This window comes from Salvia hispanica, chromosome 6 (genome assembly GCF_029641045.1).
Source record: "Salvia hispanica isolate PSC_SH4W2 chromosome 6, Shi_PSC_v1, whole genome shotgun sequence".
Lineage (NCBI taxonomy): Eukaryota > Viridiplantae > Streptophyta > Magnoliopsida > Lamiales > Lamiaceae > Salvia > Salvia hispanica.
Window position 1 is genome coordinate 17,551,424 of NC_142697.1, and position 50,467 is coordinate 17,601,890.

Genomic DNA, 50,467 nt, shown 5'->3' on the forward strand with positions numbered 1-50,467 from the left:
TACGGATCAGCCACGGTAGAAGACACACACGAAACCCTAAATCCCTTACTATCGCCATTTTTATTCCTCAAACTTCTTCGTGATGAGATATCCTTGAATTGAGCCCAGGAAGACCCACAACCCACAGCAGCAGCCATTCTTTCAAATTAAATTAAAGAAATTCCAAGCAATTTTATGCCGACGAGTTCTATAAATTTCTATTGGGGTGGTCGAAAGTAGAGAAAATGCAGATGGAAAGCGAAAACTCAGAAATGAATTATTGGATTGGAATTTTAGGTGACATTCAGAGGTGATATGCAGCGAAATTTTAATTTTTGTTTTGTGCAGCGATATTATTTTCCTCCAGAAGCTAAATTGCACTCCCTCCGTCCCACCTAATTTGGGACACTTTGACCCGACACGAGTTTTAAGAAATGAATGGAAAATAAGTTGAAAAAGTTGGTGGGACGTGGGTCCTACTTTTAAAGTACTTAGTTTTATAATAAAATATGAGTAGGAATGAGTTAGTGGAATATGAGGTTCACTACCAAAAATGGTAAAAGTGAAGTATGTCAAATTATATGGGACGACCCAAAATGGAATACTGGGTCAAATTATGTGGGACAGAGGGAGTATGTGATATGCAGCGAAATTTTAAATATTTATTTTCGCCACAGACTAAATGACGTAATTTTGTGTTCCGACTGCCTAGTCACGCTTCCGACTGCCACATAGGATAAGTTTATACCGGAAAACTACCGGGTCGGGTCGTTTGAGAAATTTGCACAACCCGGTAAAGTTCATGATTTTTTATGCAACTTTTAAAGTTCACGAGAAAAACCAAACTATTGTGAAAGTTCATGATTTTAGAAGCAATTTACCCAAATATATATACTTCGTACATAAGTTTTTATATTGATTGTTTTGAATATAAAATGGCCAAATTAAATTATTTATATTTTTATTTCTTTTTTATTTTATTAAAATAATTTCATTTTTAATTTCACTTAATCTACTAGACTCATACTAATAATCGGAGTAAATTTAAGTACTCCACTTCGTAAATTTTAAATTTGCATACCTTTTAACTCACTATTAAGTTGGTCAATACATAGATTGTCAAATTTTAACAAGTTGTTATATTGACTAAATGATCTACTATAATTTAGGAAAGATATCACAAATTCATAATTAATGTGCAGAATCATTTTTTTGATGCACACTTATACGACCAATTTTGGAACATATATTTTTTTCAATATCATAGTACTACGGTGTATAATAACAATGAATCCAGAATTATCACTGATACTAAGATATCTCAAAATTCGAATCCTTTAAAGTATAACAAAACAAGAGGATTGCACATGCATGGGTTAAAAATCTATTTAGAATTTTAGACTAATGCCAAAAGTAAACATCTCTTTAAAATTGTTGAAATAATTAAATTTCAAATAGTTCAACTTGATGAAACAATTCAATTTCAATCATTTCAAATTGATGAAATAATTAAATTTCAAATATTAAATCAGAGCATTTGATTTTTCAAAAAATATGTAGGCAATAAGAGCACTCCCAATGGAGTTCCCTTATTTCTCCCTTATTTCTCCCTAACTCCTGCCACATCAGCGCCACATCAGCATCACATTTTATCCCCAGTTTTTAGCCAACCCCTACAATGGTTTCTCCCTTATTTCTCCCTTATTTCTCCCTAACTCAACATTTCATTTTTACATCATCACTAATTTAATTGTTTTATTTTTATATATAATAAAGCTAGCTTATTTAATTTATAAAGATAAATCAAATAAATAGTAATAAAGTTCGTTGTATTAAACACGGGTACACATTACAACGAAGAAAATTAAAAAAAAAAAAAGTACACGAATGGAAATAAAAAATCAAAAAAAAAATTCAAAGAAAAAAAAATTCAAGGGCGGTGGGCGCGGTTTCTATTTGCCCACAATTCTTCGATGATATCGTGTTGTAGTGCTTGATGGGCCTCCTTCTGGTGTATGTCCATGAACGCCTGGAACCGTTCATGTTCGTTGTGCGGTACACCCTGGCGGGCGGACTCGGTTGAGACACCGTGACTCGATGATGCAACACTTGGGTCGTTGGTGACGTCGAGGACGCCTTCGTGTTCATCTTCGATGATCATGTTATGCATGATGATGCACGCATACATGATATCGGCAATATCCCCCTGGTAGAAAAAGCGCGTCGGACCCTTTACCAGTGCAAATCGCGATTGGAGCACCCCAAATGCCCTCTCCACATCCTTGCGCGCAGACTCTTGCGCTCGGGCAAAATACCTTCTTCTATCTCCGAGTGGGCATCTGATCGTCTTCAGAAACACGGGCCATTGCGGATAGATGCCGTCAGCCAGGTAGTACCCCATGTTATGCACATTGCCATTGGCCGTGAATTCGATGGAGGGGCCTAATCCGTTGATCCGCTCGTTGAAAAGGGGCGAGGAATTGAGAACATTTAGGTCGTTGTTCGACCCGGCTATACCAAAATAAGCATGCCAAATCCAAAGCCGTTGGTCGGCAACGGCTTCAAGAATGATGGTGGGATGCGTACCTTTGTAGCCGGTAGTAAACTGGCCTCGCCACGCGGTTGGGCAGTTCTTCCACTGCCAGTGCATACAGTCGATGCTGCCGAGCATCCCCGGAAAGCCGTGGGTCCTCCAGTGCCAATCCAGTAGGAACTGGCAGTCAGCTGCGTCCGGCGAGCGAAGGTAGTGCTCCCCAAATATCTCTCGCACGCCCTGACAGAAATTCTTCAGGCACTCGTTGCCAGTCGTCTCGCCGCATTGCAGATACTCATCGAACATGTCGGCGGACCCTCCATATGCCAACTGCCGGATGGCAACAGTGCATTTCTGTAGGGGCGATAGTCCGGGCTTCCCTGCTGCGTCTCGCTGGAGCCGGAACTCGGGGTAACGCGCGGACAACGCATTAACAATGCGCAGGAAGAGGGAGCGGCGCATTCTGAACCGGCGACGAAATACATCTGCCGGATAACGTGGTTCCTCCGCGAAATAATCGGCGAACAGCCGATCGTGCGCACCAGTGTGGTTGCGAGGGATGTATCGGCGCCGCCGGCGGATTGGCCGTTGGGGGGGTGGCTGCTGCATTCGAGCGATCTCGCTTTGTATGCAGCGGGAGATATAGTTGTTGATTGGGTTGTTGGCGAAACCCGCTACATCCCATCCGGTGGGAGCGGGAGGTACCTCTTCTTCGGAAGAAGAATGTGATATTTCCTCGTCGGACTGAGCACGAGACGATGAATCAGAACTCATTTAATAAAGATGGAGAGAAAAAAGATTGAAAATTTGTGTGAATGAAGTTTGTGGGTGATGAATGGAGGAAGAGGATGAAATATTTATAGGGGTGGGATAAAATAGCCGTTCGGCCAAAAAAAAAAAAAAAAATTTTAAAAATCGCCGATTATCGCCGAGCGTCGCCCACAGTGGCCGGCGATCGCTCGGCGATAATCCGGCGATAAATCGCCACTCGGCGAAGCAACGGTAACATTATCGCCGAATTATCGCCGACTTCGCCACAATGGCCGGCGATAATTCGGCGATAATCGGCGATTTATCGCCGAGAATTCGCCACCTCCATTGGGAGTGCTCTAAAAATGTGGATTTGTCGCCGAATAGTGAGTCACAGCATATCTCCATTTTTCTTTTCGCGCTTCTTCCACTTCGCGCATGGGGGGAATCAATCACTCTCTCACTAAGGCAGTTTCATCTCTCTAAATCCCACCTCCGTCGTCATCGGAAATACTCACCTTCCGCAATTCTCCCCTATAAAAGCCCTAATTCTTACTCCCAACTAAACCCCCAAACTTTCCAATTCTAGGGCTTCCATTTCACCGGAATTTTCAACGATGCCTTCTGTGAAAGTCACCGGCAAAATAATCCGCCTGGAGCTTGAGAACTTCAAATCCTATAAAGGCCACCAAGTCATCGGTCCGTTCTACGACTTCACGGCTATAATCGGGCCTAATGGCTCCGGGAAGTCGAATCTAATGGACGCCATAAGCTTCGTCCTGGGCGTCCGTACAGGGCAGCTCCGTGGGGCTCAGCTGCGGGACCTTATTTATGCGTTCGATGACCGCGAGAAACAGCAGAAGGGGCGTAGGGCGTTCGTCATGCTCGTTTACCAGCGTGCGGATGGGTCGGAGATCAAGTTCACTCGGTCAATCACGCCTGCTGGTAGTAGCGAGTACAGGATTAATGACAGTATGGTGAACTGGGACGACTACAATGCGGAGTTGAAAAATCTTGGTATCCTTGTTAAAGCTCGGAATTTCCTTGTTTTTCAGGTGATCACTTGTTCTGTATAAACAATCTATGGTTAAGTTTTGCTAGTGTTGTTCAGTTGCAGAGTTTATTAGTAGCTAACTGTAGTTGTGAGAGGGAATTCCGGAGATCGAAACTTAGGAATGCTTAGTAGTTACTATGGGGTAAGAAAAGGCTTGAAGAAACGAGTTGGAGTGAATTGCACAATAATGAGTTGGAGTATGAAGAGAGTTGATATCTAAGGATGGTGGAATAGTTAAGATGAGTGTGCTACTTTAAGCGTTTGTTGTAAAAACTTTAGAAATTTATAACTGAAAAATGATGAATGGAGAAATAGTGGGTGAAAATAACTAAGAGAAGATTCTCGTTCTTCTTCAAATCCTCGAACCACTTTTCTTTCACCCATGCCTTCTTGTAAATTGAAGTTACATGCATGACTATGTCAACTTTTTTTTTTTTTTGGATAGAGCTGTTTACTTTGTTCTTTGTTTTTTTTTTGTACAAATTTCCTTCAATAGTACAGCAAGGCTGTATACATATATCTCTAGAATCTTTTCATGCGAGATTATAGAAATTTATTTGCACAGTCCTAACTAATGGAAGTTGGTGAAGAAATTCTAAAATATTCCTAAAGTGAGACAAAGACTGAAAATTCTGCAAAATGATTTTAGTCACGGATCAGGTTATGTTCGTCTACAATATTGTCAAATGTTTTTATGACTCAGGGAGATGTGGAATCTATTGCTTCGAAGAACCCCAAGGAGCTAACAGCCTTACTAGAACAAATATCTGGCTCTGAAGAATACAAAAGATCGTATGAAGAACTAGAAGTGCAAAAGGCTGAAGCTGATGAAAAGGCTGTCCTTGCTCATCAGAAGAAGAAAACCATTTCAGCCGAGAAAAAGCAGAAGAAGCTGCAGAAGGAGGAGGCTGAAAGGCATCTCAAATTGCAAGAGCAACTGGTTAATATTCTTTTAACATTTTGAATTTTGTATTTTTACCGTGTGTCTCATAATTTGTAATATATGGCATACTAATGCTTAATTGTATTTTCAAGCTTTGTCATGATCTATGCAATAGTGAAGCTTGAAATATATTAGTATTAACTATTGATATAACTTTCATTATAGACTTTCTTTATGCGATACCGGGTTCTTGTTCTTATCGGACTTCAACTTTGTTGACCTAAAAAATTCTTATTACAGTAATAAACAGTTCTTTTTTTCTTTACTCTGTGAATTTTCTCTGATTTCCGAAACTTGCATGCAGAAATCTTTGAAGCAGGATAATTACCTTTGGAAACTATTCAACATAGAGAATGACATTGAAAAAGCTAATGAGGACCTTTCTGTTGAAGAGGATAGCCTGAAAGAAATTGTGCGTGAATTGGAAACTTATGAAGATGAATTAAAGAAAAAGAGCAAAGAACAAGCTGGATATATGAAAGAGATTCAACTACGCCGGAGGAAGATTGCTGAGAAACAGAGTAGACTTGATAAAGTAAGTGTTTTTTACAGGCAAATGCACACTGCTAGCTCTGTTCATCCACATATTGTAGGTTTTAGTTTCAGCAATGTTACGTCTACTTACTAAGTAGGTTTAAAAAGAAGTCCTTGAGGAAGTGGTGGGAGGATTTTATACATTAAAGCAATGTCTCAGTCTATGAAAGAATTTATTAGAGGAAAAATATCTCAGTACCATCTGATTGCCAACGATGTTTTTGATTGGTCCTTACACTATTATGGTGGCTATATAACAGAATTTCATTGATACATTTTGAGGTGTAAAATACTGTTGATGATCTGATTGCTTTACTTGTAAGCTCCAGTCATAAATCAAATATGTCTTTAGTGCTATGTTATGGTCAAATTCAAAATATGAGAATATCTGTAGCTTTTCAAGAGCAGTTCATTATATGTGTTTCTTGAATCCCAAAGCTTCATTAGACAAAAGGATAATGTTTTGTGGGTTGATTTGTCCATCCTCATTTAAGTTTCTGTGGCTTGAAAGATGTATAAGCATCTATGATGATTGAGATGAACATTTGGACGAAGTGTGGGATAGGGTCACTTTCATGGTTGCTTGATTGGGCTCAAATCATAGCATGTTCAAATTCATTTTTGTATGTAATGCAATCAGAGATTGGAGATGTATAGTTTTTTTGGAGTGTTTTCAATTCTTAGAATCAAAGTTTGATTTTGTTTGAGTATCCACTTCTTTCTTCATTGTGGCTCTGATGTCTTCGGCTCTGTATGTGTCTTATCTAGAAACTAAAACTTTTCTATAAATGCTCAAGAATTAGATTTGAACATAGGAGCTTTTTTTTTGTCTTATCTTGACACCTTTTGTTTTCTCTTACTAAATAATCACCAAAGATATATTTCCTTTAGATTCTTCTCTTTGTTAACTTCATATATTTTCTCTTTGTTGCAGATACTTTGTTTGGTTTATGTAACTGATTAAGGTCTTTATCAACTTACGACATTTATCTTATTTTGATGCTGCAGCAATCTGAGCTTGTTAAGTTAAAGGAGGAGACAACTCGTATAAACTCAAAGATAAAATCTACTAATAAGGAACTGAGTAAGAGGAGAGAAGAGAAAAAGAGACATGTGCAGGAGATTGCGAAACTTGAAAATGACTTGAGAGATGTGACAAGGCAACTTGAAGATTTGCGTGAGAAAAGCCAGGATGCTGGTGGAAAGCTTCAGCTAGTTGACAGTGAATTGGAGACATATCACCAGATGTGAGTTTATGTACTCTGTTTTTCTCAAACTTTTGATGACTTAGCTCCATTTATTCCATGGTTTATCAAAGAAAAAATAAGTTTTAATCCAGTAATTCTTTTACAGCAAAGAGGAGGCCGGGATGAAAACTGCTAAGTTAAAAGGTGAAAAAGAGGTTTTAGACAGGCAACAAAATGCTGATATGGAAGCACAAAAGAACTTGGAAGAGAATGTTCAACAATTGGAAAATCGAAAAGAGGAACTGGAGTTGCAAGAGAAACAAATGCAGACCAGGCTTAAGAAAATTCTTGATGCTGTTGGGAAACACAAAGAAGAACTTATCAGAGTGCGTAAAGAACAACGTGAGATGAAGGATAAGCTTGGAGACTCTAAGTCGGGCCTTACCCTAATCCTCTTCCTTTTAGTCACACTGAGAATGATTTTTCGAGTAATCTTACCTGCTTGCTCATTCAACTTTTTCAGGCACAAACATGATATGCTGAAGTCAAAGATAAATGATGTAGATCTTCAGCTACGGGAGTTGAAAGCTGACAGGCATGAAAATGATAGAGATGCCCGGATGTCTGAGGCAGTTGAAACCCTTAAACGCCTTTTTCCTGGTGTGCATGGTCGCATGACAGATCTTTGTAGGCCAACACAAAAGAAGTATAACCTTGCAGTTACCGTTGCTATGGGAAGATTCATGGACGCTGTAGTGGTTGAGGATGAACATACAGGGAAAGAATGCATTAAGGTAGTGCCATCAAGAATATTTAAGTTGTATTAGTCCAGTAAGAATGAATTTGTGAGGAATCTCCACGTGCCACTTTCTTGTTTTCTTGACTTCCTACTTCTGTTATTCATTCTTATCATTCTACGACATGCCAACCAATCTACGAAGTGCTGTTTCTGCTTTGTGCTGACCCAATTAATTTTTTACAGAGGGCTTCTTTATTTGAACACTTCCTTCTTAGACCTTATTAGAGATCTTACTATACAATTTCTAGCCGAAGTTTTTTTTGCTTGCATTGCTTGGACCTCAGGTTTAGGTTTGGAAAAAGTAACTTCTTTTTGACCTGTTATTTTACTTGCCTGCAGTATCTGAAAGAACAGAGGCTTCCACCACAGACATTTATTCCTCTTCTTTCAGTGCGTGTGAAACCAGTCATAGAGAGGTTGCGCACTTTGGGTGGAACTGCTAAGCTGGCCTTTGATGTGATTCAGTATCCTTAACTATAGGCCTCTTTGATTATTTGAAGTATTTCACAAATCAATAAGAAACTGTAATTATGAATTCATTAAATTGTTCTTTTTTCATGTATCTTATAGGGAATCTTGCATGAGAACTTTCTTTAGCTGCAAATGCATAACACTCAGCATAATACACATTCTTTATCTAGTGATAGTAGTTCGGTATATTATGGTAATGGATATACATTTGACGCATAAGCCCAAGAGGTTTGTTTATTCTTAAGTAATCTCAATCCCATCAGTTTTAGTTAAACATTTGTGATATTTAAAATAGCAATTCTTATTTACTTAAGCTTTTGGTTTCCACCCCAAACTAGTATTCCGGAATCTTATTCTAATACCTAATTATTGAAGCAGGCTACATTGAGATATACCATCAACCAAAAAAAACTATCCCTTCACTGTTGGTCATTTTCTTTGGTATTACTTGTAAGTTTGATTCCTTTACAGTCACAGATTCGATCCTGTGCTGGAAAAAGCTATTATATTTGCTGTTGGAAATACCTTAGTTTGTGATGATCTTGATGAAGCTAAACATCTGAGCTGGAGTGGACAAAGATATAAAGGTATTATAATTGACTGGTCTCTCCATATGCTGGTGGACTTATGTAATATATATTTTTCCCTGTATTAAATTACAGTTGTCGGTGAGATTTATTTTGACCTGTTATTTTGTTACAGTTGTAACTACTAATGGGATCTTATTGACCAAATCGGGTACAATGACTGGTGGCACAAGTGGTGGAATGGAAGCACGCTCACATAAATGGGATGACAAAAGAATTGAGGGTCAGTGGGAATTTGACTCTGAGCACTGCTTGTTCTGTTCTGTATCTGTTATAGTTCAATTGCTCTATGGCTAAAAACTGTCCCTTTTCAGGGCTTAAGAAGAAAAAAGAAGACCTGGAGTCTGAATTGGATAAGCTTGGGTCAATAAGAGAGATGCAGCTAAAGGAGTCTGAAGCATCAGGCAAGATTAGTGGCCTTGAAAAGAAGATTCAGTATACAGAAATTGAGAAGGTTTATCCAATTTTCTACTCTTTTCTTTCCTTAATCTATATATATTTTAATTAATTCACTATCATAAAGCGTTTCTTATTTTTAAAGTACTAACAGTCATTAGTACATTGGTTCTTCACGCTCTTTTGTTTGGAAGTCAATAAAAATTCCCTATTTAAGTAAAATAATAGGGAACAACTTAAAAGATTGTTTGCCAAGTGACTATCACAGTACAGTCCGCCCACATTTAGTGATCCCTTCTTGAACTTGGAATTTAGTGTGCAACTTCAAACTGAAAATTCGGTGTACATAGTCATACATCAGATATCAGGTTAACCACTTATACCCTGAATCCCGGATAAAACTAGATGAGAAACTGTTAAAACTGGAAATCTGGCTTGCTCTGGTTTTTGTCTTTGTAGAAAAACAGTTGGGGCTTGAAGTTCAACTAGATGCTTGATCTCTATGGAAATTCTTTTAAATTTGATAATGGAGATATATACGATAAGAAGTACTCCATATTTTATAAGCAGAATTTCTTCTATTAATCTGCACATGTGTAATAAAATTGTATGCGTAGTTAGTTGTCTAAACAAAATGGGCATTGATTACATTGCTTAATGTGACATCCAATCATGTTCCAAGTGATTGGCATATGATAATATTATTTAAAAGACAATCTTCTGCAGAAAAGTATCGAGGACAAACTGAACAAACTGAAGGTGGAAAAACGGAATATTGAAGATGAGATAGGGCGCTTCAGGCCTGAACTTGAAAAGGTTCTTATTATATATTTCTGTTCATGAAGCTCTGCAATCTTCTATATGTATGCATATAAAATGATGAAATTCAATCTTCTGATTTCAATTCTGCAGTTGGAAAAAGTTATTGCCACCAGAACATCAAAGATCCAAACACTGGAGAAAAGGATCAATGATATTGTTGACCTTATCTACAAGAAATTCAGTGAGTCTGTTGGTGTTAAGAACATACGCGAATATGAAGAAAACCATCTTAAGGCTATTGAGCAGATGGCTGCAGATAGATTCAACTTGCATAGCCAGCAATCGAAGCTAAAATATCAGTATGAACTCTGTATATCAATTTCATGCTGTTTCATTTTCTTTGCGTCTGATGATGTCTTATTTACAGATGACTCTACCTCTGCAAGTTTGTTGCATCCTTAGCTGCAGTGTTTAATACATTGATCTACCTACTTTTGTTTTCCTTCTTGAAAGTTTCTTGAACCTATATGTCTAATATGTTCTATACTTTCAAACCCCTCAATAAAGTTTGTTTGAAGAGCTTTTAATAAACAATTATTGATAACTTGATATCTAAATTTCCTATCTGAAGACAAGAGAATTACACAAATTTCAAACCAGTGCTTTCCTAAACAGGTTTTATGAAGTTATATTGATGCACAAATTCCATATTTATGCCCCAAAAGTTCAGAACCAAAAGCTGCATCACATTGCATTGCATGCATGGAGTGTTCTCTAAGATTCTGAAGCATGGTGCAATCTTATAAGTTATAACATTGTAATTTATTGTTATTTCCTCTCCATGTGGCTAGACTGGAGTATGAGAAGAAACGAGATGTTGGTTCGCGTATTGCCAAGCTGGAATCAACGATTGCCAACTTAGAAAATTCGTTGAGAGATGTGAAGGAAAAGCAAAAGGAACTGGAGTCGGCAACTGAAACCGCAAATGCTGAGATCGAAGTTTTAAATGAACAAGTGGAAGGTAATTTAAGATTTTTGTTCTAATCATGTCATCAATCTCATTATTATTAGTATTGTGTACTCACTGTTTTGCTTAACTGTGTTATTTCTTTTATGTTTGTTGATGCGGTTTTTGTTTTCAATTCTGCAGAAATCAGATTTGAATCCTGTGTTTTATTCAGTTCTATTGTTTTGCTTGTTTTCCTGGGTATCAGTTGTCTTGTGCCTATTCATGTTTTTTATGCATCTAGTCTCTTTCGTCAGCTACCATTTTTTTCTCTTCGGATCCAAAAAAATTATTGTGCTTATCATGAAAATCCCCCATAACCATTTCTCTCTATTTTAGGTTTGAATTCAAAAGCAGAGGAGTGCGAAAAGGATATTCAGGGATGGAAGAAAAAGATCTCTGCTGCTACATCAAACATTTCAAAGCATAATCGTCAGATTAAGTCTAAGGTTAGTAACGTTAGTTTGATCTCAAGAAAAAGTGGTCTAAGATTTAGTTTAATGACTTATATTCTTCAGAAACAATCTATTCTCGCCATGTATGATTCAGCACACATTGTTAATCTAACAGCTGCAATGTTCAAATATTCCAAGTTACAAGTAAAATTTAATAAATTAAGTTAACCTTGCCTTGTGACCCAGGAGAGTCTGATAGATCAATTGAGTTTGCGTAAACAAGAGATACTGGAGAAGTGTGAACTAGAGCACATTGACATTCCAATAATCTCTGACCCTATGGATACTGGGTCATCAGGGCCAGGGCCTGTTATTGATTTCAGTACACTGAGTAGATCGCTTCAGCAAAAGGCAAAACCATCTGAAAGGGAGAAGATCGAAGCAGATTTTGCACAGAAAATTGCTGCATTGATTTCTGAAATTGAAAAAACTGCTCCAAATTTGAAGGCACTAGATCAGTATGAAGCTGTCTTAGAGAAGGAAAGAGCTGCATCAAAAGAGTGGGAAGCAGCCAGAGATGAGCAGAATAAGATAACTTCAGATTACAACAAAGTTAAGCAAATGAGGTACTGCAATTTCTGCTAAATATAGCTTGTACTATAACCTTTTGGCCTACATCTTTTTATTGAATCAGATACTGGCTTTTTATCTAATTTGTTTCTATTAAATGGTGAAGAAAGGTCTTTACAGATCTTTTTGTTTCTAGTTTGAAACAATATTCAATTCGTTTCTGGAGTGGCTGTCCTCCCTACATTGAGCTTAATTTGGATATACTTGTTGATACAGTACCATATACTCCAAATAAAACCTCTGCTGATTTACACTTTATTAGTAAAATCCCAACGTGATAGGGTTTCGGTTCTACCTTTTAGCTTACTCCCTCTGTCCCCAAAGAGTATGAACTTTGGGTTCGGCAAGGGTTTTAATAAGTAAAGGGAAAAGTAAGAGAGGGAGAGAAAGGGTAGTGGAAATAATGTTAGTGGAGAGTGGGGTCCACATTATTATAATGGTATAAGTGTTAATGGTAATGGTATAAGTTGTAAATAAAATGATGTGTAGGGGTAGTAGTTGTTTGAATTTTTCAAAATTAGAAAGTTCATACTGTTTAGGGATGGACGAAAAAGGAAATAGTTCATACTCTTTGGGGATGGAGGGAGTATAAATTATTTGTAGAAATATGCCAACATGTGCTTTTCTTGTTCATCCTTCTCCTTTCCCTGCTTCTGTATATATTCATTTATGAAGTTATGTGCCTTTAACTGGTAGTCTTTTTCTAAATAATCAAAGATAATGAAGAACAACATTTTGCTTATGATAGTGCTTTTTTTTCATGTCTTTGGTCCCTGTCCTCAGCTCTTGATTTTGTTTTTATCTCCAGATTATTTAAATCCTAGCCTTAGACTGATGATCTATCATCAGCATTCTCTTGATTTTGCTCCATCTGTATTGTTATTTACCTAGTTTGTCAAGTCTTGACCACTGATTTTCAAGTTGAATCCAGGCATGAATGCTTCATGGCTGCTTTTAATCACATCTCAAATAACATTGACAAGATATACAATGAACTCACGAAGAGCAACACCCACGCGGTGGGTGGGGCAAGCAGCACCCATGCGGTGGGTGGAACAGCATATCTGAACTTGGAGAACCCCGATGAGCCATACCTTTATGGTATAAAATACAGTGCTATGCCACCAACAAAGCGATACAGGGATATGTCACAACTATCTGGTGGTGAGAAGACAGTTGCGGCACTTGCTTTGCTCTTTGCCATCCACAGGTATTAAAAATGAAAGCAAAAAATTTCTGCATTTGGTAGTCCTTTTAGGTGTGACAACTGACAAATGAAATTTGCTGCAATCCTGCTGTTAATTTTTTTCTTATCTTCATCTTTTCTGTAGATGCTTCTTGCAATTCAATTATTCAAAGAATAATTCTACTCCCTCCGTCCCACAATAAGAGTCACATTTTTCCATTTTAGTCCGTCCCACAATAAGAGTCGCATTTCACTTTTACCATAAAAAGTATGTGGGTCCCACATTCTACTAACCCACTTCACTCACATTTTATTATAAAACCAATATAAAAAAGTGCACCCCATATTCCACTAACTTTTCTAACCAATATTCTTTACATTTCTTAAAAATCATGCCCACACCAAATGTGACTCCTATTGTGGGACGGTGGGAGTATTTAGCTATGCCCATAAGAATTCTTTACTTCAACTCTGGGATGCAACTTCCTGTTCCATTTAATCTCTTCTTTAATTCCTTTGCAGTTCTCAACCTGCTTGTAGCTGTAAACTTAATAACTTAATGTGCATAAATTATCATACTTTTTAATTTCTTTTTATGTTGATACGATGGTTGACGTACTATATATATAATATTGTTTGCTCATCACCTTTAGTTTATTTATTACTCTTACTTTGATGCAAATATATCATCAGTGGTACAGATAGTCCTATTTATTCATCAATGTTGCTCAATGGAGTAGCTGTATACAGAGTATCCATCATCTATTTCTGTTTCGAGTTCTGATATTATTTCACAAGGAATTTCCTCACTAATCATATTCTGGGATTTGCAGTTTCAAACCTTCACCGTTTTTCATATTGGATGAAGTGGATGCTGCATTAGACAATTTGAATGTTGCCAAGGTTGCTAGCTTTATTCGAGCGAAATCTTGTGGAGGAGCAAAATTAGAGTCTGATGTTGACTTTGGATCTAGTTTCCAGAGCATCGTGATATCTCTCAAGGATAATTTTTACGATAAAGCTGAAGCCTTGGTTGGTGTATATCGTGATTCTGAGCGAGGGTAAGAAATTCATCATTGTTTGCGTTCTTGAGCTACTGCTTCCCCCTACCCAATATGCAGACTCTGAACTTTATGCTTATTTTGTAGGTGCTCACAAACCTTGACATTCGATTTAACCAAATACCGTGAATCTTGAGAGGAATTTGACCCAGCTGCGGGCTGCAGCTCTTTATAAAGTCTACACGATGTTGAAGACGTATGTAATAGAGAATATGTACATGATCAGGATGCTCGTAGACTTGTAATTGTTAACTGGTGTGTACTGCCATTTACCACTGCTATCCTTTATCAAGTTAGCTTAATAGGTTTGTAACGCATAATTTGTTCTATTGACATGTACTAGTATATTACTATTGATGTTTTTCGTTGCCTGTCGCCCAGTCCAGGTTTTCAATTAAAGTGAGGAGCAGAATAATCTATGTGTGGTGCCTTTTATTATTGATTTTTAATTACAGCAATTTGGCGCATAACACTCACAAAATTACGATGCATCGTCAATTAAGCTTTGTAGCCAAATATACTAATCGATGAATCTAACGTTTCTATACAAATAAATTCACTCTTACTTATCTTGACGGGTATCGACTGAATATTTGGTGATATACGAAGCCAATTGAACAGTGTTACACTGGACGTACGCATCTTAGGTATTGATGAAAAATGAGTACATTTGAATAGTTAAGGGCATTGAATGTGTCTCATGTTGTTCCCAACTTAGGTATTGATGAATTATTCTATGTGATCTATCTTAATGTATCCATGCACAAACAAACAGAAACTCTGGTTCAAAATTCAAGCATTCTCAGATAAAGAAAGCCACCTGCCTTGAGAAAAAATCATAGGTGGAAGCCATTAAAGCTCTCTACACATGCACACTGCAAGATGGCAAACTCCATCTGATTATGTGTCAATCGCAAACACCATGTTTTCCCCTATAAATTCCCATCACCTTTCTACTGAAAATTCATCTCCTCACAACAATCAGCCATGGCTAGAACCTTCTTCTCAGCTCTCAGCCTTGTTCTGCTCATCAGCTCGGCCTCTGCCTACAAGGGCAGCGGCGGCAGCGCAAGCTGGCAGAAGGGCGAGTGCGATATCACCAGGATCAACGCCCAAGAACCATCCTTCCGCGTAGAATCAGAAGGCGGAGTCTCAGAGTTCTGGGACCACAACTCCGAGGACTTCCAGTGCGCCGGTGTGTCGTTCCACCGCCACATCATCCGCACCAGAGGGCTCATGCTTCCTGCATATCACAATGCTCCAGTCCTTGCCTACGTTCTTCAAGGTCTGATTCTCCTCTACTTATAATTATATACTGATAAGTGAGGAGTAACATTTATTTATATTGTTTCATTGCAGGTAGGGGTATTTTCGGAGTGGTGATTTCGGGCTGCCCAGAGACATTTGAGTCGCCGCAGCAGCAACCAGAGAAGGAGGTGAGGGGAGGAAAGTTCAGCACCGATCGCCACCAGCAAATCGAGTACTTGAAGCAGGGTGATGTCATCGCAATCAGAGCCGGAGATGCTCACTGGACTTACAACAACGGCGACGAAGAGCTCGTCATCGTAGTTGTGCAAGACAACTCCAACAACGCCAACCAGCTAGACCAAAACCCCAGGGTGGGATTAACAATCTCTAATTAAGTTAGGAAAAGAGTAGTAGTAATTAACAAAGAGAGTGTTTTGCATGCAGTCGTTCTTGCTGGCCGGAAACCCGGAGATTGCGCAGCAGCAGGAGCAGATGAAGCGATTCAGAGGCAGCCGCGGGCAACAGCACGAGATGGGCAACATTTTCAGGGGACTAAGCAATGAGATCTTGGCAGAGGCGTTCGATGTGGACGAGGAGACCGCGAGGAAGCTCAAGAGCGAGAAGGACGAGAGAGGCCCCATTGTGATCGTGGAGAAGGAGCTCCAGGTCATCAAGCCTCCATTCCGCCACAACGGCCTTGAGGAGACCGTTTGCAGCGCCAAGATCAGAGAGAACATCAACAACCCCTCACGCGCCGACATCTACAACCCCCAGGCTGGCCGCCTCTCCACCGTCAACAGCTTCACCTTCCCCCTCCTCAACTACCTGCGTCTCAGCTTCGCCAAGGCCGTCCTTTACAGGGTAAACTCACACTCACTCACCACATCAGCTTGCGGCATGTCGCTCACTAATTGATTTGAGTGAAGTGCAGAATGCGATAATGGCGCCACACTGGTTGACAAACGCACACAGCATAATGTACATCACACGTGGCGAGAGCCGAGTTCAGGTGGTGAACCACAAGGGGCAGGCGGTGTTCGACGGGCAGGTGAGGGCAGGGCAAGTGCTGGTGGTGCCTCAGAACTTCGCGGTGGTGAAGCAGGCGAACGAGGAGGGGTGCGAGTGGGTGGAGTTCCAGACCAACGCCAACGCCATGATCAACACACTCAGTGGCCGCACCTCCGCAATGAGGGGGCTGCCACTCGACGTCGTGGCCAACGCGTACCAGATATCCAGAGAGGAGGCAGAGAGGATCAAGTATTCGCGCCAGGAGACTCTCTTCTTTAGCGGATCTAGGTCGTCATATGCTACACAGTAAAATGTTTCTCTTCTCTGTATGAGACCAATAATAATGGCCGGTTGATATACCGTTATAAATATATCCCTCGCTGTTTGAGTTTTGCATCAATTTACTATCTTTTCTTTTCTAACTACTACTATTAAATTTATTTTTCAGCTTACAACGTCACAGATAAATTCTGAAACTCAAACTCTCAATATCACTCAGATATCTATGTTTGCAATATCAATAAAATTGTTTGGATCCTAAATTTATGGAGTATTAGATAGTTAAATGATTAACTAATAATAATTGAATTACAATTTTTAATTTAATTATTAATTGAGATAACCATAATATTAATATTCGGCCATCACTAGCCCTGTTTAGAGAAACAGGTAAGTTACACATAGTTTTAATATTTATGTGGTAAAGCAGAATTTCATCACAGTAACAAATAACTACTGTTTGATCATTTTTAAATTAACATGTAAAATCAGACTCCAAGATTTTTTTTTAATAATTCTATATTTTTAGGTTTGCCGATTAAAGATAATGTAAATTAAGTAGTACGTATATCATATACGCACAAAATTAAACATTGTCATTTTGCGTGTACTCTTAAAAGCTTACACCTTGTCGATACAATGTATTCTTATATGTTAAAATCAAGTAAACAAAATTTATCGCAGGCTTTCATATTTCCAAAAATATAACAATCGGGAGTATTATTTTTTGCTCACACATCATCTGTCAAGTAGATAATTGACCATATAATTTTTTGCAGGCTATTATATTTTCAAAAATAAAACAATATAATATTAAATGATAGTAATTACATGATTATATTTATGAGTGAATGTCCGAAATGATAGGGATAAAATTGACCATTTATTGGAAAGAATATGAAATATCATGACAAAATTGTTGTAGTGTGCATTCATTTTTTTTATCAATCAGATGCATAAGGGGCATCCATAACGCCGCGGGCCGGACCGCACTTGGGTCCTGGCCCGCAGCCCAGCGAACAATTTTAGGGAATCAATACACATGAATCTAAAAAGAAAAAAATTGCACCTCATGTATCTAAAACATTTGAAATATTTGATGGTAGTACTCAAATTTCTCCACCAATATTAATTCACATAGAGACGAAACATGTCAATTTATCCATGCACAACAAACATATGAAAATTGTATTTATTCTCAGATAAAGAAAGCCACATGCCTTGAGACAAAATCATAGGTGGAAGCCATTAAAGCTCTGTTAGACATGCATAGTGCAAATGGCAAACTCCCTCTCCTTATGTGTCAATACCAATCGCCTCTTTTTCCCTCTATAAATCTCCTTGCTTTTCCTTACTAAATATTCACATCTCTGAATAAGCATAAGCAGCCATGGCCACAACCTTCCTCTCTGCCTTGAGCCTCGCTCTACTCCTCAGCTCCGCCTCCGCCTACAATTACAGAGGCGGAAGCTGGCAGCAGGGCGAGTGCGATATCACTAGGATCAACGCCATGGAGCCCTCGTTCCGCCTCCAATCCGAAGGCGGTGTTTCCGAGTTCTGGGATCACAACGCCAACGACTTCCAGTGCGCCGGCATCTCCCTGCACCGCCACACCATCCACACCAGAGGCCTTTTTCTCCCTGTCTACCACAATGCTCCCATGCTTGTCTATGTTCTTCAAGGTTTCATCTATTTTCCATTTCCACACTTAAACATTTTTATGATAACATTGTTGTAATTGGGTATCTTGTTATTGGATGTTCAGGCAGTGGCATTTATGGAGTGACGATTTCTGGGTGCCCGGAAACCTTCGAGTCGCCCCAGCAATCGCCGGATCAGGGGATGAGGAGCCAAAAATTCGGTGATCGTCATCAGCAGATCGGCTTCTTGAAACAGGGCGATGTGGTCGCAATCAGAGCCGGAGATGCTCACTGGGCCTACAACAACGGCGACCAAGACCTCGTCGTCGTTGTCTTGCAAGACAACTCCAACAATGCCAACCAGCTCGACCAGAACCCTAGGGTAATATTCCATCCGTTCCGTATTAATAGAGTCATATTCTTTTTTGGAACGTTCCAACGTACTAATTTGATTAATTTCTATTTCTAGAGAAGTACTTGCTTATATTTTACTATTTCTTACTTTATTCTCTGCATTTAACATACTAAACTGTGTGGTTTTCTACAGTCATTCTTCCTAGCTGGAAACCCGAACTGGGGACAGGAGCAACAGAAGGAGCAGCTGCGTTTCCACGGTGAGAGACGCCACGAACAGAAACAGCACGAGTTCGGGAACGTGTTCAAGGGAATGAGCGTGGAGAGCCTGGCAGAGGCGTTCGACGTGGACGAGGAGACAGCGAGGAAGCTGCAGAGCGAGAATGACGAGAGAGGAATGATAGTGATCGTAGGCAAGGGTCTGCAGGTGATCAAGTCACCATTGAGGGAGAGGGAGAGGGAGACAGAGAGCAGGGAATACAACGGAATCGACGAGACCATTTGCAGCACCAAGAACAAGGTCAACGTGGACAGTCCCTCACGCGCCGCCATCTACAACCCCCAGGCCGGCCGCTTCTCCACCGTCAACCGCTTCACCCTTCCCCTCCTCCAATTCATCCAGCTCAGCTTCGCCAAGGGCTCTCTTCACAGGGTATCAAATTAAACTCAATTATGTATGCACATGCATTGTGATGATGAGATTTGAAATTGTGTATAATAAAACCAGAATGCAATAATGGCGCCACACTGGTTGACCAACGCCCACAGCATTCTATACATCACCCGTGGTGACAAGTTCATCCAGGTGGTGAACCACAAGGGGCAGGCAGTGTTCGAGGGGCAGGTCCGGGCAGGGCAGGTGCTGGTGGTGCCTCAGAACTTCGCGGTGTTGAAGCAAGCCGGCGAGCAGGGATGCGAGTGGGTGGAGTTCCAGACCAACGCCAACGCCATGATCAACACACTCAGCGGCCGCACCTCCGCCCTCAGGGGACTGCCCGTAGACGTCGTCGCCAACGCCTACCAGATATCGAGAGAGGAGGCAGAGACCATCAAGAATTCGCGAAGGGAGACGCTTCTTTTCAGCGCCAGCAGGCCTTCAACCAGAAGAGTTGCTTCTGCTTGAAGAAGGTTCCAATTTAGGGGACTCTAATTTCAATAATAATGAGACTAGTCATGTCATGTCATGTATGCGCACGTGTTTTTTGGAACATGAAATATCAATAACAACTCAAAACTCTTATTCTAAACTTGCATTTTTAGTTTAGTAGTACTCCGGTATGAAATTACTCCTAGTAATATCAATAATAAGATTTATATTGGAGCATGAAATATACATCTTTCCTGGTGTTATAACCAACAAAAATTAAAGTTTTTAAAAAGTTGGATCTGGTTGAAGCGTTATGAAAACCACACTAGTATTAATGAGAAGAGGGAAGGAGCTCAAGCCGAGGATACCTTTCCCACGCACTTTGGGTGGAACTTCAAAGCTGGCCTTTGATGTGATTCAGTATCCTTAAACCATAGGCCTCCCATTTGATTATTTCAAGTATTTCACGAATCAATAGCAACTAAATAAAAATATATATAAAAATAGCAACTTCTTTAGCTGCAATTGCATAATACACATTTTTTATCTAGTGGATAGTAGTTCGGTTTATATTATGGTTAATTGGTAATGGATATGTACATTTGCCGCATCTGCCCAAAAGGTTTGCTTATGCTAATTATTCTTAAGTAATCTCAATCCCATCACTTTTAGTTTTATAAATATTTGTGATATTTGAAATAGCAATTCTTATTTATTTATGCTTTTGGTTTCCACCACAAACTAGTACTCCATAATTTTATTCTTATAGGAGTATCTAATTATTGAAGCAGGCCAGATTGAGATATACCATCAACCAAAAAAACTCTCTTCACTGTTGGTGTAGTGGAAACACAACATGGTGCTGTGCTATAAAACGGCGTCGCTTTTATGTCGAGTTGCTTTTTTTTCTTTGTTATTGGTATATATTAGGAGTACTCCTACTATTTACTCCATCTGTCCACGAAAAATAAGAAACATTGTGAATGATACGGGTTTTAATATGCAATTGGAAAAGTAAGAAAGAAGAGAAAAAAAATAAGAGAGAAGTAGTCCATATTATTAGTAAGAGAGAAGTTGTTGAAAACTGTTCTTTTGATTGAACTACATAAATGGTACTTGATCTTTGACTTTTTGTGACATTACATCATTTTGCATATTGATATAATTTTATTTATTATTGCATATTGATATAATTATATGTTGTATATATATATATATGAGTCCTATTATCCACAAATCCACTCTTAGAGACCGAACCACCGAACCATACCAAATTAGGGCTTTTAGATCTAGTTTTTTATGGATAAGATACAGAAATTTATAAATTATTTTCGCCTTCATCACAAGCCTATTTTAATTCATCTGAAGGTAAATAAGTCATACTAACATGTTACGAAGATTTAACTTCGTTCCAGAATATATTACTTCATTCTAGTAGGTTTTTACTTCATTCCAGTAGGTTTTTACTTCATTCCAGCACGTAAATGTGGTTTCGCCGTCGCGTGTCGTTCTTTCTCTCTACAATATCTATTACCAACGCCATGCGCTAATATGGTTTAATAAACACATGGAATAATGTAATAAATTGTTGGAATGAAGTATGTGTAGAAGCATTTGAAGTACAGAATGAAGTAATAAACCTATATACTGAAGTAAAATGGGCTTGTAATGAAGCCGAAAAAATTTTCACAGCAGCACATCTCATCAAAAAAACTAGATCTAATGGCCCAGATTTGGTCTCTAGTTCGGTCTTTAAAATTGGTTCGACATTGATCACAACTCTATATATATATATATATATATATATATATATATATAACTGTGTGTGTGTACGCGTACTTTAAAATACTAAATAGTTAATTTAAGTGTATGCTAATATGAACGTGTGCATGAAAATATGGAAACATACTGTGCATTAACATATATATTTGTACGGTCTTAAATATGTATATAGTTATAAAAGTGAATTTTGACAAGTATCTTAATTATTAAGTAAGCTCTATTTTTATATATATTTTTTTATTTAGAATATTAAATGATTATGTTGTAATTTATCTTCATCCCATAATATATGTGGGTGACACATTACTATAAGCTTCACTATATACATGCTATTTGGATTAATCATATTTTAATTAATAGGCATAAGTCGGCAAGTTAGACGTGAACTTTGATATATAATTGTACATATTTATGACAAAAAAAGAAAGAGATAGGGAAGGAGAGAAAAACGAAAGAACAAAAACATGCGAGAAATTTATGGTCAAGGGTTATAAATCAAGAGTTGGAATCAGAAGTTCAATAAGTTTACTCATCGTAATCAGGTGTGTATAAATCACACTTTTGATTTTACATATTTTTATGTGATTGATTGCTATGTGTTAAATTAGAGTGAATATTTGAATTATATGATGTAAGACTAAAATGGTTATGTGTTATTTGATATTGATGGTGGATTATGATGTGGATATGTGATTTGTGTAACGCATATGTTTATCTATAGTATTGGAGTTAATTGATGGAATATATGGATATGTTATTGGTGCAATGAATATATTGATGTATGATATTGGAATTCTTTGAATCATGGAATTAAAGTGGATATGTGACAATCTTGCCATGGGTCTGATATCAGTGGTAATGAAAATAGACCTACGAGTCATATTCAATGATGGACCTACGGGTCAAAGAATATATGTAAAGAGGGACCTTCGTGGAAAGGTTAAATCAAAGAGGGGCCTTCGTGGAAAGGTCAATATGCAAAGAGAGGCCTTCGTGGAAAGGTCAAAAAACAAAGAGGGGCTTTCGTGGAAAGGTCAAATAATGAAAAGGGACCTTCGGGTCGTATACAATGGAAATCCCGGGCATATACCAGGCTTGATCTGTCACAGAATAATGAAAAAAACGGAGAGGCATATGCATATGAATATTAAATTGTTTATGATATTTATTACTTCTGGTGATATATTTTGGTTAAAGAATATGTTTGATTTTTGAACTGTGGAATTAAAGGTAAGGTTTATATACACTGAGTTGTGGCTCATATAAACCACTAATATTTTCAGGAATAAGATATGAGTGAAGTATTTGGTTGAGGTGAGTCGTAGGAATTGCACATGTTATCAGGGTCGGCGGCTGACGCGTTTTGGCAACCTTCACCTCCTAATCATTTCTGCATGTAAATAAGTGTATAGTATACAGAAAAGTGAGAGGGTCCCACTGCAGTTTAGAATGGTTTGAAATATGTACTTGATATATATTGGTTTTTGAAATTTTATAATATGTGTGTTTTATTTATTTGAAGTGTGGTTATTTATTTTAAATTTTAAATTTATTTATAATAAGTGCATACGTCATAAGGGTTGAGGTGTGACACTTTTGCACATAAATGGTATCTGATCTTTATTTTATATCGTTTTTAGTACCCTTGACAAAAATAACTCTAGATACCAAACATGTGATTTTTTTGTTATGGAGGATATTTTTAGAAATTTCAATTAAATGGTACCAAACATGTGATTTTTTTCCCTTCCAATTTTTTATTTCTTCTTTATTAGTTTCTTCTTCTTTCTTTTTTCTTCATTTTCTTCTTTCTTTTTAGTATTTTATCTTCATTTCTTCTTTCTTTTTTCTTAAAGGTTGTGTTTCCTCTTTTTTCTATTCTCTTCTTTTTCTTCTTTCTTTTAAGTGTTTTATACATACATCTAATTGCATTCATAATATAAATTAAGAACAAAAACGATATAAAATAAAGATCAGGTAAAAGATCAGGCACTATTTATGTAGTTCACTCCTTTTTTAAATGTGCTCTATTTTTCATGGACAATTAAAAATGACAAATGTGCTCTATTTTTTTTTAGACGGAGGAAATATGTTTTTTTTAAGTAATTTAGTTAGTTAAATGGTAGTAATAGTTAATTTGCTATTCTTAATAATTAGATCTTTGAATGATAGTGTACTAGTTAATTTGGAATTAGGACTAATATTTATATGACAGTATAAGGGGAACTGATCTTTTATTTCTTACTATGAATTTATATGGGTCATTTAATTAATTAGTTGCTCAAAGCAATAGTTATATTTTATATTAAACCGTTTATTTAATTTTGTTAATGAACTTCGGAGAGTAACTAAATTTTTCAAACAATAGAATTCCATATGTTAGAATAGTGTATTTTTAAAATTTTATTTTGCAGGCTTGCATTGTTGTAATTATTAACAAGTGTTGTAAAATGGCTGATTAAAAATACATTTTGTTAATACAGTTATAAGATAATTACCAATTAAAGTTGACAAAATCATAAAGAACATAAATATATAAAAGGGAGAAAAAAAAAGGCAAGTAAACATCAATGCGGCAAGTAAATATAATCATGAGATATTTTAATTTTTAATTAGTAAAATAAGTAATTAAAATTTAATTATTAAAGAAACTGAACTAGTACTATAATGAAGAAGAAAAGAAAAATCAAAGTAAAAAATGCAGCTTCATTTTATGATTCCAATTAATTCAAATTAATTAAGAATCGCCAATTAAGTAAAAATGCAGCGTGATTTTAGTGAGTGTAGAGGATTCATCGCCAATAGTAGGAGATCACAGCGGACGCGGCTCACCGCCTCTACTGTTGCCACTCATCATCTGCGTCTGATGCTTCCGAGGCTCCTGAGCAGTCGGAGATTTAAATTCCATGGTAATCGGGTCTTTTCAACTCTGATAACTCGGTCTCACGTCCCACCGGAAATCCTTCATGCCAATAAAAAAATCACAGCGTTGATCCGAACTGACCGCCTCGATGAAGCCAGGGCTTTTTTCGATGGCTTGTGGCAGCGGAACACCGTCACGTGGAATTCAATGCTCAGCGGCTATGTCAAACGTCGCGAGATTGCGAAAGCGCGGTGGCTGTTCGACGAAATGCCTGAGAGAGATTTGGTTTCGTGGAATTTGATGATTTCGGGTTATATGTCGTGTCGGGGGAGAAGGTATGTAGAAGAAGGTAGGCAATTATTCGATGAAATGCCTGAGAGAAGTGTTGTTTCCTGGAACACTATGATCAGTGGCTATGCGAAGAATGGAAGGGTGGATGATGCTTTCACGCTGTTTAACGCTATGCCTGAGAAGAATGTGGTTACTTGGAATGCGATTATCACAGGGCTCTTGGATAATGGTCGCGTGAAGACAGCTTGTGAGCTTTTTAGAGCAATGCCGGAGAGAGATGCTGCTTCGCTTAGTGCAATGGTTTCTGGACTGATTCAGAATGACCAGCTTGATGAGGCTGGGATGCTTTTGTTGGAATACAGGGAACTTGGAGAGGGGGTGGATGACTTAATCCATGCTTATAATACTTTGATTGCTGGATATGGTCAGAAGGGAAGGGTTAGGGATGCTCGGCGCCTTTTTGATAAGATACCCCTTTGCAGTGATGATGGAAGTGGGCGAAAATCAAGGTTTGAGAGGAATGTGGTTTCTTGGAATTCAATGATCATGGCCTATGTAAAAGTTAGGGATATGGATTCTGCAAGTAATTTGTTTAATGAGATGGAGAGCCGGGATATTGTCACGTGGAACACTATGATTAGTGGTTATGTTAATGCATCTGATATGGAAACTGCCACAAAACTGTTCTTTGATATGAAAACTCCTGATATTTTGTCATGGAACTCGATCATCTCAGGGTATGCACGGGCAGGGAAGATGCAACTTGCTCTTGATTTTTTCCAGAAAATGCCTCAGAAGAACCAAGTTTCTTGGAATACTATGATAGCTGGATATGAAAAGAATGGAGGCATCAAAGAAGCGGTAGAACTGTTTCATTGTATGCAGGCGGAAGGAGAGAAACCAGACAGACATACTTTGTCTTCCCTTCTTAGCATTTGTGCTGAATGTGCAGCTCAACTTACGGGCATGCAAGTTCATCAGTTGGTGACAAAGATAGTTATACCAGATAACCCTTTATATAACTCTCTCATTACCATGTATGCGAAATGTGGGGCTATATCTGAAGCCAGGACAGTATTCGATGAGATGAAATCTCAAAAGAATGTTATCTCTTGGAATGCTATGATTGGAGGGTATGCATCACATGGGTTTGCAAGGGAGGCATTGGAACTTTTTGAATCAATGAAGTGCTTTAAAGTGAAACCAACATATATCACATTCATATCAGTTTTGAGCGTGTGTGCACACAGTGGTCTAGTGGAAGAAGGCAGGTCGTATTTCAAATCCATGGTTGAAGATTTTGGAATTAAACCTAGAGTAGAACATTTTTCGTCTCTTGTGGATGTGGTTGGTAGGCATGGGAAGCTTGAGGAGGCAATGGATATCATTAATAGCATGCCAATTGAGCCGGACAAGGCTGTCTGGGGGGCACTTATGGGTGCTTGCAGAATGCACAACAATGTGGAGCTGGCAAAAATCGCAGCTCAAGCATTGATGAAGCTGGAACCGGAGAGCTCTGGCCCTTATGTTTTGCTGTACAATATGTTTGCTGACGCTGAAAGATGGAATGAAGCAGATGAAATCAGGATGGTTATGGAAAAGAACAACATTAAAAAGTCACGTGGTTATAGCAGGGTAGAATCTAGTTAATCGTATTAGGTGCGCTCCATTTGGAACTATGATGGAAGCATAGGGATTACCGTGCAGGTATTTTATTTACCTTTCATCTGTAGCTCCACCATGTGTATGCATGTGTTGTCCTCAACCGTAGTTGGTTGCCCATCAAAATGCGAGATTTGCTGGCCATAAAAATTTGAATTGAAGCTAGCTGCTGGGTAGAATGAGAGTTAATTCGTATATGGACTGGTTTTTTTTAGCATATCTTCTGAAAGATCTCTCTGGCTATAAACTGTCATGCTTTCGCATAACTGAATCAGTTTTAGTAGCATCACCTGTACAGCTCTCATTGTCATAAATTACCTTTGGGATTGAGATATCATACCACTTGACAATACATATAACATTCTTCAAAGTAAGTTCCACGAAGTGAAGCACTCTCTCTCATACACACAAATATAGATCGGAGGCATTCTTCAAAGAGATGTTGCAGATTACCATTAGTTTGAGGATAGTTTTGGTTGTCTTTAATTTTTATTCTTAGTTGTTTATTGTTGTCAAAAGTCTTGTTATTAATAGAGTTTTAGAGATTACCATTAGGAGTCTTTAGTTATTTTGAGATTATCATCTATGTTTCTATTTCTTTTCCAAAGTTGAGTAGAAGTAGGAGTTTTGTGTAGTTCTGTATAATACGTCTTTGAGGTTTGAAGAGGATCAAGGGAGGGGTACCCAGAGTCCGCAATGCCAGAGCCCTCAAACAACACGAAATCAAGGGGTACCCACTTCAGATTGAAAAAGGGGACATGACTTTGTAGTGGAAGTCGAGAATGCAGGAAAGCTTCCAGGTGAGCTCGTAGCGGATGACGACGGCAGAGAAGGGGGTAGGAGACGTCAAGGACATCTCATTATTATTAGTATTATGTACTTACTGTTTTGCTTAACTGTGTTGTTTCTTTTATGCTTGTTGATACGGTTTTTGTTTTCAATTTTGCGGAAATCAGATTTGAATCCTTTGTTTTATTCAGTTCTATTGTTTTGCTAGTTTTCCTGGGTATCAGTTGTCTTGTGCCTATTCATGTTTTTTATGCCTCTAGTCTCTTTCAGTCAGCTACCAATATTTTCTCTTGGGATCCAAAAAAACTGTTGTGCTTATCATGAAAACCCCCCTTACCCATTTCTCTCTCTCTTAGGTTTGAATTCAAAAGCAGAGGAGTGCGAAAAGGATATTCAGGGATGGAAGAAAAAGATCTCTGCTGCTACATAAAACATTTCATAGCATAATCGTCAGATTAAGTTTAAGGTGTGTTTGATCTCAAGAAAAAGTGGTCTAAGATTTAGTTTAATGACTTATATTCTTCAGAAACAATCTATTCTCGCCATGTATGATTCAGCACACATTGTAAATCTAACAGCTGCAATGTTCAAATATTCCAAGTTACAAGTAAAAATTAATAAATTAAGTTTACCTTGCTTTGTGACCACAGGTGAGTCTGATAGATCAATTGAGTTTTCGTAAACAAGAGATACTGGAGAAGTGTGAACTAGAGCACATTGACATTCCAAAAATCTCTGACCCTATGGATACTGGGTCATCAGGGCCAGGGCCCGTTATTTATTTCAGTACACTGAATAGATCGCTTCAGCAAAAGGCAAAACCATCTGAAAGGGAGAAGATCGAAGCAGATTTTGCACAGAAAGTTGCTGCATTGATTTCTGAAATTGAAAAAACTGCTCCAAATTTGAAGGCAGTAGATCAGTATGAAGTTGTCTTAGAGAAGGAAAGAGCTGCATCAAAAGAGTGGGAAGCAGCCAGAGATGAGCAGAATAAAATAACTTTGGATTACAACAAAGTTAAACAAATGAGGTACTGCAATTTCTGCAAAATATAGCTTGTACTATAACCTTTTGGCCTACATCTTTTTATTGAATCAGATACTGGCTTTTGATCTAATTTGTTTCTATTAATTGGCAAGGAAAGGTCTTTAGAGATCCTCTTTTTCTAGTATGAAGCAATATTTAATTCGTTTCTGGAGTGGCTATCCTCCCTTCATTGAGCTCAATTTGGATATACTTGTTGACACAGTTCCATATACGCCAAATAGAACCTCTGCTGATTTACTATATTAGTAAAATCCCAAGATGATAGGGTTTCGGTTCTACCTTTTAGATTATAAATTATTCGTAGAAAGTATGCCACCATGTGGTTTTCTTGTTCATCCTTCTCTCCTACCTGCTTCCGTATATATTTATTTATGAAATTATCTGCCTTTAACTGGTAGTCTTTCTCTAAATAATCGAAGATAAAGAAGAACAACATTTTGCTTATTATAGTGCTTGTTTTACATGTCATTGGACCCTGTCCTCAGCTCTAGATTTTGCTTTCATCTCCATATTATTTAAATCCTAGCCTTAGACTGATTCTCTATCATCAGCATGCTCTTGATTTTGCTCCATCTGTATTGTTATCTACCTAGTTTGTCAAGTCATGACCACTGATTTTCAAGTTGAATCCAGGCATGAATGATTCATGGCTGCTTTTAATCACATCTCAAATAACATTGACAAGATATACAATGAACTCACAAAAAGCAACACCCATGCGGTGGGTGGAACAGCATATCTGAACTTGGAGAACCCCGATGAGCCATACCTTTATGGCATAAAATACAGTGCTATGCCACCAACAAAGCGATACAGGGATATGTCACAACTATCTGGTGGTGAGAAGACCGTTGCGGCACTTGCTTTGCTCTTTGCCATCCACAGGTATTAAAAATGAAAGCAAAAAATTTCTGCATTTGGAAGTCCTTTTAGGTGTGACAAATGAAATTTGCTGCAATCCAGCTGTTAATTTTTTTCTTATCTTCATTTTTTCTGTGGATTCTTCTTGCAATTCAAAGAATATTTCTATTTAACTATGCCCATAATTATTCTTTACTTCAAATCTGGGATGTAACTTTCTGTTCCATCATAATATCTCTTCTTCTGATACCTTTGCAGTTCTCAACCTGCTTGTAGCTGTAAACTTAACGTGCATAAATTATCATGCTTTTTAATTTCTTTATATGTTGATATGTTGGTTGACATACTATATAAAATATTCTTTGCTCATCACCTTTAGTTTATTTATTACTGTTACTTTGATGCAAATATATCATCAGTGGTACAGATAATCCTATTTATTCAACAATGTTGTTGCTCAACGGAGTAGCTGTATACAGATTATCCATCATCTATTTCTGTTTTGAGTTCTGATATTATTTCACAAGAAGGAATTTTCTCACTAATCGTAACCTGGGATTCGCAGTTTCAAACCTTCACCGTTTTTCATATTGGATGAAGTGGATGCTGCATTAGACAATTTTGAATGTCGCCAAGGTTGCTAGCAAGCTTTATTCGAGCAAAATCTTGTGGAGGAGCGAAATTAGAGTGTGATGTTGACTTTGGATCTAGTTTCCAGAGCATCGTGATATCTCTCAAGGATAATTTTTACGATAAAGCTGACGCCTTGGTTGGTGCATATCGTGATTCTGAGCGAGGGTAAGAAATTCATCATTGTTTGCATTCTTGAGCTACTGCTTCCCTACCCAGTATGCAGATTCTGAACTTTATGCTTATTTTACAGATGCTCACGAACCTTGACGTTCGATTTAACCAAATACTGGTTGACGAACGCCCACAGCATTCTATACATCACCTGTGGCGATAAGTTCATTTAGGTGGTGAACCACAAGGGGCAGGCAGTGTTCAAGGGGCAGGTCCGGGAAGGGCAGGTGCTGGTGGTGGCCTCAGAACTTCGTGGTGTTGAAGCAAGCCGGCAAGCAGGGATGCGAGTGGGTGGAGTTCCAGACCAACGCCAACGCCAACGCCAACGCCATGATCAACGCACTCAGCAGCCGCACCTCTGCCCTCAGGAGACACTTCTTTTCAGCTCCAGCAGGCCTTCAACCAGAAGAGTTGCTTCTGCTTGAGGATGGTTCCAATTTAGGGGACTCTAATTTCAATAATAATGAGACTAGTCATGTATGCCCACAATGTTTTCGGAACATGAAAGTATCAATAACAACTCAACACTATCATTCTGAACTTGCATTTTTTTGTTTTGTAATTACCAAGGTACCATTGGCGGCGGGGTCAGTGACTATACCCCGTGCTGATTTGTAGGCACCTCAATGGGTGGGACAGCTGGCCCAAGGATTTAAAGCTGTTCCAGGGATCGATCTCCTGACCATTTGGTTAAGGATAGGCGAGTCTCATGCCACTCGACCACACCCCTTGGATTTCTGAACTTGCATTTTAATTATTCTAAACTTGCATTTTAATTAGGTGTTTTTTAGTTTAAGAGGATAAACAATGGTTTCCCATCTACCCTCATATATAATGACTCTAATCTCTAACCTATTGGTTGAAAGTGAAGGGCATTACTAGTTGAGTTGCACTTCATTATCTGCATTTTAATTAGGTTTAATAAGTAGTGTTAGTACTTTTTTCTTCTAGTATACTCTCTATCCCCGATTAAGAGTTACACTTTTTCATTTCGGTCCGTTCCCAATTAAGAGTCACACTTCATTTTTACCATAAATAGTAAGTAGGTCCCCCATTCCACTAACTCAATTCACTCGCATTTTATTATAAAATCAATATAAAAAAATGGGTCTCACATTCCACTAACTTTTTTCAACCAACTTTTCTTTGCATTTCTTAAAACCCGTGTCCGGTCAAAGTGTGACTCCTAATCGGGGACGGAGGAGTATTTCCTGCTAGAAATAATAACCAACAAAATTAAAGTTGTACTCCTAAAAAAGTTCGAGTCCTACTGCCATATCACAAAATTATCTGGAAGGGACATGTTAATGTCTAAACTTCACATATGTAATCATGAGTTATAAAAGTGGATGCGATTTTCCGGAGGAGGCATTCGTGTTCGTGGTGCTATTTTTTCGGAGAAATTTCTTGAATCATGCCGATGGGCTATGGCTATGAGTGTTTACAATACTCCCTCTGTCCCATTAGAAATGCAACGTTTTCCTTTTTTTAGGTTGTCCTACTAAAAATGAAATTTTTTCTAAAATGGAAACATCACTCTCTCTACTTTTTCCTCTCTCTTCATTAACTCACAAAACAACACTTGCATAAAATCCTGTGCCAGAAACCAAATGTTTCAAATTTATTGAAACGGAGGGAGTATTTGGCTAACAGTCTTGAGTTTGACGCAGCGACACGTTGACCGTAATGCGAAGTGCATGGCATCCAACTGGACACAGCCTACTTCAGTAAGTTCCGTATGTATTTCAAATGCACATTCGATTTAGCCCCCCACGTTGCTACAGTGATTAACATACGACTATCACCAATTTTGAACTTTAGTCACGTGCACCCACCAATTACCGTCAGCTTTTATTTAAATTATCATCAACAAGGGAATAGCACGACTTTTGTGGTTATAGATACAGCCACGGTTCAAAAACCGCATCTTCCAAATTTAAATCCAATTTTAGCTCTACAATAGCTCAACTTTGTAACTCTAGAGGTGTTCACGCTTCTAAAATCTTTTCACAAAAGTCAAGGCAGTTCTGGTTTTAGGCTTGAAACTAATAGTTTTGTGGCCAGTATTTTACCGGTTCAGAGCCGGTGCATAAAACTCAAATTCAAATATTGATTTTTCCTCCTCGGTGAATAATTGGTCGATGCTTCACCCTCAGTGAAAATTGATTTTTCAAAATCAAAATTCAGTTGCAAAAATCATTTGGTCATACATAAAGAGTTTTTTATTTTTTTTATTTTTTATAATGTCAATAATTAATGTTGGATGAAAGGATGATTTTTTTTTATAATAGATCCACATCATTGAATGTTTTGGAAAGAAATTATGTTCAAACAAGCAAATATGTCATGGTTACAGGAGTCTATCCATCGCGTATAGGCTTTAAAGACATCGTGGCAGAACCGTCGAGGTTAAGTAGGGACTTAACAGATCGAATGTAACAATACATAGACAAGTAAATCCCTTATGAATTTGATTTATTGATCATTACATAGAATTCAATTAAGATATTGTATGAAAGTATCGTTTCTTCTATTCTCCTTTGAGAATTGGAGGATTTTTGGTTGGATGGATTTAAAGGACTTAGGTTACAGGTGTGGTTCTGGGAGTATTGACCGCATCTTTTGGCGTAACTGGTTATTCCTTACCTCGGGACCAAATTAGTTATTGGGCGGTGAAAATTGTAACAGGTGTCCTGAGGCTATTCCTGTAATAGGATCGCCTTAATATTCGTCTGGCGAAGGCATAGTTTTCTTTTTTCTCTCAAATATCATTGAGAAATAGGAATCCGCGTTATCAAAGGATTTCCTGCGATTATTTCTAGTATGGAATGAGTCAATCATCCACTTTGGTATCTTATTGAACAAAAAGGGCGTTCCTCCATTGATCAAGAATTTCATTCACTTATAAGTTATAATTATATGTTAGATCTCTCCCTCGTTCTTTTAGTTATATGAGTACTATAGTAATTATGAAATGTGATTCCTATACATGGACGGACTAAAATAAAAAAACAGGATACCTACTCGTGGACTGAAGGAGTAAATATTATAATATATTATTCATTAGTACTTTGTTTATCATTATCAATTCATATTATATACTCTCTCAGTTCTATGTTACTCGCACTTTTATTTTTAGGTCATAAATTTGTGATTGGTTTTTTTAATACTATAATTAAATTATTTTAAAAATATAATGAGAATCACTTAATAAGAAACACTTATTACTATAAATGTAATTTTTATGGTTGAGTAAATTTTTATTTAGAGTAGTATTATTTGTTTTAATTCTTATAAGTTGGATTATGGGAGTAACTGAAAATATTACTTCCCTCATTTTTAATCTACTTTTGTTAGGTACGCATTTTGAGAAGAGTGAACTGTAAAAATGGTTCTTGGACTATGGGTTTATTTCGTCCATAGTCCCTGGACTTTAAAAATATCGCCAGTAGTCCCTAGACTAAGAGTTTATCTCGAAATTGGTCATTTTGACTTTTTTTTGTACGAAAATGCCCTTTTGAGGGGTTTTGGGAGGTTTGGGCAATTTGGTCTTTTTACACTTTTAACATTTTAAATATGATATTATTTCAGTTATATACTAAATTTGATATTATTTCAAAATTATCATTCTTCTTCCCTTTTGTCATTCTTCACTCTGTTTCTTTATTTCAATATTAGATTTAATTTCACAAAATTTTAAATTTTAATTTTTAAATATCAATAAATTTTTTTTAATTACAAAAATTATTAAATAAAAAAATTAATAGTCATAATCAATATTTGAAAGTGTATAATATTTAATCAATATGACAACGACTTAGTTTTAATCAATATTTAATAGTTTTAATCATAAATATATCATATAACACGATTTATTCTGAAATAAATATACATCTAAGGTAAGACTAATATAATTTTTGTTTATTAATTTGAAAACAATCAAAATTTACTAGTAATTTTCAACAAAAATACTCCTATATAAAAATTTTAGTAGGATCAAATTTTTAGTCAACTTTATAATATTCAATCACAAGCAATTATAACAACCGAACGAAGGCTAAATAGAATGGCTCTTATTTTTCCATCATGATTAATATTATTTGTGTGTACTTCTTCAATTCAGCTGAATATCATATTAAATAACAAAAATTAATTGTTTTAATCAATATTTATAGTGTCCATGAATTAATAGTTTAATTAAATTTTTTATTGATATTTAAAAATCAAAATTTAAAATTTAATTTTATAAAATTAAATATAATATTGAAATAAAAAAACAAAGTGAAGGATGACATAATGGAAGAAGAATGATAATTTTGAAATAATATCAAATTTAGTACATAACTGAAATAATATCAGATTTAAAATGTTAAAAGTGTAAAAAGACCATATTGCCCAAAACCCTCAAAACCCCTCAAAAAGGCATTTTCGTACAAAAAAAAAGCCAAAAGGACCAATTTCGAGATAAACCCAGGGACTACTGACGATATTTTTAAAGTTCAGGGACTATGGGCGAGATAAACCCATAGTCCAGAGACCATTTTTGAAGTTCACTCTTTTAAGAAATATAAAGAAAAATAGGTTGAGAAAGTTAATGAAATGTGGATACAACTTTTATATATTGATTGTATAATTAAAATATTAGTAAAATGAGTAAAGGAACGTGAAGTCTACTTACATTAATAAAAAGTGAAAGTTACAATAAATGAAGGGAAGACAAAAATGGCAAAAGTGGACTAAAAATAGAGAAGGGAGAATAGGAAATAAAATTAAGTTGCGATATAAGTAGATGTATGAAATTATTGATACTGTGGTTTAAGTTTGTGTTAAAATGATAATACCTCTTAAAGTGACACTGTGACACCACATATCCAATAATATTATAAACGTTACTCAACAATATTGCCACATGACAGCTTATTATTCGTCCACATATACAAATGATTGGTTATGAATAATTATATAGTGTTATTTTAAGAGGCGTGGTCTTTTTAACGCGTCCCTTTTAGTTTAATACAGATATATTAAGGGAAATGATGAGATAACAATATCTGTGGACTGCGGTACGAAAATTTGGGTATGAAAATGGATGCGAATTACTGGTATGAAATGAGGTATGTGTTGTAAAACGTAGTGAGGTTTGGGGTAAAATCGTAAATGAGCGAGAAGATTCAAATCGGAGAATGCAGAAAAGTAGAAGTAGGGGTGCTTAAACGGTTCTCCGGTTCTCGGTTAACCGGAATCGGAACCGGAACCTACCGGTTAATTGAGGAACCGGAACCGGAAGATCCGGTTCCGGTTCCGGTACCGGTTCCAACTTTTTAAATAACATCGGTTCCGGTTCGGAACCGGAACCGACCGGTTCCTAACCGGGAACCGGATTATAATTCAATTTTATTTTTTTATAATTTAATATACTTAAAAATCTAATTTATTGAATTAATTTTGAATTAAAGTAAAATAGTTTGAAACATTGAGTGATTTTTAGATTTAAATTTTTAATCTGTGATACTTTGAATCTATAATTATTTTCCTAATCCATTTTTTATGAACTAACTACAATGAGTAGAACATCATAAGTTTGTTTTTAGTTTTCAAAAGAACTTGTACAAATACAATATCATTTCATATGATATATTTATTACAAATTTATGTAACAATTCATTTAACATACGATTTTAACATATTTGTGAATAATTTATTAAGTGTTCCGGTATAAACCAAATAGTCACAACAATACCAATTAGTATTGGAAATTCCAATGAATACTATGTTTAGCCAAAAAAGGGAAAATGAAATTCAATTTTAAAACTCATTTTTTAAAAAAAAATTGCTAAAGTTTAGAACTCCTATTTTTGTATTAGTAAAAAATTGCTAACATAAACTAGTCCGACCCGGCCTACTACACTTGGCATCACTCTTATCTATATATGAATATTATTGTATTGTTGGTTTGTATTTTGTGTATTTATTTTAATTTTTAGGTATTATTTGTTATAATTCTAGATGTTGGATTATTATTTTTTTAGTATTGAACTATTTAAAATTATAAATAAATTCGGATTAAAATTACATATCGGTTCCGGTTCGGAACCGGAATCGACCGATTCTTAACCGGCCGGTTCCAAACCGGAACCGATCGATTCCGATTCCGATTCCGGTTCTTGAATTTATGAAAATTTAAAACCGATTAATCGGTCAACCGGTCCGGTTAGAACCGGAACCGGCCGAATAAGCGGGCCTAAGTAGAAGTATTGAAAATACAATAAACAAAGCACACACTCACGCCTCACGAGGAAGAAGACAGATAGACTGACAGACACAACGCTCTCTCTCTCTCTTCCTACACACAATTGTGATCCAAATAGACAAATAGAAGCAGTGCACAACTACTCCTCCCTCCTCTGTTACACAACACATACCCCCATTTCCATCACAAAATCCACTTATTGGGAAAACCATGAAAAAGATGTAGTAACATTCTTTGGTGTAGCAATGCCTATCAACAATCCAATCCTTGTTCTCACATCCATCATTTTCCTGGCCGCCTCATCAATGGCATTGCCCAGGCCCGGATTCCTCTACACAAGATCCAGAGGAACCTGCACTCCTCAGTAAATTAACGACCTAATTTCTGTACAATCAAAGTTTGGATCTTGAAATTAAAGTGGTTGTTTATTGCAGGTATTGGAGCAGCAGGAGCGAGTTGTGGCCCAAGATGGTTCCCCACAGCTCCACCGTGTCCAACGTTTTCGGGTCGCAGGCCTTGGAGCGCTTCCGCCCCGACCTCACGCTGCTGGAGGCGGCGGCCAGGAATACCGACGAAAACGTCTTCGCGCAGCTGCTCAAGGAGTCCACGGCGGCGCTGCTCAACTCCTACGCTAGAAAAGGCTATCCCTACGCCGCCTGGGAGGTCAAGACGCTGCTCATTCAGGCTCTCGTTTCCGACGCTGCCGCCGCCGCTCTGGCGGAGAGGTTTCTTCAAGCCAATCACAACTGTGCTTGATAAATAAACGAAAAATAGGAAAGATGAAATTAGGATGTGTTGAAAGCGATAGTTTGGATTTTGTTATCTGTAATTATTTGCTTTTTTCTTTTCATTGTGATTTAGTACTACTACAAGATTTAGATCGGATTATAATTTCTTCATATGCATCAACGAAAACAGGGTGAGATCTGGTGGTAGTGTATTTCTTGACTTTTTACTGACATTTTGAATAGGCTTCAGAATAGATATTGATAATTGGAAGAATTTTTGAATACTCATAATTTGTGTTGGATTAGGATTGGGGCCACTTCTTTTTTTCATCCCGACTTTAATTAGCTTCTAATATAGCAGAGACTCACATTAATTATGAGTCCTTATTATTGAAATTGTATATTGGATTGGATTGAGATAGTAAATAATTAGTATAGTAAATAATTGTGCATTTACTATAGGAATATTGAAGGAATAGTGCAAGTTCATGTGATAATCATAGTTGCGAGGAGAGAGTTGATTGTGATTTATGAGAGGTGCAGAAAATGCGGAGGGAGTGCATGCCTCTAAAATCATCACCATCCATATTTGCAAATTTTCTTTTTGTTGTAGAAAATTCCTCCAATGGTGTTGCAAATCCAAATCCCTTTTGTACTTATTTTGCGACTTTTTTTACAGTGTACACTAAATTTAGGCCAATTAATTTCTTTAGGTAAATAGAAATGTGTTTGGTTTTGGATAAATTAATTTAATTCGTTGTGCCAACACAACTTAATTAAATAGGATTAGTTACTTATCTCATTAACTAAACGCATTTATTTTGGGAGAAATTAATTCTTCATATGATAAATAGTAAAAGGCTTAAATCATGAGTGGTGAGCATATGTTTGTGAAATGGCAAAACAAAGTGCAAAAGTTATTCAAGTAAACAAACTCCTTCAGTGGCAGCAACACAAGGAAACCAACGGGCACATAAAAGCTAACAATGTCGTCACACTAAAAATTAGGATAAAACCAACTTAAAAATCCAATCAACCGAAAAAAAACTCACCTATAGTAAGGTTTCAAAAAGTGGACCAATATATCAAATTAACAATTAATTCTCACCCAAAATCAAATCTCCGTTGGAATGTGAGAATTTTGGTGCCAACATTTTGTCCACGATCTTAATTGTCAAATCAATTTTTTCTTCTCAAGCTCCCAACGCGGCACAAAATCTTAGAAGATTATTTTATTCTGAATATTCCATATCAACCATGAGTTAAAATAGAACAAAGAATATCAGAAAAAATCAAATTTCAAGAATCATTAGTTAAAACTGAGTATTAAGACACCACATACGAGTCTGTTAACAATTCACATATTAAAAGAAGGGATATTGACCCCTTAATATCATTGAACTTTAAAAAAAAATGGATTTTTCTCGTAAACTTTAAATTTAACAAATAATATCAAGAACTTTATCCGAATTTGTTATTTTTCACTAACAAAATTATTTTGGCTATATTAATGGATTGGAGAACAATTTTGGAGGGACAAACTTCAAGGAAAACTATCCTCAAAAATTGAAGAACTTGAAGCTCTCAAAGTTATTGTCGAGAAATTAAGAAAAAAAAATCTTTATCATTATATTATTTGCCGTAATTTTTTCGTTGGTGGGAATAACAAACTCAGAATAAAGTTCGTGATATTATTTGTCAAATTTAAAATTCGTGGAAAAAAACCAATCTTTTGAAAATTCCGTGATATTAGGGGCCAACATCCCGGAAAAGAAATACGTGTTCTGGACACTATTTGAGTTGAAATTCTAAACTACTCTCAACTTTTTATATTTCTGCCTTTTTGAACTTTCAAAATATGACTAATACACTAACACAATTACGTACTCTAATGCGTGAATATGTTATGTTTGTCCCTTCATAATTAATATGTTAGCGCGTAGATTGAGTTGTGGCCATGGAGTGAACGCACGTAAGTTGTAAGCTAAGAAAGAATCCTATTCAACTTTGTAAAAAGCATAACAATCATAGTAATAAAATGAAACCAGAGATTCGTTTTCTCAGAAGCATTTTTCTTATAGGGTAAGGTACCGACTACCGCCCTTGTGGACTCCACTCTCCAAAAAAGGATATTCGAATCTCCTGCATAACTAAATTAGTTAAATTACAAGTTAATTTGCTTCTACCCATAACCCATTTATCTAGAAACACAACTAGTTAGCGTAAGATTTAAGTCCAAAGATATGCTGATTCCCCTCACACACACATTATAAATATAAGATCTCCCCTCACCATATGATCACCACCCTCTTTCACCTTCGCTTCTAATTCTTTTCTGGGAAAAAACTCTGCAATGTCCTGTCTGAATTTGAAGAGGCTGCTGCCCCACAGAAGGTTGTGGAAGGTCTTAACAAACAAACTGCCCCTCAAACTCATCAGATCAAAGCTGAACAAGAAGCACAAACACAGATCCTACAAAACATCCAAGAAACTTTCCTTGCCAACCCTTTCCATTCAGCCCAAGAAGTTCAAGAAACACACTGTCATACACCACAAGAACCATCACTGCTACTCCCAGAGGCGGCCACCCCCTGTCTTCGTCGACCACCTCTTCGTGCAACCTGTTTCTCTAGTTAGTGAGCATGTTGTTTCACCCGGACAAACAAGCAAGCCTTCATCCTCCAGCAGCTTGAACAAAAGCCAGAACCCCAATCAGACAACCAGCAACGACGACTGTGGCGAGCTAGAATCCTGTAAGGAAGAAACAACTACTAATGGTGATGATGTGTGTGAGTCCTTGGTGCTCAGGCCAGAATCCAGTAAGGAAGAAACATCTACAAATGGTGATGATGTGTGGGAGTCCATGGTGCTTAATTCACCACAAATGGATGGGATTGATGCAAGGGCTGACGAGTTTATAGCTCGATTTCGGGCTGAGATGCGACAGCAAGAAACTCTGGCACGCCAGTTGTAGCCTTCATTGTTATCTTAGGTTTTGTCATTTTAGCAACTAGGAAATGCAAATAAATTCTTGCTAGCATTTCTGCAGGAGTATATCAGGAAATTGAGACATCAATTCTTTAGAATTATGTATTGCACTACCCAAATTCTCAAGATCATTCCGTGTAAAGATAATAATTAACATTCTTCACAATATGTATCCTACCATTAAACATTGATATTTTGAAGCCAGCATTACAACAGAGTTCATCATAGCGTATCATAATTGCATCAAGTTATTCCAGATCAACAACAGCAGCTCTCCGTTAACATTTTGATTTGCATAAAACAAGAGATGAAGCAAGTACAAGAACGAAGAACCAAAGTTAGCACTCTCTAAAACTTAAAACTGCAATTCTTTCAGCTTGCAACCAAGTTTGGATTTGTGTTCTTCAAACACCAATTAATTCAGGAAATCCTTCATTGGATCATCGTGATGGACCCTCTTCATCCTGAAAGCTTCCATATCTTCAGGTGTAACCTGAACGGCGAAGAAAGGTCAAAACCGGAAGAAGTATATATTACTATTATAGTTGACAGAAAGTTGATTGCATATGTCTAAGTACCTCATCGTTCCACTTCACGTTGTATTTCCGTTTCCTTTCATCCCTCTCCTCTCTCTTCCGTTCATCCTCCTATCATAAGAAAAAAAGTTTCAACCATCGATGAAATAACAAGGTACTACTAGAAGAAGAGCACAACAGAAAATGATTCAAGAACTGGACTGTTACAAAACAATATTGAATTAAAGAATTTCACCTTCTGAAGTGCCTCACTAAGTCTTTTCTGGTCTAGAACCAGATCGTCAGGTACCTCTGATCCCCATGTAGCCATTCTTTTCTCCTCGGCTGCTGCAGGTGCTTCTGCTTTCAAAAAATAAACTATCAGATACGCTGCAATCTATATACATGATTCTAGACGTACAAAGTAGTCTGTGCAATAGCTAACTTCTTCGCTGTAAAGAACTCACTTTCTCTAGTACGTTAGATAGATTTAATGAGAAATACTCACTGGTTTTGAGAAAATGGTATGTAGTATATGTTTTGAGTGGAAAAGGGTAATAACCAAGGGTCCCACTATGCAGTAAATATGTGATTTTTGGTAAATAAGAGGTATTCATAAGGTTAAATGATAAAGAAGACTGTGGGGCCATGATCTAAAACGGGAAGTGGTATAATTTTGTAGGAAATAGAGTAATTGTTGCATAAGGGGTAACATTTAAATTGCATTTTAACACTTCAAAAGAACTTATCACTTGAACAATTTTGCTTGCAAAATTTTAGGCAGCTACACATTGAATATTGAAGCAGGCATTAATTGTTTTGAGTAAAGAGTTACTCTAAACAAGGTTGTGTAATATGTAACTCCATCTCAGATTATGACAACATTCAAATAGCTTAATGCAGTAATCAACATCGACGTTATTACCTTCAGTAGCCTCCTTACGAGCTATATTAGCTTTCATAAGGTCTGCTGAAGCTTCAGCAGCCTCAATACCAGCAGCACCAGTACAATAACTGTTCCTTACTGTCTGGTGGCAACATTTGTAACCCCATTGATGATCTTTCCACCATGAGCCCCAAACAGTTGTGTGGTTGTTTATGTAAACATCTTCTTCATACTTGCTCTTTGGAAGAGCCATCTCCTGCAAATATCATGCAATCAACGTGTCATTTCCACTCGCGAAATGTATACCAAGACAGTAAACAAAGTGCACATAAAATTTTCTGCAGGCTAAGTATGGGGGCAACACAGAAATTTCATACTACTCAATTCACTTTTATCTCTCTCGATATGCAGTCACAATAAGAAGTGTCTACGAAATAGAAATCCAAGTGGAACACAACAAACATATAATGACTGCCAGATGAAATTCTAGTCGAAGGCACATGCAGGAAATACAAAGGGAAAAACACACATTGGATCATCATTACTGTAAAAAAAGAATTCACAAATATTTCCAAGAATCTAATGAAACAGCAGCATTTTGGGAGCAGTGTGACAGATGCACACTTTTGCACCACTGTTAGACTAACACAACATTTTGGAAAACTTTTGCACCACTGTTAGACTAACACAACATTTTGGAAAATAACTATGCATTAAAGTATCACATGACATGAGCAGTTACAATTTCTGAATGTCAGAGAAAACTACAGAGACATGGAAGCATTTCAGGGAGAAAAGAGATGGCAACAAGTCAACAACATCTTATCAAGGAGAGAGAGGCACAGTTGGTCCATACCTGGCCTTTTATGACCCTACCCGCACGATCATATTCAACCTCCCGCTCGCTTTGGCCCAGTAAAAGTTCTCGTGGAAGTACTTCGCCAGCAGCAGCATTACCATACTTCTCCATGATTTTATCTTTAGTATGGGACTTTAACTTCTCCTTGTTGATCTTGAAATTTTTATAAAGCAACTCGGCTTGTGAAGGAGCAGCTTGCATATGAACATCATGACCCTTGTCAAATGCCTCCCAAGCATGAACATTCAGCTGTTTGAACTCCAAAGCTTGACCACTAACTCTATTCTGGTTGTCTCCCTATAATTTCCATAGGTTGCAAATTGTGTGAGCAAGAATCATCATGCAAGAGCTATAGTAGCCATAACAACTAGCATGGATAAGTAAACTTACAGCATAGAACTTCTCATTTGGATCCATGTCTGGAAGAGGGTCCTCACGCATAGAACGGGTCTTGGGGTCATAGTGGGCAGAGTTAACATCAAGATTGAGAAGATATTTTGCAGTATCCTCTCTAATACGTAAATTCCTGATAACAAGAGAATGATAATCAGGTATAATTTTCAATTTAAGCTTCAAAGTGCTTGAAAACAGTTATTTCCAAGAACATTCTAGTTTCATCTCATCAAGAATAATGTGAGAGTAGATATGTTTCTGCGGAGTAGATGCATATATGTGGTGGTGGACGAAAGAATACACATATATACCTGACAGTTCCTGTGCTACCACCACCTGTAGTACGCACACGCTTCTCAACCTTTGCAAAGTCCATTTGCTTGCTCTCATCAACCTTGGCCTCATCAACTTTTAGATTGTCTTCATTATCCTCATCATCACTAACACCGTCTTCTTTGTTTTGATTATTATTTTTCTCCTCCAACTTCTTGAGCTGTTCATCCTTCAAATATTTGCTTCTTGCTTCGTCCTTGGCTTCATATCTCTGAATAACATGTTTATAAGATGCAGCATCATATCCATTCCATCGATCTCTCTTCCCATCATAATCAAGCTCAAAGGTCTCTATCTTCTCATCTGGGGCAATATGCTTGCCTGTCCATTTGGCTCCTAATTTTCGTGGTCTTTCCACACAAGCCTTCTTGTCGTGTGTTAAAGCCCCACAGCTGCAGCAAGCATGAAAGCTCAGAACCAGCATAACATTAAATTTGATCTAAAAATACAGTCACCAGTAAAATTAAACTTGTAATACATGCTTATTTGGTGTTCCCCATCACAATCATAAAAACAGCAATCCATGGTTTCCGTTCCTATCTATAGTGGCAAAGTCTAAAATGGCATTGTGATATTTGTAACTAAAAAGTGGACATACAAAAAACCTAAGAACACAAGGTTCAACATGGAATTCCAGTTTTTAGACTATAACAATATTTTCAGTAACTATCTCAGAGAATACAAATGGACACTTCGTTTCACTTACTTTTCACAAGCACCCTTCCTGAATTTTTCAGCTTGAAAAGTCTTTGCACCTCTGTCATACCACGACTTGGTATAATTTGGATCAGATTTCCACTTCCTTTGATGCTTCAAACTCTGAAGATGAAAAGAAGCTAAACAATGAGCACTCCATGAAACCACTCTGCCGAGTACAACAAAATAGAACAACAGCACATGATCACAGGACATACCGGTCTCTCCGCATTGAGATACCAAGGCGCAGAAGACATATACTGGGGAATGTGAGGATTGATTTCCTTTCCATCTTCATCCACTTCAGCCGGCGCGAGCCCAGCCTTACGGGCCTCTTCTAGTTCAAGTTGCTTTCGGTGATCCTCCCTTGACTTAAAGGCCACTGTGATCCCAAAATCCAAAAAACAACATTAACAACAAATCCAATAGGGAAAATTTGAAAAAAAACAATGACGAGTAATCCTGGAAAGATGGGCTAAATCTAGATGCCCCAATAATTGAAGGAACAAGCATTCGAAGACCAAAATGCATGAACTTGATCGTCATCACAGGTCACTTACGGAAAATCGATGGAGTTCGTGTATTTATTTCCGGTTAAACAAACAATCGAATAGCAAAAGATGGGGGAACAATCGATCGATGTAATACAGAGAGAAAAATTACGACATGGTGATGAATTAATATTAGAAAGTGCGGGATGTACCTGACGCAGTCGCCATGATTTAGAGAGCGAATTGGGAACGAACTTAATTGAATTGTGGAACCCTAGCAGGAACTTGGATGAGGATCACAGAGAATTTGGGGAATTTAGAGAAGAGGAGTAACGGGAATCCAGAGTTCTCAATTCTATTAATTTCGTTTTCGTGAATAAACTTATCCACCGACTTCAGCAATTAGAATTGCCCCTAATTCAAGCTTTTTCCCAATTAATTTGATTTACACTTAAATACTAACTAAATAAATACAAATATTAAATATAAAGTCGAAAGTTATTCTTCTATATCCGATCGGTATACTTAAATACTAACTAAATTGATCGGATATACCCGAAACCCGTATTAGGGTATCCGATTAATACCCAATTAAACCCGATTAATTATGTATTTGTGATAAATATTTTTATTTAGTATATGACATATGGCCGTAGGGTAAATCTAGGGAAAAATTTATTTTACCACATATAGATTTATGCCAAAAATTTATTTATTTTAAAATTAAATAGTGTCTATTTGTCTAATTTCTATTATATATATAGTCATAGAGTCATAATCTAGAGAAAGTTAAAGCATTAGAGCATCCGCAACGCGGGCTCGATTTTGGCTCGGTCTCGTCTCGACGAGACGAGCCAGCATCGAGTCAGCGTTGCGAGGCTCGTCTCGTCTCGACGAGACGAGACATCTCGTCGCGCGACGCGACACGGCGAGGCCGGCCTCGAGCTGGCGAGACGACGCGCGCGCCACGTTGAGTGACGCCCACTCGCCGGGCCGCGAGTGGGCGTCGTATTTATGACGTAATAATTTTTTTTTTTTTTATAAATTCGAAAAAATCGAATTTAATTAAAAAAAAAATCAAACGGTCAAATGACCGTTGGGGACCAAACGGTCGAATTTTTCAATTTTTTTTTTATTTTTTATTCTTCTATAAATATACTCCACACTCCATTCACCATTTTACACACAAACACAACTTTCATTCCTCATTCCTCTTCCATTTTACACACAAACACTACTCTCAAATTGTTGAAAAAATGTCCGGCGATGGAAACTCCAGCGGCGGCGGCTCCGGCGGCTCCGGCAGGCGGCGCTCCGTTGGGTTCGACTTGAACTCGTTCGACGATTGGGCGAGCATGTACAACTGTTTGGGTACTCCCGGTTCGTCGCCGGGCACCCAAGGCTCGACCACCCCGCCGGCGTACCAAACACCACATTTTGATGTGGATGCATACTATCGTCCCTCCCCCCCCCCAAGAGGTACGGGCAATCGCCGGGATTATCCCAAATTCCGGAGAATTTTTTGGCGCCTGATCGCAATTTGCCCGACTGGCCAATTGGTGGAGGCTCCGGCTCCGGCTCCGGCTCCGCAGGATCAACCTCAGTCTCGGCGTCAATGCCGAGGAGGAAGAGGAGGCAGCGGCTGCAGAGGTTGGTGGAGACGGCAGTCGGCATGCATACAGCCAAGCCGAGACGTTGGCTTTGTACGACGCTTGGATCAGCGTCTCGTACGATCCTGTCGTCGGGAATCAACAAACCCACAAGTGCTTTTGGGAAAAAGTCACCGACCTTTACAACGCCCGAAGGCCGACGACTACCGTTCGCTGCAACGTGAAGATGCTCCGCAGTCATTGGGACCGAACGGATAAAGATGTCAAAAAATTTTGCGCGATATACAGGGGAGAAGAGGCGAATTATCAGAGCGGAGCCAGTGGAGCCGACATTCTGAGAGCGGCGTTGCGGGTCTTCAAAGACGACGTCGGCAAAGATTTCAAGCTTGTCGATGTTTGGTCGCAAGTCCACCACCTTTACAGGTGGGCTGGCGATGTCGAGTCGGCCTCGGGCTCGAAACGCATGAAGCGCACGGCGCGTGGCCACTACTCGTCTAGTGATGGCGGCGAAGGCAACACCTCACGTGAGGGCACGCCAACCGATGATGTAGGGGGGTCTTCTTCCGGTGCACGACGTCGGCCGCAAGGCACCAAGGCGGCGAAGGCAGCTAGAGCCAGGGGGAGAGCGAGAGCGAGAGGGATGAGACGCGGCGGACCAAGCCAGGCGGGCGAGGGCTCGGGCTCCGGCACGGGCACGGGCTCGCACACCCTAATGTCCATGTACCTAGTCGTCACGATGGCGGACCTCTCAAAAATGAATCCTGGCCAAGTTGAAGCCCATATGGCCAGAATTGAGTATATGAGACGTCAACTTGGTATAGTTGTACCGCCGACTTCGGGGGATGATGATTCGCCGGCGGAGTAGTTATTTTATTTTTTAGGATTTTAAATTATGTACTTTTTTTAGTTTTTAGGATTTTAAATTATGTATTTTTTTCTATTTTTTAGGCTTTTTTTAAGTTGTAATATTTATTTTATTTTAATGAAGTGTGTTTTTATTAATTGAATTTGTTGGAATTCAAAATAAAAAATGAAATTGAATGAATAGTTAAGAGATGGTTAAGAGATGGTTAAGAGATGGAGGGTTGCAGGTGCTGTCTCTTAGTTAAGAGATGAGCTGAAAAGTATAGTGGGGCCCATGAATAGTTAAGAGATGCGACGCTATCTCTTAACCGTCTCTTAACCGTCTCATCTCTTAACTATTCATGGGCCCCACTGTACTTTTCAGCTCATCTCTTAACTAAGAGACAGCACCTGCAACCCTCCATCTCTTAACCATCTCTTAACTATTCATTCAATTTCATTTTTTATTTTTAATTCCAACAAATTCAATTAATAAAAACACACTTCATTAAAATAAAATAAATATTACAATTTAAATACCTAAAAAAATAAAAAAAAAATACATAATTTAAAATTCTAAAAAATAAAAAAAAATACATAATTAAAATACTCTAAATTAAACTATAAAAACTACTCCGCCGGCGAATCATCATCCCCCAAAGTCGGCGGTGCACCTATACCAAGTTGAGCTCTCATATACTCAATTCCGGCCATATGGGCTGAAACTTGGCCAAGAGTCATTTTTGAAAGGTCCGCCATCGTGGCGACCAGGTACATGGACATTAGGGTGTGCGAGCCCGTGCCCGTGCCGGAGCCCTAGCCCTCGCCCGCCTGGCTTGGTCTGCCGCGGCCCATCCCTCTCGCTCTCGCTCTCCCCCTCGCTCTAGCCGCCTTCGCCGCCTTGGTCCCTTGCGGCCGACGTCGTGCATCGGAAGAAGACACCCCTACATCAACGGTTGGTGTGCCCTCACGTGAGGTGTTGCCTTCGCCGCCATCACTAGACGAGTAGTGGCCACGCGCCGTGCGCTTCGTGCGTTTCGAGCCCGACTCGACACCGCCAGCCCACCTTTCAAGGTGGTGGACTTGCGACCAAACATCGACAAGCTTGAAATCTTTGCCGACGTCGTCTTTGAAGACCCGCAATGCCGCTCTCAGAATGTCGGCTCCACTGGCTCCGCTCTGATAATTCGCCTCTTCTCCCCTGTATATCGCGCAAAATTTTTTGACATCTCTGTCGCATCGGTCCCAATGACTGCGGAGCATCTTCACGTTGCGGGGAACGGTATTCTTCGGCCTTCGTGCGTTGTAAACTTCGGTGACTTTTAGCGAAAAACACTTGTGGGTTTGTTGATTCCCGACGACAGGATCGTACGAGACGATGATCCAAGCATCGTCAGAGCCAACGTCTCGGCTTGGCTGTATGGATGACAGCTGCCGTCTCCCACAGCCTCTACATTCGCTTCCTCCTCGGCATTGACGCCGAGCCTGAGGCTGATCCTGTCGGAGCCGGAGCCGGAGCCTCCACCAATTGGCCAGTCGGGCAAACTGCGTTCAGGCGCCAAAAAATTCTCCGGGATTTGGGATAATCCCAGCGATTGCCCGTACCTCTGGGGGGGGGAGGGACGATAGTATGCATCCACATCAAAATGTGGTGTTTGGTACGCCGACGGGGTGGTCGAGCCTTGGGTTCCCGGCGACGAACCGAGAGTACCCAAACAGTTGTACATGCTCGCCCAATCGTCGAACGAGTTCAAGTCGAACACGCCGGAACGCCGCCTGCTGGAGCCGCCGCTGGAGTTTCCATCCCCGGACATTTTTTCAACAATTTGAGAGTAGTGTTTGTGTGTAAAATGGAAGAGGAATGAGAGTAATGTTTGTGTGTAAAGTGAATGGAGTATGGAGTATATTTATAGAAGAATAAAAGAAAAAAAAAATTAAAAATTCGACCGTTTTGTTCCCAACGGCCAATTGACCGTTTGAAAAAAAATTTATTTATTTTTAATTAAATTCGAATTTTTTGAATTTATAAAAAAAATAAATTATTACGTCATAATTACGACGCCCACTCGCGGGCCGGCGAGTGGGCGTCACGCAATGCTCCAGCGCGCGCCACGTGGGCGCGCACGTCGTCTCGCCAGCTCGAGGCCGGCCTCGCCGGATCGCGTCGCGCGACGAGATGTCTCGTCTCGTCGAGACGAGACGAGCCTCGCAACGCTGTCTCGATGCTGGCTCGTCTCGTCGAGACGAGACCGAGCCCGCATCGAGTCAGCGTTGCGGATGCTCTTAGAATTGAAGGTTAGACTTTTAATAATAGTCAATAAATAGTATTATGGTGTTATTTTTATTAATTTCTGTTCTCATCAAAATATAATCTATATAAAAAAATAAATTTAAAATATACTAATTTCGTGTTTATGGGTACCCGATTAGTTAGGTTTGGGTACCCGCACCGGGTATTAGGGTACCCGAATTCATATATGGGTCGAGTATTGAATATGATATTTTTGAGATTTCGGGTTCGGGTACTCGAATTTTCGGATTTGGATACCCACGGATACCCGAATTTACAAGCTTACATACTACATGAATTCACAAACCCGAGTATGGATTTAAGATTAACATAGTTTGGCATTTTTAGCTTTATAGTAGTACTTGATATTCATTTAATCTTCTTGTATATATTTAGGAATTCGAATATTTAAATTAATTTTGTTATTTTAAGACTCAAAAATAATATGTGAAAATGTCATGAAATTCATTTTTCAACTCGCGTTGTTGTCATGGTAAAATTATAATCTCTCCGTCCGCAAAAAAAAAAAAAAAAATATCACATGTTTGACTGGCTCGGATTTAAAAAAAATTGTTTGATTTTATAAGGAAAAGTGGATAAAAAAAATTAATGGGACGTGAGTCCTATTTTTATATAGAGTGAACTACAAAAATGGTCCCTGGACTATGGGTTTATCTCGCCCATAGTCCCTGGACTTTAAAAATATCGTCAGTAGTCCCTGGACTAAGGGTTTATCTCGAAATTGGTCCTTTTGGCTTTTTTTGGTACGAAAATACCCTTTGATATTATTTTGGGGGGTTTGGGCAATTTGGTCTTTTTACACTTTTAACATTTTAAATCTGATATTATTTTAGTTATGTACTAACTTTGATATTATTTCAAATTTATCATCCTTTTTCCCTTTTGTCATCCTTCACTTTGTTTCTTTATTTCAATATTAGATTTAATTTTACAAAATTTTAAATTTTAATTTTTAAATATCAATAAATTTTTTTAATTATAAAAATTATTAAATAGCAAAAATTAATAGTTATAATCAATATTTGATAGTGTATAGTACTATGTAATCAATAAGGTATGACAATGCCTTAGTTTTAATCAATATTTAATTAGCTTTAATCATAAATAGACTATAACACAATTTATTTCTGAAATAAATATGCATCTAATGTAAGACTAATATAATTTTCGTTTATTAATTTGAAAACAATCAAAATTTACTAGAAAATTTCAACAAAAATACTCCTATATAAAATTTTAAGTAGGATCAAATTTTTAGTCAACTTCATAATATTTAATCACAAGCAATTATAACAACCGAACGAAGGCTAAATAGAATAACTCTTATTTTTCCATCATGATTAATATTATTTTTTTGTACTTCTTCAATTCAATTGAATATTATATTAAATAACAAAAATTAATAGTTTTAATCAATATTTATAGTGTCCATGAATTAATATTTTTCATTAAAAAAATTTATTGATATTTAAAAATCTAAATATTAAATTTAATTTTATAAAATTAAATCTAATATTGAAATTAAAAAAAAAACAAATTCAGTGAAGGATAACAAAATGGAAGAAGAATGATAATT

At 37.8% G+C, this 50,467-nt stretch overlaps 6 protein-coding genes across 11 annotated transcripts; 5 read left to right on the plus strand and 1 right to left on the minus strand.

Annotated features, from left to right (window-relative positions):
* The first annotated feature begins 3,649 nt into the window (after nucleotides 1-3,649).
* On the plus strand, nucleotides 3,650-14,644 carry TTN8 (Structural maintenance of chromosomes (SMC) family protein). Its single transcript, XM_048102424.2, has 18 exons — nucleotides 3,650-4,317; nucleotides 5,020-5,256; nucleotides 5,564-5,794; nucleotides 6,802-7,040; nucleotides 7,147-7,413; nucleotides 7,504-7,774; nucleotides 8,119-8,243; nucleotides 8,728-8,837; nucleotides 8,953-9,060; nucleotides 9,152-9,291; nucleotides 9,960-10,049; nucleotides 10,146-10,354; nucleotides 10,847-11,016; nucleotides 11,341-11,450; nucleotides 11,643-12,022; nucleotides 12,958-13,236; nucleotides 14,046-14,273; nucleotides 14,361-14,644. The coding sequence occupies exons 1-18, from the start codon at nucleotides 3,880-3,882 to the stop codon at nucleotides 14,407-14,409; spliced, it is 3,681 nt and encodes a 1,226-aa protein (XP_047958381.1). The 5' UTR covers nucleotides 3,650-3,879; the 3' UTR covers nucleotides 14,410-14,644.
* A 582-nt stretch (nucleotides 14,645-15,226) lies between these two features.
* Nucleotides 15,227-16,929, plus strand: LOC125203917 (11S globulin-like). Its single transcript, XM_048102431.2, has 4 exons — nucleotides 15,227-15,558; nucleotides 15,633-15,892; nucleotides 15,966-16,382; nucleotides 16,453-16,929. Exons 1-4 carry the CDS (start codon nucleotides 15,261-15,263, stop codon nucleotides 16,837-16,839), a joined length of 1,362 nt encoding a protein of 453 aa, XP_047958388.1. The 5' UTR covers nucleotides 15,227-15,260; the 3' UTR covers nucleotides 16,840-16,929.
* Nucleotides 16,930-18,160: 1,231 nt separating this feature from the next.
* On the plus strand, nucleotides 18,161-20,049 carry LOC125203915 (11S globulin seed storage protein 1-like). Its single transcript, XM_048102430.2, has 4 exons — nucleotides 18,161-18,490; nucleotides 18,574-18,830; nucleotides 18,996-19,454; nucleotides 19,530-20,049. Exons 1-4 carry the CDS (start codon nucleotides 18,199-18,201, stop codon nucleotides 19,923-19,925), a joined length of 1,404 nt encoding a protein of 467 aa, XP_047958387.1. The 5' UTR covers nucleotides 18,161-18,198; the 3' UTR covers nucleotides 19,926-20,049.
* Nucleotides 20,050-24,380: 4,331 nt separating this feature from the next.
* MEF9 (mitochondrial editing factor 9) lies at nucleotides 24,381-30,534 on the plus strand. 6 transcript variants are annotated; one of them, XM_089061317.1, is made up of 6 exons: nucleotides 24,381-27,363; nucleotides 27,633-27,742; nucleotides 27,927-28,306; nucleotides 28,957-29,208; nucleotides 29,750-29,982; nucleotides 30,068-30,534. In XM_089061317.1, the coding sequence occupies exon 1, from the start codon at nucleotides 24,433-24,435 to the stop codon at nucleotides 26,473-26,475; it is 2,043 nt and encodes a 680-aa protein (XP_088917443.1). In that variant the 5' UTR covers nucleotides 24,381-24,432; the 3' UTR covers nucleotides 26,476-27,363; nucleotides 27,633-27,742; nucleotides 27,927-28,306; nucleotides 28,957-29,208; nucleotides 29,750-29,982; nucleotides 30,068-30,534. The 6 variants fall into 6 exon arrangements, with proteins under 6 accessions (XP_088917443.1, XP_088917442.1, XP_088917444.1 ...); XM_089061316.1 differs by having other exon boundaries at nucleotides 24,381-27,323; XM_089061318.1 differs by having other exon boundaries at nucleotides 24,381-26,532.
* Nucleotides 30,535-36,267: 5,733 nt separating this feature from the next.
* Nucleotides 36,268-37,178, plus strand: LOC125204729 (pollen Ole e I family allergen protein). Its single transcript, XM_048103441.2, has 2 exons — nucleotides 36,268-36,602; nucleotides 36,673-37,178. Exons 1-2 carry the CDS (start codon nucleotides 36,484-36,486, stop codon nucleotides 36,992-36,994), a joined length of 441 nt encoding a protein of 146 aa, XP_047959398.1. The 5' UTR covers nucleotides 36,268-36,483; the 3' UTR covers nucleotides 36,995-37,178.
* Nucleotides 37,179-40,104: 2,926 nt separating this feature from the next.
* On the minus strand, nucleotides 40,105-44,504 carry LOC125205254 (pre-mRNA-splicing factor SLU7-like). Its single transcript, XM_048104084.2, has 10 exons — nucleotides 44,340-44,504; nucleotides 43,855-44,018; nucleotides 43,647-43,759; nucleotides 42,919-43,332; nucleotides 42,605-42,740; nucleotides 42,212-42,511; nucleotides 41,395-41,611; nucleotides 40,726-40,829; nucleotides 40,533-40,601; nucleotides 40,105-40,447 (listed from the first exon to the last, which is right to left on the minus strand). Exons 1-10 carry the CDS (start codon nucleotides 44,353-44,355, stop codon nucleotides 40,370-40,372), a joined length of 1,611 nt encoding a protein of 536 aa, XP_047960041.1. The 5' UTR covers nucleotides 44,356-44,504; the 3' UTR covers nucleotides 40,105-40,369.
* Between the last annotated feature and the right edge of the window lie 5,963 nt (nucleotides 44,505-50,467).

Coding starts and splice junctions, on each gene's coding strand:
- TTN8 (XM_048102424.2), top strand. CDS start 3,880: ATGCCTTCTGTGAAAGTCACCGGCAAAATAATCCGCCTGGAGCTTGAG. Junction 11,451..11,642: donor ATCGTCAGATTAAGTCTAAG/GTTAGTAACGTT, acceptor CTTGTGACCCAG/GAGAGTCTGATAGATCAATT. Junction 13,237..14,045: donor TTGCTCTTTGCCATCCACAG/GTATTAAAAATG, acceptor TGGGATTTGCAG/TTTCAAACCTTCACCGTTTT.
- LOC125203917 (XM_048102431.2), top strand. CDS start 15,261: ATGGCTAGAACCTTCTTCTCAGCTCTCAGCCTTGTTCTGCTCATCAGC. Junction 15,559..15,632: donor CCTTGCCTACGTTCTTCAAG/GTCTGATTCTCC, acceptor GTTTCATTGCAG/GTAGGGGTATTTTCGGAGTG. Junction 16,383..16,452: donor CCAAGGCCGTCCTTTACAGG/GTAAACTCACAC, acceptor AGTGAAGTGCAG/AATGCGATAATGGCGCCACA.
- LOC125203915 (XM_048102430.2), top strand. CDS start 18,199: ATGGCCACAACCTTCCTCTCTGCCTTGAGCCTCGCTCTACTCCTCAGC. Junction 18,491..18,573: donor GCTTGTCTATGTTCTTCAAG/GTTTCATCTATT, acceptor TTGGATGTTCAG/GCAGTGGCATTTATGGAGTG. Junction 18,831..18,995: donor AGCTCGACCAGAACCCTAGG/GTAATATTCCAT, acceptor GGTTTTCTACAG/TCATTCTTCCTAGCTGGAAA.
- MEF9 (XM_089061314.1), top strand. CDS start 24,433: ATGCAGCGTGATTTTAGTGAGTGTAGAGGATTCATCGCCAATAGTAGG.
- LOC125204729 (XM_048103441.2), top strand. CDS start 36,484: ATGCCTATCAACAATCCAATCCTTGTTCTCACATCCATCATTTTCCTG. Junction 36,603..36,672: donor AGAGGAACCTGCACTCCTCA/GTAAATTAACGA, acceptor TGTTTATTGCAG/GTATTGGAGCAGCAGGAGCG.
- LOC125205254 (XM_048104084.2), bottom strand. Junction 42,741..42,918: donor GGTAGCACAGGAACTGTCAG/GTATATATGTGT, acceptor TCTTGTTATCAG/GAATTTACGTATTAGAGAGG. Junction 40,602..40,725: donor TTAGTGAGGCACTTCAGAAG/GTGAAATTCTTT, acceptor TTCTTATGATAG/GAGGATGAACGGAAGAGAGA.